Source organism: Malania oleifera, chromosome 8 (genome assembly GCF_029873635.1).
Source record: "Malania oleifera isolate guangnan ecotype guangnan chromosome 8, ASM2987363v1, whole genome shotgun sequence".
NCBI lineage: Eukaryota > Viridiplantae > Streptophyta > Magnoliopsida > Santalales > Ximeniaceae > Malania > Malania oleifera.
In genome coordinates, this window is record NC_080424.1 from 99,918,877 (window position 1) to 99,990,965 (window position 72,089).

A 72,089-nucleotide genomic window follows, 5' to 3' on the forward strand; every position below is an offset into this window, starting at 1 on the left:
ACTAATTTTAGTGAATCCTTTGGTGGTTTGCCAAAGGCAAGGACGTAGGCTGGGTCTAAGCTGAACCTCGTAAAAATCCTGATCTCACTCTCTCTTTCCCTTACTCTTTATTTTCAGCACATATAAATTGCGTGGATGATTTAATTTCTTAATCATATATACTACGTATACTTGAATATCAAGTAAACTTAAAGTCTAAATTTGATTTGGGTTGTGGAAATCGAAAGGGAGTACGTTGGTTAAACCATATACTTTGCGGAAACCATAAGTGAGTACGTTATTTGGTTAACATCCCAAAGATAAATTAACCAAGATTTTATTTGAATTCTGAATTTTGGAAAGAGTGTGAATGTTTTGTTGAAAATCACTTTGAGAAAGCTAATTCATTATCAAAAGGATTGCAATTAATCACTGGGTTGCAAATAAACAAGAGTTGAAATCTTGTATCTTATATATCTTGGTTTGAATATTGTGTTTTGGATAATTGGTTTGGTTGATTGATTGGTTACTTGATTGTTTAAATAGTTGTGTTGTTAATTGTATAAAAGAAATTAAGTTCTTGTGTGATTGACAAATTAAACAAATAAGTCCAGAATTGGTTAAAAGAAATAAAAGAGGTTAAGAAGTCTTACAAGGAATTAAGAGAAATTTTTTAAAATCCAATTCACCCCCCCTCTTGGGACTACATCTTAGTTTTTAGCCTCTTTTAGGTTCCTCTACCAACTAGGACCGACGTCCTGTAGGACCTGAAACAAAGGTTGTATGTTGGCGTGAGACACTTCTTAGTAAGGTGGAAGATATTGCATCAGTGTGTGACAACATGCATTTATTTCAATTGAAAACATATACATATAAGGAATATTCTCAATACTATAGTATAGGAGATATATAGACATAAACCCTATGATAGATGGTTTAGCATCATAACAAGTGAGAGTTCCCGAGGTTAGAGTAGGGTATAGGCCCATACACTGTACGATCTCTCCGCCCGGAACTCAAACCTATGACTTTACCCATTTTAGTTTTCAAATCATAAATATGCATATTTAGAACACTGTCCAGCCTAGATACAATAATAACAAATGCCAACACATTACCCCTTGGCCTACGGGTTATGCAATTTACTATAGTCTAACTGGTACCACCTGGTCCATTAATCCACCAGTGGCCACTCCAATATCCAGCCAACTATCTCGATACCCACACTGAAAATCATATGTGTGGTTGCACTGTATCCAATATATATAAAGCAACGGAACCATGCTTAACGTTGAGCTTTTTAAGGCTCTTTTATAACGATGAGTTTTTTAGAGCCCTCATATAATGGTGAGCTTTGTAAGGCTTTGATATAACGATGAGCTTTTTAGGGCTCTAATAGTAACAAGCTGCGGTTTCCAAATATCATATATACAATTTACTGTAAAACGAATTAACTTGTTTCATAATCAAAAATCATATCTATAGTTCTAGTATTTTCACAAACTCATACAATCATACTGTGGTATAAATCGGCACACACCCTCTCGGTTTAACCCTTTTTATGTATATAGCTTGGTATACAACCAGCACCTGTTTTTCACATTTTTCACATAGTAAAATGGAACTCCAATTCCCATAGTTCATATACGTATTTAAACAGATTTACGTATTCCATTTCATATCATATGTCACACCCATTTGATCAAAAATCCTCCATATAGTATATAACTTAATAAATATCATTTAAATGGAAAATAAAGAGTTCAAACATCTCCTACGTTAAGATTTACGCAAATAAAGAAGTTTTGAAAAGTTTGGAGATCATACATAAAAACCTTCATTTTTACCAAAATCGTAAAATCGTAAAATCACCATTTTTACTCGGTGAAACTTTGCAAATAAGCGGTCATATCATATGCATATATATAAGCTAACTTTTTAGCGGTTTAGTTTTATAAAAAGACTGATGTAAACAAATTCCCTTACCTTCCTGAAAATAGAAACACAAACAGATCGGTCCAAAACAATGATCTGGGATCCCCGAAACCTAAAAATTGAAGAACGATACTTTACTATAATATCGACTACTACATAACTACCGAATCAGAAAAGAAATCAGATCCTTACCTCGATTTTAGGGACAATCCCAAAAATATTCAAAACAATGATCTGATCCACTTTAACTATAGAGTTTCTTTCCCTGATCCACATAGAAACTTCCGATCGTAGAAACAGACAATGAACGGCTAAGGATCGTAGAGAGAAAGAGAGAGAACTCGCTGGTTCTAGATAGAGAGAGAGAGAGAGAGAGAGAGAGAGAGAGAGAGAGAGAGAGAGCTTTTGGGTTTTCTTAACCCTTAAGCAACCAAAATTCGTCGACGCCAGCTACTCAATTCGTGGACGAAACTCTACCTTTGTCGATGAACCCCATCCGGATATTTTCTTAGGCTCGTTCGGTATTTCTTCATCGATGATGCTTTGAATTTTGGAGACAAAGAACTGAAGGGACTTCGTCAACGAACATACTGCCTTCGTCGACAAACCTTGCTGTAATTCCTTTTTTACCCTTTTCTTATTTATTTTATGGGTTTGGGTCTCTACAACTATACATACTTACGTACCATAAAATAACTACTAGTGCTTTTCGCGTATCTCTCACTCTAGTTCCCATGAAGCTTCTTCCACTGAATGGTTACGCCATAATACCTTCACTAGCGGTATTTCCTTAGTCCGTAAGTACTGAACTTTCCAACTAATATGTGTACTGGTACCTCCTCATATGATAAAGCATCACTGATCTCTAGAGGTTCGTAACTCAATATGTGTGATGGATCTGACACATACTTCCTCAGTACTGACACATGAAACTTGTCATGGACTCTGGATAATGTTGGGGATAAAGCCACTCGATAAGCAATCGAACCTATCCTTTCTAGGATCTCGAAAGGCCCAATATATCGAGGACTTAACTTCCATTTCTTTTCGAACCTCATCACCCCTTTCATCGGAGCGATCTTCAAGAATACCATACTTCCTACCTCGAACTCTAGGTCTCGTTAGTGAGTATCAGCATAACTTTTCTACCAACTCTGAGCTGCCTTAATTCTCTCCTTGATCAACTCGACCATATATGTATCACTTTATACTAAACAAATTTTGTCTTTATTTAAACAACTCTGACTAATACTATAATTCATTAAATAAGTGTGGGTACTTCTGTTGAATTTCTTCCTCAAGCTCCCACGAAGCTTCTTCTATAGCATGGTTTCTCCACAAAACTTTCACCAGCTGAATTTTCTTGGTGCGCAATTCCTGTGTATTTCGGTCTAAGATCTGTACTGGTGCTTGCTCATAGGTTAGTGAGTCTCTAAGCTCTATTTCTGCATAACTGATTATGTGGGACGGGTTTGGGACGTATTTCCTTAGCATGGGCACATGGAATACATTGTGTATTCTAGACAAAGCTAGTGGCAGAGTTAGCTTGTAGGCAACTGACCCAACTTTTTCGAGTATCTCAAAAGGGCCAATATACCTAGGGCTCAACTTGCCCTTCTTCCCAAATCTTATAACTACCTTCAAGAATACCCAATCCCCCCACATCAAATTCTAACTCCCAGCGGCATGTGTCTGCGTAGCTCTTCTGCCAACTCTAAGCTTTACTGATTCTTTCTTTAATTAGTCAAATTTTATCATACGCCTGCTACACCATCTCTGGACCCAAAACTTGCATTTTGCTTACTTCGTCCCAGAAAAGAGGAGAACGACACCTCCTACCATAAAGTGTCTCGTAAGGTGGCATGCCGATGCCGACCTGATAACTGTTATTGTAAACAAACTCAACCAACGGCATAAACTAGGTCCAGCTACCCCCAAAATCCAGCACGCATGCACGAAGCATATCCTCTAATATCTGGATCGTCCTCTCAATCTGACCATCCGTCTGAGAGTGAAAAGTAGTGCTGAATGCTAACTGTGTTCCCATAGCCTCTTAAAAACTTTTCTAAAATCGTGAAGTAAACTGGAGATCTCGGTCTGAGATTATGGATACCGGCACACCATAGGCGTGAACTATTTCCTAAACGTATATTTTTGCCAGTCTATCTAGTGAATAACTAACTTTAATAGGGATGAGGTGAGCAGCCTTCATTAGACGATCAACGATCACCCAAATAGCATTCAACCCCTGTCGCACTGGTGGTAGCCCAGTAACAAAATTCATAGAGATGTGATCCCATTTCCACTCTGGAATGAAGAGTGGCTGCAGCTACCCTACGGGTCTCTGGTGCTCAACCTTTATCTGCTGGCTTGTCAAACATTGCTTTACAAATTCAGTAATATCCTTCTTCATGTCGCTCCACCAAAAGGATTCCTGTAGATCCTGATACATTTTAGTACTACCTGAATGTATGGTGTATAGGGATCTGTGAGCCTCCTCTAATATAGTTCTCCTGATCTTGGCATCTGTAGGAACACATTGTCTGGTACGAAACTGCAGAGCTCCATCATTTGATATACCGAAATCCTCTCCCTGATCATCATGTACACTGACTATTACCTCTGCTAATTCTGCGTCATTTCCTTGAGTAGCTTTAATCTTTTCATATAGCATAGGCTATACAACCAGGTTGGCAATAAATGTCTGAGGATTATCTTCTACCCACTCTACACCAAGTCTCTCCAGATCCATCAGGATCAGATACTGAACCTCTATAACTGTCAGTGTCGGTCCCCCTAATTTCCTTCTCAGAGTATCTGCTACCACATTCGCTTTTCCTGGGTGATAACTAATTGTGCAGTCTTAATCTTTAATGAGTTCTAACCACCTTCTTTGCCTCATATTCAGCTCTTTCTGGGTAAAGAAATACTTTAAGCTCTTGTGGTTCGTGAAGATTTCGCATTTTCCACCATATAAATAATGCCTTAAGATCTTTAAAGCAGAAACCACTGCAGCTAATTCTAAATCATGCACAGGGAAGTTTTTCTCATATTCTTTAAGCTGTCTAAATGCGTAGGCAATGACTTTTACATGTTGCATTAACACACGCCCAAGACCCTTCAGAGATGCATCACTGTATATCACAAATCCATCTTCCCCTGATGGAATAGCCAGTACCAGTGCTGAAACCAACCACCGCTTTAACTCTTGGAAGCTCTGCTCACAATCATTGGTCCAATCAAACTTCACTTTTTTCCTCATGAGTCATGTTAGTGGATCTGATAATCTGGAGAAACCATCTACGAAGCGTCGATAGTAGCCTGCCAAACCCATAAAACTCCTGACGTCCTAAACATTTCCTGGCCTTACCCAACTTAACACTGTTTCTATCTTACTTGGGTCAACCGATATACCATCCTCAGAGATCACATGCCCAAGGAAAGTAACATGTCTTAACGAGAATTCACATTTCTTGAATTTTGCGTACAACTTTTTTTCTCTTAATGTCTACAACACCAGCCTCAAATGATGCTCGTGCTCATCAAAACTTCTCGAGTAAACTAGTATATCATCAATGAAAACCATAACAAACTGGTCCAGGTACTGATGGAACACCCGATTCATTAAATCCATAAATACTGCTAGTGCATTAGTCAACCCAAACGACATCACCAAAAATTTGTAATGCCGTTATCTGATTCAGAATGCTGTTTATGAAATATCCTCTGCTCTAACTTTCACCTGATGATAACCAGACCGCAAGTCAATTTTAGAATAGACCTGGGTCCCCTAGAGCTGATCAAATAAGTCGTCAATCCTGGGAAGAGGATATCTATTCTTAACTATACATTTTTTTATCTCCCTATAATCTATACACAACCTCATGGTCCCATCTTTCTTCTTCACGAATAGAATTGGTGCTCCCTAGGGCGACACACTAGACGTGATAAATCCTTTATCCAGCAATTCCTGTAACTGATCTTTCAGTTCCTTTAACTCGGCTGAAGCCATTCGTTAAGGTGCTTTAGATACCGGTGCTGACCCTGGTAGTAGATTCAAGGTAAATTCAATCTCTTGGTCTGGTGGTAAGCCAAACAATTCTTCCAAAAAAACATCTTGAAATTCTCTAGCTACTAAAATATTAGCTTGTTTTAATTCTTCTTTTGACAATTCCTTTATGTAGGCAACATACCCCTAGCAACCACCCTGTAGCAATCTCCTCACCTGAATAGCTAACACTAGATGTGGCGAGGCACACACATGTGACCCAATAAATCTGTATTTTTGCTCACCCGGGGGTCTGAAAATTACCTCTTTCAAATGACAATCAATACTAGCATGATGAGTTGCCAACCAATCCATACCCAATATTACATCAAACCCAGCATATCTAATATCACAAGATTAGTTGGAAGTACTTTTCCTCAAATGGCCATAGGAAAATCCCTAAGTACCTTCCTACACCTTACCACTGACCCACTCAGCGTAGCTACAACCAACTCGACATCTAACAACTATGCCTCACAACCAGTCAATTTAGCATACCCCGGCGAAATAAAAGAATGAGTGACACCTGTGTCAAACAAAACAACAGCTTTATACAAAAAAAGCGGTAAAGGTACCTATAACTACGTCTCTAGCTACCTCGATGCTACCCAGTATCAATGCATAGACCCTCACTGGTGTAGTGATCCTTTCCTGGCCTCCATGGGGCTCCTGATAACCACCCTGAAATGGTCTGGGAGCTGATGCCTAGGTCCGGCAATCCTTGACATGATCGATCCATATGACTAGGCCTCCCACGATAGCATCAGACATTCTCCCCTAGCCAGCACTCACCCGAATGTCTCCATCCACATCTAGGGCAAGTGGAATAAGATTGCCCACCCTAAAATCCACTGTGCTATACCGTCTTCCTATAACCCCCACTAGATCTACCCCCTCTCCAAGGGCCTCGGCTAGAACCCGCCAGAAAACTCGAAGATGCGGCCCTCTTCTTCTAGCTCTATATCTCAGTCTCTCTAGGCAAACCCTCCTCTACTATTATGGCCTTGTCAACCAGCTCTAAAAAATCTTGTATCCTCAGTACTACCACTTGTCTATATATATCTCGCTTCAGACTCCTCTCAAACATCCTGGCCTTCTTAGCTTTATCTGGAACAATATAAGGGTAGAAACGTGACAACTCAATAAATTTCGCCGCATACTGCTGGACTGTCATCGATCCTTGGGATAAGCTCAGAAACTCTTGTACTCTAACCTCTTTGACTGAGGCAGGATAATATTTTTCAAAGAATATGTCCCTGAATCGGACCCAAGTCATCGGCGTTGGAATTGATCTCTGCTTCGCCATTAATCTAGTGGTCGTCCACCATCTCTCAGCCTCCCTTGTTAGCTTATACATGGCATAAAGCACCCTCTGCTCATCGGTGTAGTGAAACACTGTCAAAATCTTCTCTATCTTTAGTTCTCTGCAACTGCAGGATCAGCCGCCCCTAAAAATGCTGGTGGGTTCATCTTTGTAATTTTTTTTATTGTACACCCCTGAGTTGTAGATGGACCTCCCGGTTCCTTGGAGCTCTGGGCAATCTCAGCCATAACCTACTGAGCCACACTACTTAACATAACATCTGAATCCCCGTCTCCTGCACCAGAAGACCCTGCTCCATCATCGCCACTAACATGAGCGCTACTACCTCCTGGGTCCATCCTACAATATTACCAAATTATTATGAGAATTCGAACCTTAAAATATTATACTAACTAAAATACCCCTTACCTCTTATCACTAATTTCGGGTCTGGCCCTGCTGTATGGAAATAGAAATCGTCGATAGTTTACTATAGTTTTCTTGGAATCGTCACTCCAGGAAAATCACAGAAACCACCCCGAGACTCTACCTCCAAATCGGAGAACAGAACCCTAAATTCTCATCCTATTTTCCCCAACATTAATTCACTGATACTCTGTTCTATCTTTCTCCAAACTCTATTCCTATATTCTGATATTGTTTTCCGCTGTACTCTAGAGTCTACTGAAGCTAATAACCTAGGCTCTTATACCAAACTGTAACGACCCAAATATTACACTATTTTTTTTCATATAAAATATAAATTACTCTGATACCTCTGTACTACCTGCTATAACATCTCAGGGCCCAGATGACACTAAGGTATACCTGTACAAAAACCAACACACCTATGTAGCGGAAAACATAAAGTTATACATCCATATTTACAATACCAGAATTCAGTGTTTCTAAACCATATATATGTATATATAATTACACATCACCCCAGTATCATCTACTAAAAAATGTAATCCCTTGAACACGCTTACCCTATAAATAGGATAAAATAAAATATTTCTTTATTTGTGAGCCTGATTTGCTTGCCTAACTGGTTCACTTGAAAAATGTTAAATCGCTGGGATGAGACAACGCTCAGTAAGTGGAAATATGCTTTTACTAGTGTGTGGCGACCGAGTTGCATAAATACTATAATGACAATATCTAAAACTGTATAAGCTGGTAAATCAATATAAAGTATAACTCAAATTTATCATAGTTTAAAGTATAACTGTATCATCTGAGTTTTCTACTTTTCATACTTCTAATATTATACTATATCTGCTGAAAATTCTGTAAATCTACATACATATACATAACTAATATTTTTCCCCTAGAAAATTGTATGTCATGATTTAACCCCTCATAACAGGGTTGTGCGGATCGTAGGCGGGACTTAATCCTGGTTGGCCTACCAGGTTAAGTCAACTATACTTTACCAATCCTCAGCCTAGCCAAACCGCGTCCTCTCCTAGGCACAGAATTGGTAACTACCTCGTCATACCGGCCTCCTCAACCTAGAATACTAGGGAGACTGCAAACTCTCCATAGGCACGATTGACCAAATCCACATACTATCTGAGATATGTGGTTGCACTCAGATTTGAAAATAGCAACGGTAGGGTGCTCTGCTGACTGAATCTGTCTGAAATAATTCATCAGGGATCTGATACTGTATATACTATTACTATAATTACCCTACTGTTTTTATCATGTTCTCAAAATAACCATAACACTATAAATATGATTTGTAAATACTGTAATATCTGAATAAAATAATTGTATGTTTGACTGTAATATTTGACTGAATAATCTGTAATGTCTGAGTGTTATGGTTTTGGAAAACATGACATTTTGTAATTACTGTAAAATACTAGTATGTAAAATATTTGTAATATATGTCTGATAAAAATTTGTGTGGTAAATATATCTGTCTATATATATATACACTATAAATTATGATATTCTAAAAAACTATGTAGATTCTGTATCAGGCAAATATCTACTCAGGCCACACAAATAATACAACTCATATTTTGGAAAAATTGAACATATATATATATACACATAATTTTCTAGTAAACTTGCTAAAATTCCTAGCATAACTTATTTCCCTTACCTAACTGGCTCGAAGGCTCGCCTCCAACTTAATCCTCACAGCGTACTATTCCCAAAAATCCTGAAACAATACACATATGCATATTTCCAATAAATCAACTAGATTTCCTCGAGCCTACATACTCGTAAATTTCTGAATTATAATTTACCTAGGCTCCTAAAAATACCCACTGGGGTTCCCAACCCATATCTGCAGGGTCCCAAAACACCCTATTTCTAAAAATATAATTCTCAAATTTTACTTCACAAAACTCAAGTATATTTGCATATAATACTAAATCTGACCTTAAATGAACTGAGTAGTACTGAAAATTTCTCAGGTGTCTCTTCCTGCAAGATGGGCAAGCGGGAGATGGCTGTGCACCCTAGAAACCGCGATTCTCAGTCTTCTGTCTCCGGTCCCTATAATAGCCACCTTTCTTCCACGCGGCACGGTCGGCTCCCTGCTGGAAATCAGAAGGTATAGATCTCTTCTTCTAACTCTGCTCCTCAGCCTCCAATCGCTCACCAATCTCTGCTATAGTGGCTCGGTCAACCAACTCGGTGAAGTCCTGCAACTTCAATATCGATACCTGCTTGTAAATTTCTCTCCTTAAGCCTCTTTCAAACTGTCGTACCTTCTTCGTCTCATCTGGAATAATGTACGGGGCGAAACGAGATAGCTCGATGAACCTCACCGCGTACTGTTGTACTGACAGCTGTCCCTGCTTCAGATTCAGGAACTCTGTAATCTTAGCCTCCCTGGAAGAGGCTGGAAAATACCTGTCGAAGAATATCTCTCTAAATCGCTCCCAAGTCATCTCTACAGGTATAGTCCTCTGCTGCTCTAACAATCTCACTGTTGACCACCATCTCTCGGCCTCTCCAGTCAGTCTGTAGGTGGCAAACAACACCTTCTGCTCCTCTGAACACTGTAGTACTGCAAATATTTTCTCCATCTCCTGTACCCAATTCTCAGCGACTGCAGGGTCCGTTCCTCCTGAGAAAGCTGGAGGATTCATCTTTATGAACTTCTCAATCGTACAACTGTGGCTTACAGACGGACCACCCTGTTCTCTCGAACTCCTGGCAATTTCTGCCATAACTTGCTGTGCTACGCTGCGTAAGACTGCATTTGAATCACTACCCGCAGCGCCTGAGGGTCCAGCACCCTCACTCCCACTGGCGTGGGCACTATTTCCACCGTGGTCCATCCTGAAAGAAGAAATAACTTAACTCAAAACCTCATTCTCTATACATATCACTCAGCTCATATGGTATATTTTCCTAATTAACTCGTCACTCTTGATCTTAATTCAAGGTTCAATCCTGAAATCTAGATACCCAACCCGACGATAGTTTACAATGAATTTCCTGAAATCGTCACCCCAGGAAAATCATACAAACCACCACGGAAGTCCTGCATCTAGACTACAAAACCAAACCTCAAGTTCCCTTATCCTATACTCTGGTATTAATACTGCTGCACTCTAGAGTCTACAGAACCTAGTATCCTAGGCTCTGATACCAAATGTAACGTCCCTCAATTTCTTAACATAAAATATCACATAATAAATAAAATGGTCAACCCGAACCCGTGGGTAGTGGGGACACCTGTCAAACACAGCGGAAAACCTAGCAGCAGTAAACATGAAAATCTCAAACATCCAATCATAAAACATAATACCAGAGCTTTCTATAACATTATGATACTGTACTACTATACATCCTCATATACATCAAAATATCTCTAGGGTCAAACACAAAATAATTCTAACCGTAGTACAAAATCTTACCCTCCTCACGGGGTAATCTCACTAATCTCAACGGCGGCCTTGACCCGCCGGTCTCTCAGGGACTCCTGAAAAATGTAATAATATTGGGGGTGAGACACTTCTCAGTAAGGGAAAATAAACTAAATACAGCTGTGTGGCAACATGAATATTTAATGCATTTATACGTATATAGTACATTTCATAATTTCATAAACATCATCATATCGTACTGGGTAAACATATATTTTCACATCTGTTAATAATTCATATCATACATAAAATCATTTGTTATAACTGTAGTACTGAAAATAAACACAGGATGAATAGCTAGCTGGTGTCATGTATTACCCCCCATGACGGGTTGTGCAGCCCAAAGGTGGGACCCGACAATGGCTGGCCGACCACTGCCGAATCAAATATGTCTGTAAGTACGATGAGCCCGCCACACCCTGGTCCGGACTGCCAGGTGGACGTCCACACTCTACTGAAAGCCACATCGACTATCCATCTCCCATCCCCTCGTGGGACGGTAGCACTAATAAGGCCTCGTGCCAAAATGAACCCATAGCTACGTTACCGAGCTCCTGGTCTGAACTAAATTAACATCCTGGTTGTGAAAACATATAATACATGATCATACGTAACATCATTACGGCCTCGTGCCGAAAACATAGATACGGCCTCGCGCCGAAATCATACATATGGCCTCGCGCCAAAATCATAGTAAATATGGCCTCGCGCCAATAATATAAATACGGCCTCGTGCCGATAGCATAGATTCGGCCTCGTGCCGATAACATAAATACATGGCCTCGCGCCAATAATATAAATATGGCCTCGTGCCGATAACATAAATATATGGCCTCGCGCCAAAATTGTTTCAGGTATATATATACTGAAAATACATCATTTATCACAACATAACTCATATTTCCATAAATGCTTGGTTCGTAAAATCTTTCACATCATAATACATTTCACATAAAATAATATTCATGCCACACATATGCTGTTAAAAGTCATACTTCATATCCTAAAATCGTGAATTTCTTACATCTCATACATACATATACATTTTAATCATCATAGCAGTATTTTCCCAATCGTACATTTCATTCGAAATACACAATATAACATATGTTTTTCTGAAAATAAATTTACTCATAATCAATAATAATTTGTATGGAAAATTACTGTTTTAGTTTATTTCCTTACCTGGCTATTGAGAAATTCCTTAGGACCCAAATCCTATGCCCTTAGCGCCCGAAATTCAACTCCTGAAATTTACACTTTTCCCTAGATTAATTAATCTATTTCTCCAAAATAATACTCATCTAGCCTTCCTTAGGCTCCAAATACCTCAAATTAATATTTAAACTATTATTTAATATCCCTACTTAATTTTCCAAATTTTGCCTGCGGGTCTCAAAATTATACCCGCGGCGCTCACCCAAGCCCTAAATTTCAGAAATCCTACTTCAGTTTCAGATGCTTAATATTTTAGTATTTCTAAATTAATGCTAACTAATTAAAAATAAGCCCCTTAATAATCGCCGCACCCCAAATTTGGGGTTTTGGCCCGACACTCCCACGAGAATTCCGTCCCACTAGACTTGTAGAGAATCATCCCTAGATTCTCGTGGTGACGTCCGTTCGTCAATTGGGCTTATATTTTGCAAGAAATTAAAGAAAAAAGGAAAAAATGGCTTACCCCAGGGAATACGCTTACGCCGCTCCTACCACCGATCCGCTCCAGTAGAAATGACGGCAGCGGCGAATGGAGTCCAGTGGTATCTTTGGATTTTCGATTGGGCGAAAATCCGTCACGAAATCGAGGAGAGAGAGAGAGAGAACGTGAGGAGAGAGAGAGAGTTCTGAGAGTTGCAGTAAACAATAAATAAATGAATGAATAAAGAAGAAGAAGAAGAAGAAGAAGAAGAAGAAGAAGAAAAAGAAGAAGAATAGTATGAATTAAATCATACTGGCGCGTGAATTAAACTTTAGAAATCCACCTGAAGCTTCAAGAAGCTTCAGGTGGTTAACATATATATATATATATATATATATAATAATATTTAATTAATATTATTAATAATATATTTTATTAAAAAAAAATAAAAAAAATTAATTTTAATTAATTTTTCTTTTCTTTTCTTTTTTTTTTTTTTTTTTTTTGGGTTTTTACACTACTGACCTTCTTAGAATTTTCCTTCACTTTCTATTTTCTTTTATTATTTAATTACCATAATTCTATAGGTCTCTACAAAAGAGGTATTTCAAATCTCACCTATATTAGTTTTGACGGAGGTTCATATAATAAGATCTCCTCCTTTGGAGGTTTTATTAAACATTCCTAAATCGCACCTTATTTCACATTTCTTTTTTTTTAAAAAAAAAATAATATATTTTTAATGAGTTAATTAAAGACCATTAAATTCAATTTAAGAATAATTCATAATTAATTAGGTATCGTTTGTAGAACGGGTGTGTAGGGGGTGCTAGTACCTTCTACTTGCATAACTGAACTCTCGACCCTAACTCTGGTAAAAGTAAACAGAGATTATTAATTCTTTGGCCTAAGATTAGTCTAATGACCAATCAACAAGTAATACTTAAGTGAGTTAATCGCACATAAGAAAATAATAGGTTAGTGACGATTCCATTGAACTTTCAATATTATTATTTCTCGCCATTCCGGACCTTTCTTCGGGATGTTACGACAAGGTTTATCAAATTATGAATTTGCAAAATGGACAAAGAGTGAGGTGTAGACTAAAAAATAATAAGATTAATTGAGTTATTACTTTAAACTTATATCGATTCACTTGTTCAAGCCTTTAAATGAGTATACCAAGGAACTTAGGTTGTAACTCGAGTTTATAGACAAGCGCAAGTGATTTTTAATGGGTTGTTAACAAGCATAAATGAGACTCATTTAACTAAATAAATCTCAAAATGGGTTTAAATTAATTGTTTATTCAATGAACAAATTTAAAAAGCTATTGTTCACAAGGGATTGATTCGTTCGCAGCCTATTTATAGTTGTGAAGTAACAACAAAATCAAAAACAAATTTGACTGTTAAATATGTAGTTACATAACCCCAAATTAATTGCTAAAACATGATATGTAATTTTTTTTGGGCTTCGGGGAAGTCCCAAAAAAATTGTTTAATTATTTTCTTCTTGTGTAGTAAGTGCACTTTTCTTTTGATGAACTCGATCATTTTTTCTTGTGCATGCTCTTACACGACCACAAGAGAGAGCAATTTGAAACACATATCCACCACTCAACCCACCCCATGAATGCATGTTTCAATTAAGGACACAAGGTTTTAATTCAACAGTTCATGCACAATATGACACAATCAAGAACCCATGAATAGAAGATCGAAGCCACTAAAAAAAAAAAAAAGGTCCTCCAAAGTTTTTTCGTTACAATGAACAATGACGACAAATGAACATAATTAAAGAAATTGTGGAAGGCGAGGGAATTGGGATTATTGGCTAGGCTAGTAGGGGAATGAAGCAGGCAAGGTACGGAGGTAGCTAGCGTTGACAGTGAGCCTTGCACATATATTGGCAGTCATAGAAGCAAGGTCCGCCGCAGTGGAGAGGGCAGTCCAGCCTCATCCCTTTGCACCGCCCTCTCTCCATGCACTCCCCATATTCTCCTACCCTGTACTCTCCTCTGTGGAACACCCTCTTCCTGGTCCCATGGTGTCCTCCATTGTTGCGGTTGAACACTCTCCCACCCCCTCTCCTACCGCTCCTACGCCCCCATTTCCACCACCCACCTCCCCCACCACCGCCCCATCCCCATCCGCCTCCCCCACCTCCACCGCCACCTCCTCCTCCTCCACCCCCACCACCGCCACCTCCACCTCCGCCTCCTCCACCGCCGCCCCATCCCCACTCAAAACTGCCACTGCCACCACTGCCGCCATTGCTACTCTTGCTGTTGCTTACAACTTCAGCAGTAGTACTATTGCTGCTACTAACGTTGTGAGAAGTGTTTGTTCTAATGCCTTTCACATGATAATCCTCATGTCCTTGTGGGATTACCTGAGGAGTTGAGGTTGAGGAGGAAGTAGTACTGCAGGTGACATTATCAATGTTTTGAGTACTGTGAATTGCAGCAATACCACTTTGGGCGAAGGTAGTGAGCAGAAATAAGAGATGAACCCATGAAGAAGCAACAATTCTGATCCTTACCCATCCCGTATCCATCTCGATCTCCCCTAACTTGGGAACTCTAATTCCAAATTGGAAACTTTTTTGCGTACTGTAGCTACTACTGCACTTGTTTGCCTAAGTAGCTAGCTCCCATTTATTTATAATTAATGTGCGTGGGTTGCCATTGCCACCTAACACTTGGCTCCTTTGTCCTCTTCTCAAAAGCAGCCATCTCTACTCTAATTAAGCTATCGACCACAAGCAAACTCAAACAGAGAGAGAGAGAGAGAGAGAGAGAGAGAGAGAGAGATGGCTTGAGGCAACAGCAAGAGAGCATGGCCCTTGAGGGCCTAGACCACCTCTATGGCACGCGCACCTTACAACCTTGGACCCCAAGTCAGCTTGGTATCAAATACACCCAGCAAGAATCTCTCCTAGACCACCCACAAAGCCTTGATTACACAATGTCCTACAACTATGGACTAAAGAAGTAACCCATTTAAAATCCCTCTCTACTTCCCATCAAGGTTTAACTTTAAAATCTCCAATTATCTCTCTTTAGGTTCTTTCTAGTGGTTAATTAATTATATATATGTTCTTTCTTTGGCTTACAGACTTAAATCTGGTTTTGTTTAATCTGAATTTAAAATCTTCAATTCTCATTACTCTGCTGCTAATCCTCTGTACAATGGCCAAACAAATTCAATCACTTTCCCCAATTCAAAAAACCAGTAAAATTGCCCCCCACCCTAAACTTCCATTTGTTACTTGAAAAACAATAAGGAAATGAAAGGAAAATATCAAGGATTTACATTTTCAAATTTGATTATTAAGAAAAAAGTAAAAAAAATAAAATAAAAAATACATCAAATCTATGAACAAAATTTTGATTTTACTCATAATTAATATTTGATTTTTTTTTTTAAATATTTTTAATCATATTCAAACAAACTTTCATTTTCAATAGTATTTAATATAGAAAGAAAGTACAATTGGAAAATGAATTTTCTCCTCCTTTCTCTTTTCTTTTCTTTTCACAAGTAAAATTCTTGATCAAATGAATCCTAATAAAATAGGAGGAAAAGGAAGGAAAGTGGTTTAGATAGCCATAATTTATCCAACAAAGAGCAAGATTATACCTGTAGTACGTACCCTAGTATTGATACTACTATTATGTTTTAAATTACTTCAATTCATTCCATGAGAGACATCATACTTGGACCACATGAGCAACCGAATCAGTTGATGTATGGTGTGGAAAGTAGTACCCACTAAGCTTTGGCAAGTGGAGTCTTTAGCTGTGATTGGGAGTTTAAACTCGCAAGAAAGTGATCAATTAGTTCAGTATAATTTTGCACTTATTTTTATTTAGATTCACACATTCAAATTTAAGATCTCCATTTTAAACTATCAAATACACGAAACACTCTTAAATTGGGAGCAATCCCATGACTCAAATTTGAATTTCTATAAATTTAAATAAAATTTAACATAATTTTCTATTGCATTATATCCAAATTCAAATAAATTCAAAGTATGAAATTCATGCTCCCAAACAGAATCTAATGTGTTTTCTATGTTTGAGAAGCAAGACTTTAAATCTTAGATTCTAATTCGTGCAGATTTAGGCATAAATAAATTCAAATATTATTAAATTTAAATCTTAAAGTTTAGGACAAAGCACATGTGGTGAAAGCCAAGGGCAGGCATCTTGCACTGTTGTGTTTCTGGTTTGGGGGCCACTACATGAAAGCACTCGAGTCTTTGGGTAAAGCTGCCTTACCTTTACTTCCAAAACAAGAGGGGTACACACACCCAGATTTTACTAAAGTGCTGCTGAGTAGGACTGGCTTGGCTTGTCTGGCCTTTACGTCGTTCCCAAGGCATAAATGTGCATGCGCATGTTCTCCCTCCCACCCCAAAACACTCCAGACATATAGCTGTTCCTGCAGTGACATTGAGGGAGCATGTAAATATTATCCTTCTTCAAAACCCATTTGAAGCCCTATAATACACATTATATGCAATACATTGCTTTTATTTGTGCACCGGGCTGCCTTTATATATATATATATATATATATATATATATATATATATATATACATTTCATACATACACACACATACAATAAGGCAAGCTGCGGAAGTGAAAGATCCATGTTCAAACCTTACAAACCAAAAAAAGAGAAGGGAGTGAGAATGGGTTTCAGGATGGGAGTCTGACAAACCACTTACTGCAAGTTTTGTATGTAGAAATGGAATTAAATCAAGGGGAATGGAGTCGAATCTATCACTTTATTTTATCATACTCTCCATTCAAGTTTTTATTCTTTTTCTTTCCTAACACATTCCATTCCACAAAGGCATGAATAGTATGAAGAAACAACTGGACGAAGAGAAAAATTCTGAATCTCATTCATAGTAAAAATTATTACATCAATGAGTATATATATTTGAAGCTGAATAACTAACAAACTGAATTAAGTTACAATAATATTCTGTAAAAGCTAACTAAATTTATAGCTGGCAACTAATTTGTTTAACACTCCCCCTCAAGATGGATGGGATTAAGTATGAACATCAATTACACCCATCTTGAAAAGTAATGAAGCAAAGGAATGAAATCCGAGAGGTTTCGTGAAGATGTCTGCTAGCTGATTCTGTGAAGTAACTTGCAAAGTCTTGATAACACCAGTTTGTAATTTTTCCCGAACTATATGGCAGTCTATCTCTACATGTTTTGTTCTCTCATGGAATACCGGATTAGCAGCTACATGTAATGCTGCTTGATTGTCACAAAAAATCAAGGTTGGCCTTATATGTTCAATCTTTAAATCCTTAAGTAATGAAATCAGCCAAGTTACTTCGCAGATGGTAGTAGCCATGGATCTATATTCCGATTCTGCAGATGATCTAGAAACTATCTTCTGTTTCTTGGATTTCTGTGAAACTAAAGAATTTCACTGGAAAACACACTAACCCGTGACTGATGTTCTAGTTTCTATGCAACTTGCCCAATCTGAATCACAAAAGGCCTTCAAATGCATGTCTGAAGAAGCTGAAAAGAACAGACCTTGACTAGGAGTAGCTTTGATATATCTCAGCACCTGATATGCTGCAATTAAGTGAGGTACCCTTGGCTTGTCCATGAACTGACTTAGAGCTTGAATCGCATAGGATAGATCTGGCCCTGTAATGGTTAGATACAACATCCTCCCAATTAATCTTTTGTAGGCAGTGGGATCTTCAAGTAAGTCCCCTTCTTCTGTAGTCAACTTCAGGTTTTGCTCCATAGGAAATTTGATTGCCTTAGAGCCTATATAACCAGAATCTTTCAGAATGTCCAAGGCATATTTCCTTTGACAGATGGAAATGCCTCTTTTAGACCTTGCTACTTCTATTCCCAAGAAGTACTTCAATTCTCCTAGATCTTTAATTTTAAATTTCTCATGTAGAAAGTGTGTCAAATCCTTAAACTCCTGTAAATCATTTCCTGCCAAAATCACATCATCTACATATACTAAGAGAGCAATGTATGACTCACCATTACCCTTAGTGAAGAGGCAATAGTCTGCAAATGACTGCAAATGACTGTTTGTAACCAAATTCTGTCAAAGAAGTGGATAATTTTGAGTACCATTGTCATGATGATTGCTTGAGCCCATAAAGAGACTTTTTTAGCTTGCATACAATATTCTCCCGCTTGCTATCAAATCTGAGAGGCACATGCATATAAACTTCTTCCTAAAGATCTTCATGAAGAAAAGCATTATTGACATCTAACTGATGGAGGTGCCAACCTTTGATAGCAACAATGGATAGGATGCAGCGAACACTGACCAACTTAGCAATAGGACTAAAAGTCTTTGTGTAATCCAAGCCTGCTTGCTGTGTGAAACCTTTGGCCACAAGCCAAGTTTTGGGCCTTTCAACAGTGCCATCAGAGTTGAACTTAATTTTGTAAACCCATTTATTATCAATAGCAACTTTCCCAGGAGGCAATTCAGTCAAGGTCCATGTGTGATTGTCTTCTAGGGCCTTGATTTCAGCAGCCATTGCTTTCCTCCATTCAGGATGAAGAGCTGCCTCTTTATAAGATTGAGGTTCAATGAGATTGGTAACTGAGGACACAAAAGCTTGATGAGCAAGAGAAAGATTGGAAGTGGATATGTAGGGATGAATGTCATGAGGACAACCTGGACTTGCAACAGTGGCAGAGCTGGAATGATTTTTCAAAGAATGCAGAGAACAATGATAATCCTGAAGGTAGGAAGGAGATCAAATTTGTCTGGAAGATTTTCTCAAAGGAACAGATGGAATAGAAGCATTGGAATCAGTTGGAGCTTCAATTGAATTTGATGTAATATTTGGAATATGGGAAGATGGATCAGATGTGAATGGATTTGGATTGATAATGGGAGTTGAAGAGGATGGAAAAGACATAGAGGTTAATAGAATGGGATGAGGAATATCAGGGGAATGATTATGTGAAAATTTCTGAAAGGGAAAAACATGCTCATGAAACACAACATCTCGAGATATGAATATTTTTTGAGTGTGTGGATCATATAATTTATAGCCCTTTACAGAATGAGGATAACCTACAAATATCCAAGACTTTGCTCTAGGATCAAATTTGGTCCTACCATATGAAATAGTAGATGCAAAACAAAGGCAACCGAAAACTCTAAGATGAGAGTAACAAGGAATTTTATGAAACATCATCTCAAAAGGAGATTTGTTATTGAGAATTGGAGTAGGTAACCTGTTAATGAGGTAAACCGCAGTCAAAACACACTCACCCCAGAAATGAAGAGGTAAATTGGACTGAAATCGAAGAGATCTAGTCACGACAAGGATGTGTTGATGCTTTCGTTCAACAACACCATTCTGCTGTGGTGTATAGACACAAGATTTTTGATGAATAATGCCTTTGGAAATAAAAAAATTAGGCATGTGAAACTCTGCACCATTATCAGTACGTATGGCTTGTATAGTAATATGAAGCTGATTTTCAACAAAAGTAACAAAAGACTGCAAGTAATAACTGGCTTGTGCCTTAGATTGCATTAAGTATAACCAAGTGCATCGGGTATGATCATCTACAATGGTCAGAAAATACCTTGCACCATCAATTGATTTAGTAGAGAAAGGTCCCCAGATATCACAATGCACAAGTTGAAAAGCTATTGAACACTTATTATTGCTGTTTGAAAATGACCTCTTCTGTTTAGCAAGAGGACAAATATTACAATGACCAAAATTTGATTCTTTTATTTTAGGGACAGATTTATGCAGCAAATCTAGTCTAGGCTTGGATGGATGTCCTAATCTATAATGCTAGACATTGAAATCAGAAGCATTGGCAAAGAATGAAGCAGGTATAGTGAGCAGGCTATTCTTATTGAAAGTTGTATTGGAAACTGACATAGCTGAATGTTTATAAAGGAGATGATAGAGACCTGCCTTCTCTTCACCCAATCCAATCATCCTCCATGTGTCTGTAGGTCCTGTATAAAGCAATATTTGCCATGAAAAATGATACAACAAGAAATGGTTTTAAGAAGTTTACTGGCTAAGATTGGATTATAAGCAAAAGAAGGAACAACAAGAACATCAATGAGCAGCAAGTTAGGTGTTATACGAATTGTTCCAATGTGTGTAATAGAAACAAGAGCACTAGTAGGCAATTTCACAGATGTGTTGATGGAAGTTGTTATAGTAGTGAGAGAATGGACAAAATTTACCATATGATCAGTGGATCCGGTGTCAATAATCCATGTGAGACTAATTTGCTTTCTACCTTGAGTGCAAACAACAGATGAGCAAGAAGGAATACCTGTCATTGTAGAGAAGAGATGATCTTCAGAAAAAGATCTTGTACTGTGGGTGAAAGGTTTAGTAACTTGAGCAACTGAAGGCTGTGGCTGTATTTCAGGTGAAGGATGCATGATTGCCATGATCTGCCTAAGTTGTTCCTGAGTGAATGGAAGATGCTGCACTTCACTAGATTGCTCAGTGTTGGTTGTCAAGATTACTTGATTTGCTGAAGGAGCATTGTGTTTGTACCTTGACTTATAGCTTGGAGGATACCCATGTACTTTGTAACATATTTCAGCCGTGTGTCCTAGAAGTCCACAGTGGGAACACACAGGTTTTTCTTTCTTGCCATGACTCTGTTTATTTCCTTGATTTCCTGTAGCTCGTCCTAGCATAGCAGTTGGTTCAGTAATAATCACTAAACTGATCTCCCTTTGCCTCTCTTCTTACATGAGCAATGCAAACACCTTGTTTCTAGGAGGTAAGGGATTGCTTAGAAGGATTTGGCTTTTAAGATAACCATATGACTCATTTAGGCCCATCAAGAATTTCATTACATAATCTTGATTCTGATAATCAACCAAGATTTCCAAAGAAGCGGGAGATGTCTCGGGAATTGGCCTGTAACTCATCAGTTCATGTCATAAGGACTTTAATTGTGTGAAGTAATCAACGATATTCATCTAACCTTGTGTCAAATTAGAAATGGATTGCTATACTGGAAGATCCTAAGTCCATTAGTCAAGGAGAATCGATCTTCAAGTTCAATCTATATATCCCTTGTTGATTTGATGAACATCACACTGGAATAAACATCATTAGATAGTGAATTGAGAATCCATGACTTCACAGTGTCGTTGCCTCGTTTCCAGGTGGCATAATTCACATCAGTAGAGAGAGAAGCTTCCAGAGTTCCATCAATGAACCCCAGCTTGTTCTTGGCACTCAGTGCCATTGTTACACACATGCTCCATGTCTGAAAGTTGTCTCGAGTAAGAACCTTATTTACCAGGTGCAAGTTTGGACCATCACTGCTTTGGAAGTAATAAGGATTTGAGCTCGGATCAACATTGGAGTTGATAAGAGAACAAGAAGTATCCAAAGGAGTTGCAGAGGAAGCCATGAGAGAAGAATTTCTCTAATTGCTCTGATACCATGTGAAGAAACAGCTGGACAAAGAGAGAAATTCTGAATCTCATTCATTGTGAAAATTATTACATCAACGAGTATATATATCTGAAGCTGAATAATTAGCAAACTGAATGAATAACAAACTGAATTAAGTTATAATAATATTCTGTAAAAGCTAACTAAATTTATAGCTGGCAGCTAATCTGTTTAACAAATAGTTTTCGTAAATTATTAACTTGCAGATGCCTCAAACCTATTATCAGCAAGTTCCAAATCAAAACCAATGCAACTGCAGAGCAGCCATTAAAAATGGACAATTCCAAGTCCAAGACATTTCCAACAACCCAAAAGGTAAACCTAGTTTTGATTGGCACCATAAGAGCCAATCTTCATCATTCCTTGCATGCCTGTGATGTTTGTACATTTTGAGTTATTCCTTAATGCAATGTGCTAGTAAATGTTGGATGCATATAAAAAGAAACATCTTAAAATGAAAAGAAAGCAAGAATGAGCATGCACTCTAAAATACTTGAGATGCAGGAATATTTTTCTTTACCTGGGAAGACTGCAGTTTTTACAGTCTCCTTCGGGCATTCTCTTGCACTGGCAGTTCTTGTGAAGATTACCTTGACTAGAGACATATTATACCAAATTAAATGCAGCAAGCAAACAGACTGAATAATTTACATCCAGAATCACACACCAATGATTTTTTGCAAAGAAGATAAAAACTTCATTTCTACTTCACATTCTTCATCAACATTGTTAGCACCGGAGGAGCCCATGGGTAGGCTTGATACACATGAGTAAACACCAACTTGCCCCAAAACCTTAAGCCTATTGGGTTTTGGGTCCAACCATGTATATAAGCATTCATCATCCACCCAATTTTTCCAATATGGGACAAACTCACAAATGGAATTTTTAACAATCTCTCCCTCACTTGTGAGTTCCAACTGCTCCACCTTGAACGGAAATCGTCTCAAACCCAATTCCCCAACAGTTGCTCAAGTGGAATTTTTAACAATTCATAATTGAGAGAATTCATGTATTGTTCATATAATTTGGACAAGGAGATAGTGAATTTTTATCGTTTGCTCCCATAGATATAGGTTTTGCCAAACCACGTAATCCCTGGTATCGTTATTCTTGTTATTGCTTTCTTTACTTGCTGTGGTTGTGAAATTATTATGTATATTCACCATTTAGATTGTTGCATTATTTATGTTTGATGCTTCACACAAATTATATATTCCATTGTGCATTGTCCGAGGGCTTTTACACAATAATTGGTATCAGAGCATTGTTGTTACAGCATCTTCATCTACAAAATTTGATGCAGCCAAATTTGATGGAATTGGAAACTTCGGTTTGTGGCAAAGAGGGTGAAGGATCTCTTGGTGCACCAAGGGATGGCGAAGGCATTGTATGGAGTTCAACCGGAAAGTAAGAATGAAGCAACTTGGAATGAGTTGGAAGCAAAGGCGGTATCAACTATTTGACTGTGTTTGACTGATGACGTGTTGTATCACGTCATGGATGAGGATTCTCCGATAGCAGTTTGGCATAAACTAGAAAGCCGGTATATGTCTAAGTCCTTATCGAACAATCTCTTTCTTAAGCAAAGGTTGTATTGGGTTAATATGGTGGAGGGTTCGGATTTAAACCAACATATCAACACTTTCAATCAGATTGTGAGTGATTTGGTGCGTGTTGATGTAAAGTTCGAGGAGGAAGACAAGGCGTTGATGTTGTTAAATTCCCTACCTGCATCTCAAACTTATGAAAACTTGGTTACCACTCTTACATGGAGCAAGGAAAGCCTGAATTTGGAAGAGGGTGATGAGGGCATTGCTCGATTTTCATGAAAGAAAAATGGTTAGCGATGAAGCTTCATATGGTGAAGGACTTGTTGTGAAAAGTAACCAAGAACATGGAAAACGTAAGTCCCGTAACGGATCTCGATTGCAATCCGGGAAGAGAAAGGACATAAAATGTTTTAAGTGCGGTAAAATTGGGCACATAAAACCGGAATGTCCGGAGTGGAAGAAAGAGAATTTTGAAAATCACTAAGGTCCGTCAAAATTTACAAATGTAGCGGAAGGAGATTCAAAATGCAATGATGGGGATATGCTATGTGTTTCATCGGGTTCAGAGTACCTCATGGATGATTCTTGGATCCTAGATACTGGATGCTCTTATCACATGACAGCAAATAGAAAATGGTTTGACATACAGGTTAGTTAATACTGGTTGTATTTTGATGGGAAATGACATTTCATGCAAAATATTTGGTATTAGAAATGTTAAAATCAAAATGTATGATGGTGTTATAAGAACCATATGTGATGTAAGGCATGTACCGATCTAAGGAAGAATGTTATTTCATTGGGTACTTTAAACTGTAATGGGTATAGTTACAAGTCTGAAAGTAGAGAAATGAAAGTGTGTGAAGGCGATTCGATAGTGATGAAAGGAGAAAAGATACCGGGAAATATCTATGCACTGCAGGGTGTTATGGTTGTAGGTGGAGCTGCAACTATAGAATCTGAGTTAGATATTCTGTGGCATATGCGGTTAAGGCATATGGGCAACTACATGTATTCAGATGTTTGGGAACCGGTGAAGATAGCATCACGGGGCTGACATATGTTTTTCTTGGGTGTATCACGAAAGGTTTTGGTTTATCTCATATGGCACAAACATGATGTTGATGTGTTTACCAGGTTAAACTTGTGGTTGAGGTGGAGTATCAGACCAGGAGAGAAATCCTCGAGTTAGACATTGGGACTGAGTATGCTGATTTCATTCAAGAAGTTTTGTGAGCAGGGCAGGTTATATGTAGGGCTTACATGATACTTCTTGGTGAAGTCAGTGAGTATGACGCATTTCTCGTGTGACCGATTGCCAAAGGTATCGCTAGATAGGAGAGTTGTAGGTGAATTGTGGACAGGTTTTACGGTAGACTACTCAGTTACGAGTGAATGTCCATTGGTGCACTATCCTAGTGATGGAAGATCTAGACTTGGTGTTATGTCCGGACAGTACATCTTTCTGAGTTATAAGAAAGGTGGGTGCAAGTTGGGTGATCCTGTGGCAAACAAAGGAATAATCGAGGACATGACTTTTGATGATAAAGCCATGGGACAGCATACTTAGATAAAGGAAGGGAAACAAATGTCAAAAAATTGCGGTAGCAGCAATCATGCTATGCAAGTGGAGTTAGGGACTCAGAGCAGAAATGCGAGAAGTTCTATCTCGAGTCAACAACATCCCGGTATGAATACGCATGTGATGCAGGTACAGCAGCAGACTCAGGGCAGAGATGACATAGTTCATATTGCAAGAAGTTTAAGCTCGGGAGACCAGCAGAATCATGGCGGACCCATGTACACTATCAGACCACCACTCAGGTATAAATTTGGCATTCTGGTGTTTCATGTATTTATTATTACCAATAGCAAGGTTCCTACTATTTTTCAACTTGCAATGCATGGCAAAGGGAAAAATAGGTGGATAAGTGCTATAGTGGAGGAAATGAAGGTATTGCATATGTTCCAGATATGAGTTGGTGAGACTTCCAAATGGGAAGAGAGTGATAGGATACAGTGGAGTGATGTATTTGTTGTGTGTGAATGACATGTTATTGGCTGGAAATACTTTAACTAAGGCTATTAGTTGGAAACTCTGTTGAAAGTTATTGACGTAAATGTGTTGGGTACGGTCAAGATGGGTCTTGGTTTGCTGATTCGTATGGACAAAGCTATAGGAAGATTGGTGTTATCTCAGGATGGCTTTTTGGACGGAGCCATAGGGAGACTTTGTTTGCCGTCTCAAGGGGGTTCTGTGGAGAATTAATATGGAATGTCTACCGTTCGGTACCCAAAGATGAGTTGTGATGTCTGGTATATGTCAAAGGTCCTCCATGATTGTGCAATGGGGTGTTTCAGCAAGCAACAGAGTGAACCGTCAGTTGTGAGATTTGTTGAAGACTATGCAGGGAGCTTTGGTGATATAAGGCTTGCATTAGCTTTTGGGTTTATTGTTGTGGGAAAGTCTTGTTGGAAGCCTAGGGTGAAGTTTTCGGGTGTTACATCTACAACTGTATCAAGGTTGATGGTAGAAGCTGAAGCTGTCATCGGCAAGTTCAAGCGGCGTTGCTTGGACTTGGTGTTTGTCTCCAAGTACTAGATGAGATATGGTCCCAACCTAACATTCCAAAGTTCAATGTGGAACAACGGGTTCATGCTTTTCGATTTCTCCTAAGGGGCGTATGTTCGCCAAGGTAGAGTTTGTTGTGAATTATGTCTCACATACAAAGGGAAAACATGAAAGAAATCAAGGTGTAGTAGAGCAGAGGGAAACCGTTGACAGTTTCAGGAAAACCGTCAACGGTTTCGCTGAATTTTAGAATGCAAGCTCTCAGTATCTCCATTTCATCTGAAATCGTCAACAGTTTCACGAAAATCGTCGACAGATTGGCTCGGAACAACATGCACAGATTTTGAATTTTGAATAATTTGGACGTTATTTTGGTTGGATTTTGGAGGGAAACCACCGATGAGGCTTATATATACATAGAATACTTTGTATACTGTGTGCCAAGAGAAAGTCAAGTGTGGTTGAAGAGAGAATTGAGAGAATTCATGTATTGTTCATGTAATTTGGACAAGGAGATAGTAAATTCTTGCCGTTTGCTCCCGTGGATGTAGGTTTTGCCGAACCACATAATTCCTGGTATCGTTATTCTTGTTATTGCTTTCTTTACTTGTTGTGGTTGTGAAATTATTCTGTATATTTACCATTTAGATTGTTGCATTGTTTATGTTTGATCCTTCACACAAATTATATATTCCATTGTGCACTGTTTGAGGGCTTTTACACAACAATCATTTTGTTCATTTATATTCCCACCCTTAAGTATTGCTGCAGACCCCAGCACAAAAGATGTCTAGAAATAATATAATCCTTCCAATCTCAAAAACAAGTCATAAAATGTAATCAAACTTTTTCCCCCACATTGCAAACAAACTTAAAAGAGAAACAAATTATGCCCGGTTCCACAGTCAGCACATAGTTCTATAAGGTCTTGAAGGTTTATACCACCATTCTTTGAAAAAAAAAAAAAAATCAATAGAAAAGGTGATATGTAGAAGTAAATTGAGACTCCAAGTGCCCTCATGAAAGCAGACGCCTGAAAAGCATCTGCCAAGAGTTGAAGGAGAATATCCAGGCCAATTCACAATTAACCAACCAAATATTAATGTGAAAATAAACATGCATGTTGAAGAGGGGGAAGGGAGATACTGAGGAAGATGGAGCAAGCACATATTTTTATAGGTGCCAGAGTAAGGGAGTCGGTCCAGTGCTGCACTGCCACTTCTCTTTTATCTTCTTCGGAAAAATACATAGTCAATGAGGACTTCATGCAAGACATTCTAGACAAAAAATGTTGGCTCTATATATCATAAACGGGATGAGCCTGCATTAGGAATTCTTGTAAATGCATCATCTACAAAGACTTCATGCAAGACCAATTCTAGGCAAAAAATGTTGGCTCTATATCTCATGTACAGGACAAGCAGAGCATTAGGAATTTCCACCAGCCTCCCTTGTATCACCAACAGACCTCAGTGGTCATATTAAAATCATTAGTTCACAAAACCCACCAAACTTTCCTAAAAGAACCATACCTCATGTACAGGACATGCAGAGCATTAGGAATTTCCACCTGCCTCCCTTGTATCATCAACAGACCTCAGTGACCACATTAAAATCATAAGTTCACAAAACCCACCAAACTTTCCTAAAAGAAGCATACTGTTACCCAATACAAGTTCAAATGGACTATATGACCTTCCATGAACCAATTAACATGAAGAGCCCTCCATCTTCACCTACACTGCTTCTGTATAATTTCCAACTGGATATCCACAGCAATATGAGCCCATTCAATTCAGTTTCAACAATGAGATTCTAAGAAATGTCATTCCATGGGGATATTTTTAATTTTGTGAACCAAATGCCACCTAAGAACTTACAAATGTGCATCTACAATAACTTCAAAGAAAATAAAGATATTTTGTGCACATGTGAGTGTAAAAGAGAAAGCAAGAAAGATATACAGAAAATCATGAAATTTTGGTATTTTAGTAAGATAACCTCACTAGTCACTTCTACATTGTTTGTCATCAACTGAATTAATCAATAAATAAAAGGATGTCGTAAAAGGCATCCCCCTAGGGCATTAGGTTCCCCGCTTTTCGAGGGTTGGGGGAGGATCATCACAGTGTATGCAACCTTACCCCCGCTTTTATCCAGAGGCTATTTCCTTGGAGTCAAACTTGTGACCAACTGGTCACAAAGGAGCAATCTTAACGTTGATCCAAGGCCCACCCTCATATAAAAGGATGTGTTGAAAAATAAAATTCAACATCATAAGGTACAGAGTATTAAATATCCAACTAGAGGGAAAGATACTATGCCAACGTTTGGAAATTCATGGAGAAACAAATATCTTAACGAGATAAAATGCATTTTATATGCCATGTAAACCAAAAAGAAAAGACAAAAAAATGATGGAAAAGAAGAAAACTCAGCATATTCTGACACAACAGTAGATAAGAATTACTATATTGAGAGAAGAGGTTTTTGGTCTCTGCATTTTTGCTTATCACTTAAATTTGCCTTGTCACATATCACACTCAAAGACTCAACAAGACAAAATATATTAAACTACCAATTTCACTACCAAATGGTTAATTTTTCTAACCATACACATTTTTTGTCTTTTTTTTTATTGGCAGCTATCTTTTCTATAAAATGCATTCTTAAATTCAAATTTCTTTCCTAAAATTCCCCAAAGCACGTGTGAAGCTTTCGCGCGTACATGGAGGCTACTAAAGTAAGATAGTAATCCAACCTCAGCACATGCTATATGATTTTAGGCAAAACCATGAGGGACTAGTCCAAACAAATATAGCTCCTAAACCCTAAATATTTTAACAACAATAGTAAATTACAATAGAACTTAAAATATCCGTACCAACAAAACTTGTCCACATCAACAGGATCATCTTCCAAAAAGATGGTGATGGACCAAACAAAGTGCATTGTCATATTCAACTTCTTTGGCATTAGGCACAGTCCAACACTGGGTTGTTCAATTTTTTTGGTCTCCTTCCATCCTAAAATGACCAAAAACTAGAACAAAAAAATATCAATTAGAGATTGTGGAGGGGTAAATGAGAGGGGAGGAGAAATTTAGTGCACGCAAGTAATGGATGTTCTGGAGAGGACCCAAAGAGGAGAATCAACCAATTTCCAAGAAGCTCAAGCATGGATTGTAGCAGGTGAAGGTATTCTTAATTCCCTAAACTAGTGAGAATCCAAAGTGAGAGAGAGAGAGAGAGAGAGAGAGAGAGAGGGCTTAATTGTTTAAGTGTAAAAAATGTCCCCATTAAAGAATGATTGGGGGCATTATTGAGGAATGGCAAAATGGTGCAACATGAGAATGACATATTACATCTCAATTGATGAAAAAAAAAAAAAAAAAGAGAAATTATTGAGTAAATTCAGTCACGACACGGAGTAAAGGTGAGAGAAAATAGAAGGAAACATGCATCATGAAAATGATACATTGCAGTTTCCTGAGCAGCTTAGGAAAATGCTAAGGGTTCAAGGCTCCCTCTAGTGAACCTTGGTTCAAGCCTACCAAGCCAAGAATCTCAGAGCATCCTAAGACCAGAATTGGTAGAGACCTTGCCACATGTCTCTGTGACCAATCCTAGTGTGCACCACCAATTTCAACATCCTATAAGAATGCAAATAATATAATTAATAATTAATTTAAAATTTCGCATTTGCAAAGTTGATTTTGGTCAATTTCACAACCTAGAGCATAGCAGTAATTTTATGCATTTACAGAGACAGATTAACCTAAAACTGCAGCATGTCTTTCTCACCAATAAGGAGTATCATGATGAAGCGTTGAGATCAGATCCGCAATATCGTGGACACCAACTACAGCTGCAGCTCAATGCTCCTGCTTCTGCTGCAATTAAAGCTCTGCTTAAATCAACCAGCACTATCCACAAACACCACAACCTCCATCATTTATGCTGCTCCCCTGCGACATTAATCATACAATGATTATCTCCACCGATCCACCATATATCCCTAACCTGACCGTAAAATCAGAAACACTAAAACTCCGATGCCCAAACAAAATCCATTTCCAACAATGACCACCAATTTGAGCTACATCGCACAACATACAGTTCTAATTTTAAAATGACTAATGTCTTCAACAAAGCATCATCCATGGATTAGAATATCTGTTGCCCTAATTAGGCTTTTCAATCTTGTTTTAATGATAACAAATGAAGGATATTTTAACATGTGTTGTTGAGTGACTTTATTTCAGGATTACATAAAACTACACTCATGTTTGTCGTGGAAGCAGCTGGAAATCAAAATCAATCAAGTGAAAGCTTCTCAGATTGAAGCAATAAAAGACAAATGAAAAGCTTAAAGGCTAAGTGGGACACGAAGTCAAGATGAACCTCAAGTGACTTGAAGACTTAAAAAGTCATATTCAGTAAAGTCGTTTGTAAGTACTTCAAATCAAATATAATTTACAAATATGAAGCTCATTTAGGGTGCAAAGACTTAGAGACCAGTTTTTGAAAACCCTGAAAAATGATTTTGTAAAGTTACATTTGAGTCTTTTAAATTACAAGGGTTTACAAATCAAAATTGGAAGTTTTTGAAAAAGAATGGATTGGTCAGCCGACTGACCAGATTACACTAGGTTTACTCAGTCGACTGACAAGAATACAACGGTTAAATAAACTGCCCAGCCGACTGACCAAATGAACTAACCTTATTCAGTCGGCTGACAATGTCCAACCGACTGACATTTTGAACGTAGTTGAGCCAGCCGACTGACAAATTAATTGAATTTATTTTTGGCAGACAGAAAGGCCTCAGCCGCCTGTCCAGTCGACTGACTCTGTGAAATACACTACCTAGTCGCTTGTCCAGCCAACTAACTCCACGGGATTTCAAATTTTTAAACTTCAACGGAAAAATTTTAAAAATTAGTTTTCAAATATGAATGTTATAAAAACTTGGTGAACATTCCAAGTAACTTGGGGAACAAGGAAACTAATCCTAAAAGACCTATAAATACTCCCTTAATCCCAAGAAATTAATCACCAAGCAATCACACAGCATTTTTGCATTCAAGCTCTCAATCTCTCTCAATGTTCTAAATTGCTCACACTCCATCTGGGAGATATCTTCTAAAATTATTGTTGAATCATCAACCTACAGTTCTAACATTGAGTTTTCTCAATCACTAAAAGAACCCTTGGTGATCTCTATACTTAAGCTACATACTTTCTATATTATTATTTGATTGAAGTATATTATGTGCTCTAACTTGTACAAATTTGCTCTGTTTTGAGAGTTTCATTGTACTCAGATTCTTGTAGTCTTCTCGTTGTATTTTGACGGTTCAAAGCTGATTTGGATCATTGTACCAAGCGTGAGTTGATCGCTTGAAGAGGTTTCTCTTCCTAAAAAAGAGGGCTTATTGTAAAAGGCTTGCTCTGCCCGGAAAGGTGCGTACATAGTGGAATCCTTTGGTGGAATTGACCAAATGCGAGGATGTAGGGTGGGGATAAGCCGAACCTCGTAAAACTTGGTGTTCTTCTCAACGCTACTCTTTTTAATTTCTGCACTATATATATATATATATATATATATATATATATATATATATATATATATATATATATATATTCTTGTGTATGTTGAGTGCAGGTTACAGGGCTTAAACACTGAATTCAAAGAAGACTCTTAATCTAGAGAAAGTATGTTTCAATTAACCGTTTGCTGAAACCCACAAGGGAGTACGTTGGTTAATTTGCGGAAATCTTAATTAAGAGAAACGCAATAAAATTCAATCCAAAGCAGGGCTTGCATACAAATTACAGGGCTAATTACAAAAGCTGAAAGAAATTCAAAGAGTTGCAACTTCTTGGTTATTTTGGTTGTTGGTATTGTGTGGTTGATTGGATTGTTTAAGTTTTCAGCAAATTGTTGTGTGTTTTGACTTTGATTGATAATTTATTGATTTACTTAAGTTTTTCTGTGAGTACTAAACAAGTAAGTAAAATAATTTAATAAGAACTAAAATTTATTAAATAACCCAATTCCCCCCCCCCCCCCCTCATGGGATCACTATTCTACTTTCAATATCAACAAATCATCCAGTGCAACTGGGTTGGAGTGAACCAGTGCAGATGAATGTCATAGAACTGCATTTGTGTGAACCAGTGTAAACCTGAAATCGGGTGACTCGGCCAGACCAGGTGAACCAACTGGGTCAACCCAGCTACTCACACAAGAAAGAATTAAACTACTGCTGATGCTCAAACAACAGGCCAGGGTAATGGTTTAAAAGGTTAAACAGTTTAAAGCTTTTGCTATTTTTATTGACAAATAAAATATATGTAGATATGTATAAATTATAAACTCAATATACTCTGCATAAATATATATGTATAATACACACACACATTTATATGAGCACCCTTAACACTTATAGCTAAATAAATATTAGGGTAAAAGACACTAACCACCCCTGAGGTTTGACAAAAAGACAATGGCTTCCCATGAGGTTTCAAAAATTTCAGACTCCTTAGGTTTCAAAAATCTCAGGGACCTCCCCTAAAGTTTGTCAAAAAGATACAAACCTCCCATTGTATTTTGTAAAAAGACAAATTCTTTTAGGAGAGGTCTGTTTCTTTTTGGCAAACCTCAGGGGAGGTCCGTGACATTTTTGAAGACCTCATGAGAGGTTTGTGTCATTTTTTACAAACCTCGGGGATGGTCCCTAGGATTTTTGAAACCCCAAAGGAGGTCTCTGTCTTTTTGTCAAACCTCAGAGGAGGTATCTTTTTCCCTAAATATTAATTGAATCAAATATATTCTCTCATTATCAGTTAATAATAATAATAAGGTTCAAGAATGTTTTCATAATAGGGAAAGCAGGACAAAATTTGTCTAGGTTTATTTGTTAATTTTCAAACTTCTAATTGGGTATTAAAATTCTATAATGGGAAAATTTGTATTATAGTCAAGAATTTTAGTAATTAATAAGAATACCATAAATCTGTCTATATTCTATTGATAATTGTTTTTGGCTATTACAGTTTAGAACAAGCATCTTCGTAATAATGACAGTAATTTTATATATACACAGATGCACACACATATCACCAGTTCAACCACCAGAGTTTGACCCACTGCTGTGACCAATCTGACCAGCATTCTCATATTGCCACTGGGTGGGCAAAAACAATTGACAGAGCAAGAAACAAAAAGAATTATGAATCACCTAAGGTCTCAATTGTTGGAAACGTGAAAACAGTATCAACAATTGGAGTATAAACAGACATAGAAAAGAAAATAATTGTTAAACTGTTGTGTTTCCTCAACTTGAAACAACAATCAAATCAAAGACTAGAAAGGCAGTACCTGCAGTTCAAGTTCATCTTTCATGCAAATAGAAAGCACTGTAGGAGCTTTGTTTTTCAAATTTCAATCACCACTTATGCTTGTTCATAGTCAGATGCATGTCTTGTATCCAGCTTCTGAAGCAAAATATGGAAGCGTCAAATGCTGCCCCATGAACCTGCTCTCAAAGGAACTAAACCATTGACATCATGGATGAATGAGAGCAAAGTTTTGCTTCAGAGTCTTATTTTTTTAAAAACTGAGTCATGAAAGCCAAGCATCTGCCACAATGCAAGTGGACATGAGCAAATGCACAACTTCTAAAAATAATGGGGTCAGTCACAAGGTCAGGCATATGATGCTCCTTTTAATAGTAAATGTATATACAGGCACATACATTTCAATTTTATTTATCTTTTTATTTATAGTTTCCAACATGACTCCAAGTTTCAGTTAAGATCTATTATACTTGTAGAATTAAAGTGTAAGAATACTTTTTTATCAAAATATAAAAATTAAAAATATTTTGCCTCCATTCTCATTTTTGGCATTGTTTTTAGCAGGTCTCCTTTGAGAAAGGCACATCACATTTTTAAAAATATATAATTACTATATACCTGAAAAAACCATAAAAGCAAAGTGATTTAATGTGCTGCTATAAAATAAGCTTGTTTCTTTCCAACCCTACTGTCATAGTATTTCAAATAAAAAAACTTACCTTTCTTCTGTCAGCTACATACTTCTGGTGGAGTATAACTGTTTGGGTGCCCAACTGAAGATAGCAATCAATAAACCTCAGTAGCCTTTTTTCTTCTGACATTGAACAACCTTGGCGGGAAAGGCAAGCATAGGCCCCTGGTTGCTTCTGTTTCTGCACTGAGTTTAACATAAATGGGGATCCAGGTAGTACTATAGCACTCCTTCACAGATCTGAAAACATCTCAGAAGTTGGACCCATAAACAGCATGCCTCAACTTCATTCACTCCACCACAAGTCCCAACACATTTCTGGCTCTAGACTTCTACCAATTCAGACAAATAGCGGTTTCAAAAAAAATTCCAAGGTTACCAAAAATTGCCACAAGAGCATTCACCATTCCTAAAATGATGAAACCTTTTTCCATCTCTCACAACAATCTCTCTTCCCACCGCTTTTGACATAAATTTAAATGCATTATGGCAATCCCCACAGATCCTAAGATTCTTGAAAACCCTTACAGCGGCCCCAAGGGGGAGTTTGAGGAGCCCAAATCCAACAGCTAGCTTCTCACTGTGTGTGGATAAAACGTATTCCTTTTGCTCAAACTTCATATCATGCAACACATACTTTGTGTCAGGGACATAACCTAATTTCCGCATCTTCAGGCCTAGTTGCTCAAGATAAATGTATACAGCCTGCACCTCAGGATGCGTAGTGTCATCCACCAAGAATACATGAACTTTGTTTTCAAACTCAATCCAGCTACAACCAGGCTCCTTTTTTACCCCCCGTTCCCTCATTAATTTTCGAACCTTGGCCATATCATCCCACCGTCCTGCAGTGGCATACATGTTCGACAAAAGCACATAAGTTCCATCATGCTGTGGCATGAGCTCAAAGAGTTGTTCAGCAGCTTTGATCCCTAAACCCATATTCCCATGGATCCGGCAACCAGCAAGAAGGGCCTCCCATATTGGGGCACCTGGCACAAAAGGCATTGCTTTAATTGCATCCTCTGCTTCTAAGAATTTCCCAGCTCGGCACAACAAATCAATCAAGCGGGCATAATGATCTTCACCTGGGCTTATACCATAAATTTGTTGCATTGAATTGAAACAACGACACCCTTCTTCAACTAGACCTGCGTGACTACAAGCAGAGAGAACTGTAAGGAAAGTTATCCGGTCAGGTAATATGTCTTCCTCCAGCATCAGTTCATAAAGTTCAAGTGCTTCAAAACCATGTCCATGATGCCCCAGAGCCGCGATCATGGCATTCCATGACACTGCATCCAGGTAAGGCATAGTTAGGAACACACAGTGAGCAGCCTCAACAACGCCACATTTAGCATACATTGTTATCAATGCGTTACTTGCTGAGAGACTGGATTCAAAACCCAAACGGACAAGCTGAGCATGGAGCTGGCATCCATGCTGCAATGCTCCGAGCCCAGCACAAGAAATAATTGCTCCTGCAAACGCAAAATCACAGGGTTCAAATCTCTCTAACCTCATCCGGATGAAAAGTTTCAGACCTTCTTCCCCAAACCCATTTTGTGCATTGCCTGAAATCATTACTCTCCACGTCAGAATGCTTCTCTCCGGCATCTCCTTAAAAAATAATCTAGCTTCATTAATGAGCCCTGCATTGACATACCCAGTTAACATTGCATTCCATGTAACAATGTCTCTCTTGGGCATCTTTCTAAAAACCTGTCGTGCCTCATCAATCTTATTGCTTTTCCAATACAATGTAACCAATGCATTATTCACCGACAATAAAAAATCTGGTGCGGATTTTTCTTCTGTCCGTAAAATGTAGGCATGCACCTCCCTTCCATGTTTGAAAAATCCAGCATCAGCACAAGCACTAAGAATACTAGTATATGTAAACTCATCCAGCCTAATTCTAGATAAAAGCATCTTTCTGAACAACTCGAATGCTTCAGATACAAACCCATGTTGCACATAACCAGAAATCATTGCATTCCATGCAACTCCCAATTTTTCAGTCATCCCGTCAAGAAACTGACGAGCGGCATCAAGATCATCATTCCTCACATATCCTGCAATCATTGTCGTCCACGACAACTCATCCTTCTCAGGCATCTCGCTGAACAGCTTCCCAGCTGCATCCATCAAGGACGATGACGATGCTAATGGCGAAGATGCACACTTAACGTAAACAGATAAGAGTGCATTTAACACTGAAGTAACTGATCCTGCTCCTGACTTTACCACCGCACAATGCAGCTGCTGACACTGCCCTTCTCGATCAGCTATCAGTGCCAAAGCACCGAGTGTACTCGTGAAGGTGAAATTATCTGGGCGAAAATTGTCCCGCCTCATGTCACCGAAAAGTTTAATAGCAGCGTGACCCTCTTTGTTATGGGAATAGCCCGTGATCATCGCATTATAGCAAACCGTGTCACGAATGCTCAACGGGATTCGACTAAATACATCAATGGCCAGCTTCAGCTGCCCAGCTGCAGAGTAAGCTGCAATTAGAGTTGTTCTGGCGACGATGTCTGGTTCAGGAATTCTATCGAATAGGTGGCGTGCGTAGACAAGATTGGATGACTTGCAGTATATATCGATTAGACGGTTGAGGATGTGACCACGAGGCCTGAAACCAAAAGCTATCATGTGGGCATGGACGGCTCGCGCGTGTGAGTACGAGATGGGGCTTTGCCGGCAGCACAGTTGCAGTTGGGCAGCGTAACGGTTGGCCACAGTACGAACAACGTCGGTTTGCGAGAGATCCTGACTGAGGTTCAAGGATACGGCGGCTGAACTCTTCATGTCTGCAACAAAGAGAAATCATGATGATAGGGTATTTTGAAAATTGAAAGCACGTTCATGAGGTTAAAAGAGTTCTTCCACTCCGTCTCCTGGCTACCAGAGACCAACTGCTCCTGCATGCTGGTGGTCATATCATGTTTTTCTTTAGCCTAAATAGTGTTAATTAGTTTTTAAGTAAAATGCTAATCTTTTAAAATAAATAATTCTAAAAGAACTAAATTTATTTTGTATGAAGTAATTTAATAAAAATTAGATAAAATTACATTTAAAATGTATAAAATTTTTATTTAAATAAAAAAATAACTGTAAAATAGAATAAAATGATAAATATATGTGTATATGTAGAGACCCGAAAAATAGTAATAATAAAAATAATAAAGAATTTAGTTTGACACAGATCAAATCGTCGATGGTTTTGGATGAACTCAAAAAACTATCGACGGTTTTGAGTTATCGCGGTCAGTTAAAGGTAAAACAGTAAAAAAATGTTTGGTTAAAAACCAAATTGTCAACGGTTTCCCTTGAAACCGTAGACGGTTTCGTCCGAGTACATCCATCTATAAATAGTCATAAACTCATTTTTCTTTTGAAATTTAAAATCATCTCTCTCTCTCTCTCTCTCTCTCTCTCTCTCTCTCTCTCTCTCTCTCTCTCTCCCCTCGATTTTTGGCCCGATTTCAGCCTGAATTGAAGGATAAACGTCATCACGGGATCTCGGCGATGATTCTACATAGTTTAACCAAAGTGGTTTCGTAGTTCGGGCATTCCAAGCACCACTCCAAAACTAGGGTAAGGAAACTGTTTTTCAAGTTTAATCAGTTATTGGAATGTGTGGGTATAAGGAATATTAAAATGGTTATTATTCTGTGATTGAACTGATTAAATTAGGGTTTATGGATGTTTTGTGCAAACGTTGTATGCACGGTTTTAGGATTCCTGCACGCATTTCTCAGGAATCAGGTTAGGGGGTTAGATTATGTCAGGAATTTTTAAAAAAATTTACCGGTTAAAATGTAGTATTTAATTACAGAAAATTATATGTATGATTTTTCTAGATATTCAAGTATATGGGAATGAAATTTATGAATTAATGCATGTTTTTGGGAAATCGGATGTTTGAACTGAGTAAACCCTAGAAGCGGTTTTAATATTATTTTTCAGCTATATATATGTTTTCCTCGGACAGTTAGTATATTATAGTGTAACACTCACTCATGTGGCATGAGTATGATTATTTTACAATATGTATATACAGACCAGAATATTTTATGATTATACAGAATAAGAGCAGTTTGATAATGATTTTCAAAAATGATATCGACATTATCGAAAATATGATATTATACGGTATAATATTACAGTTTAGCTACCTAGTGTCGTGATAGTTTAGTCGGCTTAGTACCGTGATATTTCAGCCAGCCTAGTGTCGTGATATTTCAGCCGACCCAGTGTCGTAATAGTTCAGTCGGCCCAGTGTCATAACAGTTCAGCCGGCTCAGTGCCATGACAGTTCAGCCGGCCCAGTGTCGAAATGAGTTATTTTATAGTTATATTATGAAATGTACTCTATGATAGCAGAACCCTGATGGATTAATTTAGTTTCAGAACACGGTACCACAGCTATTATGTCAGATTAGTGCCACCACACGTCTCAGATAGAGTGTTGGTGATTAAATAGTCAATTAAGCCTAGAGAAGAGTAGTGTGCCCCCATGGTAGTCCGGACCAAGCTGGGGAGACCAATCGTACTTTCAGACGAGTCAGTTTTGGCTTAACGTGGTAGGTCAACCATTGCTAAGTCCTACTTACGGGCTGTATAACCCAATCATGTGGGGGTAATACATGATATCAACTAACTATCTATCCAAGGGAGAATTTCATCAGTGTTATACAGAAATAGCAGATGATTTGTTTATAGAAATTTATTATGACACGGTATGCTTATGTTGAGAAATTAAATATGATTTTACCAGACTTATATAAGTACAAGTACAGATTTCCTAATTTATCAGATACAATAAATTATGTTACAGATAATTATGTACAATATATGTTTATAACACAATAGAACTCATGTTGTCATACACAGATGATAATATATCTCACTTACTAAGAGGTGTCTCACCCCAGAAATCAAACATTTCAAGAAATCTAGAAACACGAGCGGAACGAGCTCCGAGGTAGAGGAGGAGTTGGTACAGTCTAGTTTAAGGGTAAGTGGTTGTGTTGGGAGATATGTTTTGTATAATCCCTGATTTTTGGGGACGTACATGTATATTTATGGAGATAGTAGAACTTTGGTATTGTATGTGAGATTCAGGTATATTATGTTTTCCGCTCCATAGATAGTATGTATTTATGGACAAGTATCCCCGGTACCCACTCTGGGTCCAAGATGACATTATGGATGTTAATATTGGTATTAGTGTAATTTTATATTTTTAGCAGTATGGGAAAAAAAATGTAGTGGAATTTTCGGGTCATGACAGTTTGATATTAGAGCCTAGGTTGTTAGGTTCTGTAGACTTTAGCGGATAATAATATCATAGTATTGGAATGGATCTTGATGAGGGTAGAATATGGGTAGATCAAGATTTTAGTAGCCATCATTGGAGAATGAAGAGGAATTTGAGGTTTCATCTCGTAGCCTGGAGATAGGAATTTCGTGATTGTTTCCATGATTTTCTTAAGACGACGGTTTCAAGAAAGCAATGGTAAACTATCGTCGGGTTTTATTTCTAAGTTGCAAGACTGAATCTTAAATTGGGATTATGGATATAAGTTGAATGGTTATATGGGAATATTTTATGGTTTCTTAGTTAGATAAGTGCACAGATCGTGTTATGATATAGGATTTAAGATTGTTACGTCAGTCAAAATATAACTTGTTCATAGTGTTATTTTGATTCTCTGAAATAGAATGCGCATTTATAAATACTTGTTCATTCTGTCTATTTGGAGCTAAGAAAACATTAGAAAAAAAAAATATGAAAAAAAACTTTTCCATGTTTAATAATCAACGGAATAAAATATATATAGTAAATTAATAAATAAAAAATTATTGTATACATCATTAACTCATATTTTTTAAAATTTTTAGTTATATAAGAACTAACCTTGTTTTTTTTTAATAATATTTAATATAAAGAAAACAAATTTTAAAATTTTCTCCTTATTTTTTTTCTTTCTTTTTCTGGAAACAATGAAGTAAATTGATATAACATGAAACATATTAATCCAAAAGCGCCGTGAAGAGCAACTATTGTATAATTGTTTGGGCCAATGTCCAAAAAACCTAATGGTTCCTTCGCAAGGTTCGTAATCTTCGATGGAAATTTTTTTTTTACCTATTTCTTTTATTTTCTGTAGGTAATATATTATTAACAATCATTGCTATTTGACTCAACATGATCTAAAAAGTCAAGGTATTTAATGTACCTCAAACTTATTAAATTGAAACAACTTTATTGAACACTCAATGTGCAACAATATAAAATAGAAATCACACTGGGAAATTCATAATATAAAAAGAAGTCAATTTTCTCTTTTTGATCATGCCTTTCAAAATCATGTGTAAGAAAGAGATACTACTATGCAATATTAAAAATGTTTTTTTATAATTATCATCATCATCATCATCATCATCATTATTATTATTATTATTATTATTATAAAAAAATAGATTATACCCCATTATGACTTCATTGCTCTTGGACTCTGAAAAACTTTATTCAAGAATACACGAAACACATTAAAATTATTTTTGAAACACTTAGGTTATGTTTGGAACTCAATAAATATTAAAAAAGAAATTCAATGTTTAGTTACCAAGAAAAATAAAAAAGAAAATAAAAAATGCACTAAATATAATTAATATTGGACTTTTTAATATTTTTAATTATATTAAAATAAAATAAATTTTCGTTTTCAATAGTATTTAATATAAAAGAAAAATACAATAAAAAAAAAATTCCCCTCCTTTTCTTTCGTTAAACTCCCCTAATCAAATCTGAATTTTCACAGACAAAAATGTACTGTTGATTTAAATAAAATGTTAAAATAATTTCCGTTGCCGGGACTTGAACCCGGGTCTCTCGGGTGAGAGCCGAGTATCCTAACCACCTAGACTACAACGGATTCTGTAAGTTTGTTCTTATTAAATATACATATAGTAAAAGCCACTAGACATGACGATATTTTACATGCAGATTAATTAGTTTTATATATATATATAGATCTTCTGGTCCTCGATCCCTTTGTACAGATTGGATATCTGATGCATCAGCTGTTCTTGGAGTTCCATCCTCCATGCCATTGTCCTCGTCCACACTATCATTGACCAAACACATCCATATTTAATATTTCCAGATATTATTGAAAGTCTTAGCTGTACAAACCCTTTTAAAATTTTTTTTTTTTTTTTATAATGTGAGTTATCAAAAATTATTTATTTTAATTTTTACTTTTTAATATTTTATTCTACGCTTTCTTGTTAATATGTGAAAATTATGTTGGGAAAAATATAATATACAAACAATTCCCATAAGTAAATTAATAACGTAATGCAAATAATAAATAAAATGAGATACAAGAAATTTAACGCGATTCCCTCAAATATTCAGGTACATCCACAGAGCACGATGGTTCAAATCCATTATCACAAAAATGTTGTACAAAGTGGATACAAAAGGTACAAGAGTGTATAAACAAATATAGCAAGATGAAATGACATCACCAAAATATTCTGAACAAAGCTCCCAAATAACCAACCAAAGTAGTATAAATAGAGAAATCCCAAAATGCTGATACACAACTGGAGTTGCACGAATTGCTGCAGAGAAAAAATGATCGGCGCTGGTGCTGGCTGCAGGCAGAGGTTTTGTGGGAGAGAAAAAAACCCAAAATGGAGAAAGAACTGGGAGAGCTGCAACTGGTGTGAATGAATAAAAAATAGGAAGAATGAAGGGTTGCTCCCATCTGCTGCTGCGCGTGGGGGCTTTAAAAATACAAGGCCGCAGCTGCCAAGCTTCCTAGAGAAGCCAAATAATAATAATAATAATAATAATAAAGCAACATTTTTCCAAGGCATGAGCCCCACAAGGAGGGAAAACCCAACAAATCTCCCCCTTCCGACTTATGGGGACAACTCCACCAATCCGGTTAAAACTCTACACTTCACATGCTTGTCCCTAGATAATGCTTTCGTCATCATATCTGAACCATTGTCATCGGTGTGAATTTTGTCAAGTTCCAACAATTTCTTATCCAACACATCCCGAATCCAATGATATCTAACATCAATATGTTTTGACTTTGAATGGAAGATAGAATTCTTACTTAAATGAATTGTGTTTTGGATATCACAATAAAGAACATACCTTCCTTGTTCTATGCCCAACTCTTTTAAGAATCTTTTCAACCAAAGCACTTCTTTGCAAGCTTCCGTAATGGCAATAAACTCAGCTTCCGTAGTAAATAGAACAATGCATTTCTATAATTTAGATTGACATGCCACAGCTCCCCCTACAAAATTCGTCAAATAACTCGAAGTGGATTTTCTAGAATTAACATCACTAGCCATGTCGACATTCAGGAATCCATATAGCATAGATTTACTATTTCCAAAGCACAAACACACCTTTGAAGTGTCTTTAAGGTATAGGAGAATCCATTTTACCGCTAACCAATGCTCATTTCCCGGATTAGAGAAAACCGACTAACAACTCCAACAGCGTGAGCTAAATTTGGTTTTGTGCAAACCATTGCATACATTAATGAACCAATGACCGAAGTATAAGAAATTTTTTTCATCTCTTCCTTGCCTTTCTCACTTGTAGGACTTTGTTTTGTATTAAGCTTGAAGTGACTAGCAAGTGGGTAACCAACGGGTTTTGCTTTATCCATATTGAACCTCTCAAGCACTTTTTCAATGTAACTTTCTTGAGACAACCAAATTTTCCCTTTTTCACGATCACTAACAATCCTCATACCAAGAATTTATTTTACCGGTTCCAAGGCTTTCATAGCAAAAGACTTACTCAATTCCAACTTCAACTTATCAATCTTGGAGGAGTCTTGTCCTACAATGAGCATATCATCAACATAGAGTAAGAGAATAATATAAGTACCATCCGGAATTTTTTTCACAAACACACAATCATCTGAAGAGATTTTTGAGTAACAATGATCAATCATGAAAGAATCAAATTTCTTGTACCATCTTTGTGGTGTTTGTTTCAACCCATACAAACTTTTCTTTAATTTGCACACTAAATTCTCTTTCCCTTTTTGTTTAAAGTCTTCCGATTGTTCCATGTAAATTTCATTTTCCAAGTCACCATGTAAGAAAGCGATTTTCACATATAATTGCTCAACTTCTAAATTCAAGTATGTTGTCATGCTAAGAACAACCCAAATAGATGACATCTTCACAACCGGTGAGAATATTTCGTCAAAGTCAATTCCCTTTTTCTAACCAAAGCCTTTTACCACAAGCCTAGTCTTGTACCGAAGATTCTTTCTATCATTTTTCAACTTAAAAATCCATTTGTTTTTCAAAGCTTTCTTTCTAGGAGGAAGTTTAACCAAATCATAAGTGTGATTGTCAATTATTGACTTCATTTCCTTTTGCATAGCCTTCACCCATTCAACTTTATTTATATGGTTCATGGCTTCTTGATAGCTTTCGGTTTCCCTTTGATCCGTTAGATTAACATAGTCACTTGATGGATATTTAATTGAAGGTCTTGGCTCTCTTGAAGACCTTCTCAATGAAGCTTTCTTTTGAACTTGTTGCTCCCCCTCATTTTCATCTTCAATATTACTAGGAATTTCATTATTTCCAACGTCTTCAAGAGGTGGAAGAACATCTTCCATATTTTCATGATGTGCCAAAGGTGGAGAAGGTGACTCTAAGTCAACAAAATCATTCCCATTAGATCGTGGTTGCTCAATTATGCCAAAATCTTCAATTGTTTGATCTTCAAAAAAGACAACATCCCAGCTTCTAACAATTTTCTTGTCAACCAGATCCCATAATCTATATCCAAATTCATCATGCCCATACTTTCAAGTGATCATAAGTGACATCCTTACCTTTCCAAATTTTTTCAGGAACTTCACCAAGTAAAGGAGTTGAAGGAGACAAATTAATCAAGTCCACCGCCATCCTCATTGCTTCACCCCAAAATGATTTTGGCAACTTTGCATGAGAGAGCATACATCTTATTCTCTCTAGTATGGTGCGGTTCATCCTTTCAACAATACCATTTTGTAGAGGGGTTTTCTTGAATGTCTTTTAATGTCTAATGCCTTGGTTATAACAATATGCATCTGTTGGCCTGGTAGTATGTCTAGAGGGGGGGTGAATAGACTTTCTTTAGTGATGTGATTACTTTCTACAAATACAGAAATCTTACCAAGAGCAAGAGCATAAAATTGTTGTGTAAAAGGAAATGTAGCAAATCACAATAACAATATAAATGAGATAAGAGAGAAGAAAAGCTTAACACATTGATATTTACGTGGTTCGGCACCCCGCCTACATCCACGCCTTGAGACCAACTCAAGGATTCCCAAAATTCACTAAAATCTTCCTTCGGGCAGAGAAGCCAATACACACCAGCTCACAAAGAGCTTCAACAAGGTGCTCACTTAGAGACACCCAAAAACAGCCCACAAAGAGCCTTTGTTTACAAAAAGGTAGATGAAGATTAAATGTAAGCTTGAATACTCCCTTGAGGTAGTTAAACCAATAAAATCCTTACTCAAGATCCTCTGTCAGTAGAGTGAATGCAATACTAAGAGTAGCAAGAAGAGGGGAAGTGAGTTTGTGAGTAAACCCTAGAGATGACAACACCAATGAATGTTCTTCTTTCAATATAATTTCTCTAGGTGTTACGTAAAATGCCATTTACTCCTATTTATACAATAAATGGGCGAGGGCAACGCCGGAGAGCCGTTGGGCATTTATGAATGTAAGACAAGATTCAAAAATAGCCGTTCGCAGCATTTAATGTTCGCTACTGCCCGACGTTCGTCGACGAAGCCCTGTGTTCGTCAACGAGTTGCTGGTTCTGAATTTAGATACCTCTTGGTATATTTTCATTGACGAGACCATGTGTTCGTCAACGAGTCCTTTATGTAATTCATCGACGATGCCCTGTGTTCGTCGACGAGTTGTAGTTCTGAATTCAGATGCCCCTCGGTATCTTTTCGTCAACGAGAACCCTGTGTTCGTCGACAAAGTTTGTACTAAGCTCGTCGACGAAGCCATGTGTTCGTCGACGAGATCCTCCTTCTTAAGTTTTTGTCCTTTTAAGTTTCTAAGAAGGTTCTTGTCCATTTGGGGGTTTCTTTATATACTTAAAAATGACTTTACTAGTAGTTTGTTGTGCGTGTGTGATATGCCCCTTTCTTGCTCTTAGTATTGAGTTTCACTTTATGTACAAGATATTTACAAGATAATATCTCTCTTATTTTACACACTCATTTTTCAGATGACTTTTGTACATTTGTTGTATTGTTCATGAATGCTTTGAGAGACTTGTGTTTCTAGTCATGACATGAGTTGTTTTGACTGCTTGTTGGTTCAGATGCCATTCTATATACCTGAAACATATCTTAGAGAAACGTTAGTGACCTTGAGAGCAGCTAATGGGTTGATAACATTAAAACATAGTAGGAATGAAAGACTTTTAACTATTTGGTCTAACAACATCAAATGGGCCAATGTACTCTCCACCATTTCCGAGCGCACACATTTCACCTTCTCTCCAATCTCCCTTTCAACTTTAACTTGAAAATACTTAAATACATCTAAAACTTGATATTTAGTCTTCAGAGTGTAAGCCCAAACTTTTCTTGAACAATCATTAATAAAAGTAACAAAATAAAGTACACCACCATGAGATTTAACTTTCAACGGACCATATACATCGGAATGTATCAAATCAAAAACATTAGATTTTTTAGTAACAAACTTTGTAATAAAAGGAACTCTATGTTGATTACCGGCCAAACAATGAATACAAGTTTTAAAAGAAGTACCTTTCATTCCGGGTAGAAACTTCTTTTTGAACAAAAACTGCATTCCTTTTTCACTCATGTGCCCAAGCCGCTCATGCCACAAATCGATGGAAGAGTGACTCTCAATTGCATTTACAATACCATTAACAATTTTACCTTGCATCATATAAAGTGTACCAGTCTTCTTGCCTTTAGCCACCACCAAATTGCCCTTTGTGAGCTTCCATTTTCCATCACCAAAATGGTTGTCAAACCCTTCATCATCAAGCTTTTCGGTAGATGTCAAATTTAGCCGAATGTCGGGTATATGTCTCATATCTTTGAGCACCAACTTGCATCCCAGATTTATTTCCAAACAAACATTTCACATACCAACAATTTTTGACAAACCTTCATTTCCCATTCGAACAACTCCATAATTTCCTTTGGAATAAGAAGTGAAGAAATCTTCCCAAGAAATGACATGAAATGACGCACCGGAATCAATAACCCAATCAGTCTCTTGACTTGTCAAATTAATGCAACTTTCGTCACAAACAACCATAAGATCATCATCAGATGCAACTGAAGTTATGTCTTCATGTTTTTTCTCAAAAATTTTCTCTTTGTTTTGCTCATTGAATTTTAATTTTTAACACTCCAGCTTCATATGCCCCTTTTTATGACAATAGCGGCACTCAATATCTTTTTTTGAACTTGAACTGGATCGGCCTCTTAATTTATCATTGCGGTAAGAATATATGCTTTTGCTTCTGCCTCTCCCTCGATTTTCTATCGCAAGTGCCTCTAAATGAGAAGAACAAACTGATTTTCTTCTAATTTCTTCATTCAACAAAATGCTAGTTACTAGGTTTAAAGTAATAATTCCATTGGGAGTCGAATTACTAACTGTCACAACCAAAGTCTCACAACTTTCTAGCAAAGAGTTAAGAAGCATTAAGGTCTGCAATTCATCATCGAAAACTATTTTCATAGTAGCAAGCTGATTGATAATATTTTTCATCTCATTCAAATGCTTAGTAATAAGATTATCATCTTTATATTTCAAGTTTACTAATTTTCGGAAAAGAAAAGCTTTATTTGTAGCCGACTTTCTATCATAAAGACATTTTAATTTTTTCCACATTCATGTGCCGAAATTTTGGTAGAAGCATGATAAAAAACACTATCATCAATCCATTGCCGAATAACACCAACGGTTTTCCTATTAAGCCTATTATACTCGTCATCACTCGTGTCTTTAGGTTTTCAACTCTCACCCTCAATAGGTCCATTCAAATCTTTGTAAAATAAAAGATCTTACATTTTTGTTTTGCAAGTTACTCAATTGCTTCCATTGAAACTAATCATACGACCAATATTACCATCCATGATTTATACAAAACTAATGAGTCCAAATAACACGGCTCTGATACCCCTTGTTGGGAAAAATATAATATACGAATAATTTCCACAAGTAAATCAATAACGTAATGCAAATAATAAATAAAATAAAACACAAGAAATTTAACATGATTCCCTCAAATGTTAAGGTACATCCACGGGTTCAAATCCACTATCACCAAAATGTTATATAAAGTGGATACAAAAGGCACGAACCTTACAAATACACAAGAGTGTATAAAAAAATATAGTAAGATGAAATGAGGTCCTCAAAATATTCTGAACAAAGCTCCCAAATAACCAACCAAAGTAGCATAAATAGAGAAATCCCAAAATGCTGATACACAACTGGTGTTGCATGAACTGCTACAGAGAAAAAATGACTGGCGCTGGTGCTGGCTGCAGGCAGAGGTTCTGTGGGAGAGAAAAAACCTAAAATGGAGAAAGAACTGGGAGAGATGCAACTGCTGTGAGTGAATAAAAAACAGGAAGAATGAAGGGGCTGCTCCCATCTGCTGTTGCGTGAGGGCTTTGAAAATACAAGATAGCAGTTGCCAAGCTTCCAAGAGAAGCCAAATAATAATAATAATAATAATAATAATAAAGCAACATCTTTCCAAGGCATGGGCTCACTAGGAGGAAAAACCAACAAATTAGAATTTCTTTTCAAGTGAAGTGCATAGCATAAAAATTGAATAGAAGTTTTAAGCTCTAGCCAACCTTGTTGCGGCTCCTCCCCTTGGCAGGGGACACAGCATCATCATCCTCTGCACCTTCAGTGCGTTCACAACTGGTAACCTGAAAAATTAAGGGTCTCGATTTAGCATGGGATTTACTGCTGGAGTATTTTAATAAAATAGAGTTCTCTTGCGAGTAAAATCATTAATGTCGTTCCAAAAGAATTCACCAGCAAACTAGAAATAAAACAAATGTTCGATTAGGTCAAACCATCACCTCCAAATCCATGGCATGTGGGCGTCAACAAATCTCTAATTAGCAGACAGTAGATCATGAGTAGTCATATATATATGCGTGTTTGTGCGTGTATAGAAATCCAAAGCATGGTAGTGCTAGCATAGGGGCATAGAGATGCACCGACCCAGTATGTAGAAAACTGAAAACGAGTTTTTTACTGCTTCACCATCCCAAAACGCCATCTCTGGTGGCCTCTGCTCAACAAAATTTGGTAAAAAGCAGCCATAGCCGCCCACAACTTACTCCGGAAGGAGGAGGAAACTATTGAAAACCTTGATGGCTTATGGTGGGAATTAATGAGGACGAAATCAAAGCCAAATCGAGAAACATGCAAAAAACGAGAGAAGACAGAGCTCATATATGTCAAAATTCAGCACTCAAAGAATGGCTCTTTGCAAATATATTTCCATGAGCTTTCTTGCTACTATTGATGATGTGAATTAATACTATTATTGGGACGAGAAAAAGAAGAAGAGTGGATGGTGTTAACGAATTTTTTTGGCCCAAAACGGCTGTGTTTTGTTAGAGTATGCCAACAAAAGATCTTTTTGAATCATGGCCATTGATCAGTTAAGTTGCCGACTATCCATACATTAGGGAGTTTTTTCCCGTTTTAATTTTTTTTAAAAAAAATATATTAAATAATACCTCATTCTGGGAAGTATTTCCCAGAATGACTCTGACGTAATCTCGCTACTCCAAGTAGCGATTTTTAACCAAATCTCGTTACTTGGAGTAGCGAGATTTACCACGTGTCACTGGAGATTATTTTTGTAAAACACAGATCTCGCTACTTGGAGTAGCGAGATTTACCACGTGTCACTGGAGATTATTTTTTATAAAACACAGATCTAATTATGTGTTGTAAAAAAATATTATTTAATATCTATATTTTAAAAAATGATAAAAAAGGAAAAAACTCGGTTCCTTGTGCTGTGGTGTTTTTTGGTTCGTTGAATGGATTGTCTCAGGTGGACAGCCCCAAAAATGATATATAAAGATGCAGTCATCGATTCTCCCGAGAGGCCGCAATTACCGCGAGTAAATATTAATGACAAAGGACGCATTTTTTATACTAATACTTGTACTTGCTCCGCTATTCAGCCCAAGCTTGGCTGAGGAAGAGTTACGAGGCGTAAAACAAAAAAAAATATGCAGATTGGCCCGTGCATACTATATTGAATATAATGATTCCATCATTCATGATAAGATCAATAATAAGATAAATAAGTGTTGGAATATTGCTTCAAGAATTGAACAGTTGGAACTGAAATCCAAAGCTACGCAAGTTAAATTAGAAGAAGAGAAGATTAGTTAATTAGTTAGCCTGATTAGTTAGTTTTCTTTATTCTTGATTCTTGTATTATATAAATACAAACATATACTCTGTATTTGAAGCAGATAATAGAGAAGAATTTTTCAGCTTATGTAAAAACTTCACATGGTATCAGAGCACTTGCTTCCCTTCCGTAATTTTTTTTAAGTTTCAAGAAACCATGAAAGCTCTATTTTTAGCCACACTGCGCCTCCAAATTCTAAGCAGTACGAATATTCAGAAAAATTCTGACGCTGATCAAGAGAAGCTGATAGATTAGTATTCTGTATCGGCATTATTCTGGTATCAAATTGCAAAGCCTCAAGTGAATTGCTTTTATCTCTGGTCTTTACAAAGAAAAATTCTTTGATCTGCAAATTTTTTATATTTCTTGGAGAAATTCCAGATATGACTTCTGCTGATAATTCTACCAGTTCTCAAAATTGTCATCGTATGATCAATCTTTCTGATGATTCATCCAGTCCATATTACTTACATCCAAGTGATAATTCTGGTGCATTACTGGTTTCTGAAATTTTTAGTGGTGATAATTACATTGCATGGAGTCGGTCAATCACCATTGCTCTAACAGTTAAAAATAAGGTAGCATTCATTGATGGCTCGATTCTTGCGTTCTCTCCATACTGCATGGCTGCGTGCAAACAATCTAGTTCTTTCATGGTTAATGAATTCCATTTCCAAGGAAATAAGAAATAGTCTTCTCTATGTTACATCTGCTGTTGATCTTTGGAATGAGCTGAAAACAAGATACTTACGAAGTGATGGTCCCAGAGTTTTTCATCTTGAAAAATCTCTTAGTTCTATTACTCAGGGTTGTTTATCAATTACTGAGTATTTTAATTCATTCAAATCATTATGGGATGAATATATTAACTACCGACCATTCCCTACATGTAGCTATGGTAAAATGGCAACTTGTACCTGCAACCTATTTGATTTTTTGTTGGTTAGACAGCAATCTGATTATGTGTTGAAATTTTTGATTGGTCTGAATGATTTCTATGCTCCAATTCGAAGTCAATTGCTTATGATTTCGCCATTACCAAGTATGGCCAAAGTATTTTCTTTACTACTTCAAGAGGAAAGTCAAAGACAACTAAATAATGTTGTCAGCAGTGAAACTCATGCTTTGATTGCCAAACAAAACATTCGGCCATCTGGTTTTTTGAAATTCTCAAAGGATAAACAGAAGAGATTTTCTCTATACTATACACATTGTGGATACAATGGGCATACAATAGAAAAATGTTTTCATCTTCATGGTTTTCCTCTTGGCTGGACTGGACCAAAAGGAAAAAGGAAGCCACCTACTGCACATGCTGCCATGACAACTCCTGAGCTTTCTCTTCAACAGAGTAATGAGGATCCAAAGTTTTCTTTTACTTCTGAGGAATTCAATAAATTGCTAGCACTTGCAAATTCTACTTCATCTCCAATATCTCATCAAACATCTTCTCCGGCTGTTAACATTGTTACTTCTCAATTTTCTGGTAACCTTTCAAATTTTTATTATTTAGTTTCTTCATCTCTGCAGAATGTACATTCATTGATTCTAGATACAGGTGCAATAGATCACATGATATGTTCACCTTCATTATATTCTTCTCCACCTACACCAATCAACACTTCCATAAATTTGCCAAATGGAAACTCTTTTCCAGCTTCACACATTGGCAGTATTTGCATTTCAAATATACTGTTTTTACATAATGTGTTGTGTGTTCCCAGTTTTTCATTCAATCTGTTGTCTGTTTCTAAACTAACAAAACAATCTAACATTTGTGTTTCTTTCTTTAACTCATATTGCCTTCTATAGGACCAATTAACAAAGAAGATGATTGGGATTGCATTTGAGAAACATGGACTGTACCATTTATCTCAGGTTCCTTCAAAGGCTGCTACTCACAATCAAGCCAAGTTTCATTCTTCATCTTTGGCTTCAACCATTACCCAAAATCAATTAGATACCTGGCACTACAGACTTGGTCATGTTTCCAACTCAAGGTTACCTTATCTTAAACAGCTGGAGTCATCCATATCTTTTAATACCACACATGTTTGTGATGTATGTCATTTAGCAAAACAAAGAAAACTCTCATTTCCTGTATCTTAGTCTAGTTCAAAGAACAAATTTGATTTGATCCATTGTGATATATAGGGACCATTCAATGTTGTTTCCTATTCTGGTTTCAAGTATTTTCTTACTATAGTTGATGATCATACTCATTGTACTTGGGTATACATGCTCAAGATGAAATCTGAAGTTTCTTCTATCGTTAAAAATTTTTGCACAATGGTAGTAACCCAATTCAATGTTCCTGTTAAAATAGTGAGATCAGATAATGGTCCTGAATTTCTTTTAACTCAATTCTATAATGACCATGGCATTATACATCAAAGATGTTGTGTAGAAACTCCACAACAAAATGGAGTTGTGGAAAGAAAACACCAACATTTGTTAAACACTGCCAGGGCCTTACTGTTTCAAGCAAACATGCCTTTACCTTTCTGGAGTGACTGTGTATTAACTGCAGCTCACATTAGAAACAGAATTCCAACTCCAAGTCTTAACAACCAAACACCATCTGAAATGCTTTTTGATAAACCTCCTAATCTTTCTCATCTTAAAGTATTTGGTTGCCTTTGTTTTGCATCAACACTTACAACCCATAGACATAAATTTGATCAAAGATCTACCAAATGTTTATTCTTGGGTTATCCTTCTAACATAAAAGGTTACAAATTAATGGACCTTAATACTAATAAAGTTTTCATCTCAAGAAATGTAGTTTTTTCTAAAAATATTTTTCCTTTTAAGGTTTTTTCACTTAATCCTGAATCACATTCTTTCTTATTCCCTCCATCAGCTTCTACATCTGATTTTTTTTATTCTTCTAATCAAACTCCTCCATCCTCTTCACATTCAACCAACAATCATCTTACATCTTTGAAAAATGTTCCCATCCCAGATATTATTTCACCACAACTCAGAAAATCTTCAAGAATTACACGACGGCCAAGCTATTTGCAGGATTTTTACTGTGGTACAGCTTCCAAGGTTTCACTTGCAACTTCTTCATCTGATATTGCTAATTGTTTTTCTAATAAAGGTATTCTATATCCCATCTCTGATTATCTTTATGAAAAACAATTATCTCCTTCTCATAAAGCTTTTCTAGTCTCCATTTCAGCTTCTAAAGAACCCAAAACTTACAAATTAGCTGCTCAAATACCTGAATGGCAAGCTGCAATGCAAAATGAATTAAATGCCTTGGAATTAAATAAAACTTGGGAACTTGTAACTCTTCCTCAACATAAACTGACTATTGGTTGTAAGTGGGTATTTCGAATTAAGTATAAGGCAGATGGAACTATTGAAAGGTACAAAGCTCGATTAGTAGCTAAAGGTTACACTTAACAAGAAGGGTTAGATTTCTTCGACACTTTTCTCCTGTAGCAAAAATAACTTCTATTCGGTTATTACTTGCTATAGCTGCTATTAAAAATTGGCATCTTCACCAGTTGGATATTAACAATGCATTCTTACATGGTGACTTGAATGAAGAAGTTTACATGGACTTGCCCCCTGGTTCGATTGTCAAAGGAGAAAATAAAGTTTGTCAACTTTTAAAGAGTTTATAAGGTTTGAAGCAAGCATCTAGGCAGTGGTTTGCTAAATTATCCACAGCATTGCTTGCTTATGGCTTTACTCAAGGTACTTCTGATTGTTCTTTGTTTATCAAGAAGTCTACATCATCTTTCATAGCTTTATTAGTCTATGTAGATGATATTCTTTTGGCCAGTGATAGTTTAAATGAAATTCAGTTGCTTAAATCTTTTCTCCATGACAAATTTACAATCAAAGACTTGGGGGAACTCAAATACTTTCTCAGTTTGGAAATAGAAAGAAGTAGAATTGGTATATCTGTTTGTGAAAGGAAATTTATTCTGGATACACTTGAACAAGCTCGAGTTATTGGTGCTAAACCAGTGGCTTTTCCCATGGATTCCAATTTAAAACTTACTACTGCAGATGCTGATTTCTATGAGGATCCTTCAGCCTATAGAAGATTAATTGGCAAAATGTAATTCACCTTTTTAGTAATTCATTTCTGAAAAAAAAAAAAAAAAAAGTTTCTTTAATAGGGAGGCCCAAGGGTGGTTATCGCTTAAGAATAATTAAGAAAGAGGAAGAGGAGGTCATTTGTAACACAATTCCTTAGTCCCAATTTTAAGTCTTAGTTACTTTTAAAAATAAAAATAAAAAAATTAAATATAATTTTGTTTTTTTTAGCCTATTTTTTTTAAAATATCTTTACTCATATTAATATTTAAATTAGAAGGATCCTACAGTTTCATTTATTAAGTCAAATGACAAAAATACTTATCATAGATAGTGCTGGATCTTGGGGATAATAATAATAATAATAATAATAATAATAATAATAATAATAATAATAATAATAATGCAATTATTATTTTACAAAAAATTCATTAATATTTTATTGCTGCCCCCTTATGTTTTTGGATCCATTTAAATGTTTATTAAGATCAGGCAAGAGAACAAAATTAAGAAGTGTATCTCATTTCAAAATTGTTTCATGTACTATTCAAAATTTTGAATTTAATATTTTTCATATCAAATTTGTATTATATCCCCCCCATAGTACAAGCATGAAGTTATCTCTTACTTTAGAAGCATGAAGTTAGACTTGAGTTCATGGACATATTAAACTATATAGAATGTTGAATTGAAGACCATTTAGTGTCAACCTAAAATCGTTAAGAGTTCAGACTTTAGACTAGACCAATGACATAATAAAAAGGATAAATAGCATGGAGTCTTGCATGCATGCCTTTCAGAGATAGCCCCGTCACATATCATGATAAAATCAAGAATAAGCCTGCAACCTATAATCCCCAAGACTTGCAGCTTCTAAGCACCAGTCCCATGCATGATGATTAATGGCACTAAATTATTGAGATTGATCTGCTCTTACCTTCCATATTTAAATTTACATGTTCTAGCATATAGAGTTGGGACAACACTGTCCTACATTTAATGTTTTGTAACTTTTACTTCTTAATCATATATGTATCCATTATCGATAGGAGTTAATACAACTTCCTCCTTTACAGATCATAGGTTATTATTTTCGTCTGGCTTATGTTTAACTTTCTACATTTTGGATTGTCATTACATTTCTGATTTAATGATTGGTTCTATTGTGCCTTTGCTTAGCATTTGGTTTGTGCATTTAATGATTCCAAAGTATTCCAATGTTTTCCCTCGTTTAGTTCGAATTCCATTTCTTCGAAGCTGCATTCATATCTAAATTCGCAACCTGGTATTAATTAACAACAACTCTTACTTTATATGTAAAATAAGAAGACATACCCTCCTTTCCATATCAATCTTATTATGAACAAAAGATTAATGCTCCATGCGAAGGAATCTCTTAGCAATATGTTTGTGGTCAAAACATTAAAATTCTTATGTTCATGAAAATTTTGTATATTTCGTAACACAATTCTGAAGCATCCGAAAGTCGAAGGATACAGTGATGCCACGAACCAACTGTTGTAGAAATACACATGGCTCGGTATACACTTTTTAGGATTATATTTTATTTGGTAGTTCTAAAGATAAATCATCATATCATACAGCTCTTTTACTGAGTATACATTTCAACCCTATTCAAGTTGAATTGCACCTAATTGACTTCTTTCCTTTTTCCTCGGGGGCCCGTTTGGTGTTACTTTCAATATTGTGAAATTAAAAGTAGAAATAAAACCTAAGAAACATACATAGAGAGACTAAATTATATTTCACAACGTTACATTCACGAGACTCGTATACATTGAACCTGTCAAAATAGTATACTAATTTCGGCAGAGTCCTGTTTAAAAATTGAGCATATCCATCCACGCACCTGTGCAAATAAAACATTCTTCCAATACAGTTGATACCAGTATGTTCACAACATTACATTCACGAGAATCGTATACATTAAACCTATCAAAATAGTATACTAATTTCGGCAGAGTCCTGTTTACAAATTGAGCATATCCATCCATGCACCTGTGCAAATAAAACATTCTTGAAATACAGTTGATACCAGTATGTTCAGAACGTTACATTCATCAGATTCGTATACTTTCAACATATCAAATTAGTACACTAAATTATACCTGCTTGTCACTTTACCTATTGCTGCTCTATAGATTCAGAATTAAGTAAATTACATTATGTACAAATGATACTCCAAACAAGTTGAAATAAAGGAGAAATGATATATTCTATACAAATAGATGCTGTACAAATGAAGTCATTACTAAATACATTATGCCCAAATGAATCATGAATAAATACATTATGTACAAATGAAGCTGTAAACATATATCTGATGTACAAATCAAATTATGAACTAATTAACAACTGCATATATCGGCTACTCAGTACCGCATGGAGGTCGTCTCCGGTGTCGGGGTGGCTGCCGTCTGTGTCTGCCCTCACCTGGCTGCTCCTCCGCGTCTGGCGTCCGGTCACGTCGAGGGGCTATATGTCTGTCGTCTCCGCCCATACGTACTGGATAATCCCTCTCTAGGTGAAGCCGACGGGGAGCTATGTCATATGTAGTCTCTGGATGAGTCCGAGCTGGCAAGCCGGGTGCGTCCACCTCCTCCGCATCGAGAGGGTCGTCTAGTAAGTACGACATTGACGGCGTCGCGGCAGAGTCAGATAGATAATCCGCCGGTCTACTGGAGGGTCCAGCAAAATCAGCAGCGGACGGCCCAAACACATACTCCTCATGTACAATAGGTGGTGAGAAGGTCGGACTCGATGGACGGCTGGAGGTAACTACTCGACCCCCTCGTACTGGAGCTGCTAGACCACCTCATGTGGCCGGCGTCCTACGTGGGGTAGGGATCCGTCGCCCGTCCTCATAGACAATGTCCAAACCAACTCTCGCTAAATCGCTCACAACGGGGTCTGATGATAGCGAGTCAACCTGGTGTAATATGTCAGCCTGCATCATACGAAAATAGTGTTTAAAACATTGAACTACTAATCATCACGATAACAAATTAGGTATACGTTTGAGTAAGCATACGAGGCTCATGTAGACCGCCCTAGTCCTATCTACGAAGCGACGTGTGATCGACCTGTACCACACGTAATATGGATCCTCCGGACGCATCGGGCCATCTGCCCGGACTCCCTTAACAATGTAGTCGCGCCTATGTACCCACATACTCACGTACATGGCGTGTTCCGCTGCCCAATCTATGTTCCCCCGACCGCGACCATCAATCTCGTGCAAGTCCTCCCCATGTACATCGACCCCCGAGGTACAGAAGCGACCAGGAATGCCCTGTCGAAAGCCAAACTGGCACATCACTCGGTCTGGGAGATGCCACTCGACAATATGAAAATATATGAGTGGCACTCAGGCAACCCAGTGGTCTGACCCAATTGCATAACCTGTGGTATTTGTCAAACAAGTCATCCGTGTAGGGCTCCATACTAACTTCCCGTAGACTATAGTAAATGTCAATCGGTGGACGGGAATATATGCAAATCTTGAAATAGCCTAAATACACATAAACGAGACTAACTCGTGCTCCCCGGTCATGTCCCGCCGAATCTGTAAACCGAAGGGCAGCATATGTTTGTCGCAACATTAGCGCCAACACAAACTATCCCTTCCACCTGTCAACACAATGAACGTACGTTTCGCAAGGTTGTAAAAACCAAACCACTACTACTTACTACAACTGAAGCAACTTACTTTCAGTTGAAGTTTACACCTCCACGCACGCGAGTGGAGCTCTGGGGTCAATTCAGGTACGTCCCGTTCCTCATCCCTCTGATAAGACGTCGGACCGCGGCGCGTAGGAGATACTTGAAATATCATAATTGTTTAGGAAACGAAAAAACTGTTTCCATCTTTAAATGCATCATATACACAAGTAAGATGCCAATTTTTACAAAGACTATTGCAAATGTTGACACACGGCGGTGGGGGAGTTTTTTTTCATTTTTTTTTGCACCAAGATTTTGCCCCTGCTGGTACGTGTAAAGTCACATTACACTTTCCCTTATTATTTTAACTTTTAAATTATGCATAGTTGCATTAGAAAACTATTGATTAATATGTTTCTAAATTTAATTGTAGGGTATTTTTTGAACCCACAATTTCTTTATGGTGCCCCACCCTCTCCTGAAGTTGCTAGAGAAGTCATGGATGGAGTTAAAAAAGTGATAACCAAGTTGGTACCCGATATAGATACTCAAATTCGGGCTATTAATCAAGTAAGTATTGGTTCCATTAAATTGAATAATGAATTGTTCTAGTATTCTGTAATACTTTCAAGAATAATTATTAATATATCTAATTAATTAATTATATTTCATAATCATCCTTTTTTAGTTGTTGCTATATCGAGATAGGCAGGATACTTTTGGAACCCCGTTGGCTCAAAGGGCAGTAAAACAAACAAATCCTGGTAAATATGGCTATATAGCTAAATAATGGAGAATTACTCTATTTTCTCTCTTTGTGTTCAAATTTGACTTTTGAAATACGCTATACTAACATAAAACTCTTTTTAATTATTCATGCAGCTGAATGGTGGATTCATTATGGCTTGTGTGCTCCTAAGCTCCAAAGAATAGCAATTAGAGTTCTTAGCCAGACCACATCAGCTTCGAACTGTGAGCGTAATTGGAGCACCTTTAGCCTCATCCATACGAAAACAAGAAATATATTAAAGTACATGAGACTACAAAAACTTGTTTTCGTACATTACAACATGAGGTTAAAGTTAAGACGTACAATGAGAAGAAGCCAACGAGAAATTGAAGAGGGTTTCAATCCTATCAATTTGGACTACATTTTCGAAGAAGATGATCCTTTAAGTCAATGGTTAGAGGAGAGAGAGACACCACTACTCGACGGTCAGGACAATTCAATGAAGAGGTTGGTCGTACTACAGAAGGAGGTGATCAACCACCAATAAACGCGCATGATGATTCAAGTTCAAGTCCTGAACGCACACAAAGTGATGACAATCTTGGTTTGAGCCCACCAAGTGATGATGATGGTAATAGTGGTGCTGGAGCTGGGGTTGGGGGGGGGGGGTGGCAGTGGTGGTGGTGGAGGCGGCGGTGTAGAATATAATTATGGATATGATACAGGGACATCATTTGGAAGGGATATATATCCTTCTGATCCTTATGGACTACATGACATACCTGAAAATTATGACTTGGGTATTCCTCCAGGGAACCAATCTTCACAACCCAGGAGAAGGAGTGCTCGTGGTGACCCTAGCGATTCTACTGAAGATTCATATGGTGTGGTTCGTAGTTTTGGCGACTTTGGTTTAGATGGTTCATCATCACAATCATATGGATCTCATCCAGCATATCCACATTATGCATCTCGTGACTCACATTTTTATCCCAGTGGATCAGGAATCTCAGGATCTAGTGAGTCTTCTTCTACACACTACCCAGAGCCAGCCCCTGCCCCAACTTATAGACATTATTCAGGAGAATTTTCATCACCAGTACATTTTCAAGAGCAACAACAAAATGACGCAAACTTGGGTTCATTTAACTATGTATTTCCACAAGGATGGGGAGATAATTTCCCATCCCAATCTCAAGATACAGAAGCAAATTATGAAGACCCTCCACGTCATTCTTTTTGGTGGTGACATGTGTTATGTTATAAATTTGTAATATTGTATTCATGTATTTTCAACTATTTATTGAAATTTGATATTAATCACTTTTTAAATTCATGTATGTGTAATGTGTATATTGAGTATTAAGTCTATTGAGTATTGATTCATTTTTAGTAACTTTATGACTTTAATTAATGATTCTTACATTTCTACATCTTTTTACTCATTAAACTAATGTAAACTATAAAAAAATATGCTTTTTTTTTGTAAACAGCGCACTAAAATTAATATAAAAATCATAATGCCTATTAAAAAACATTTGTAGGGTGAATGAAAGCCTTCAAAATTCATTAAAAATCATGTATTAATGGATTTCATGCTTATTTTTTAATTTTGGCATGGTTGTGCATGCGTGAAAAAAATTCACGACTGTTACGCCCGCTTCCCGTTACGTAACACCCGCGTCTCCGGCGACCCGCGGCACCCGCGACTGTTTCGCGACGTTACCCGCGACCGCGATTTCGAACCATGACACTCTCTTACAAAAATGTAAAGTAAAGTTATGTACTATAGACCCATTGTGGTTTGCCCCTTCCTCGAACCTCACATACATAGGAGTTTTGTGCACTGAACTACCCTTTTTTTGGGAAGCTTATTGAAACTACATTGCACAAGAAGCAGTCAATTTTCCTTCGTAAAACCCTTCTACTTTTTCTTGAAGTTTGAACATAAAATGATTAGATGTCCTTTACGGTAGCCTTTGATTTGTGGATTCAACCATTGTTTCCCATGAATCTCCATTATTTTTTGGGTATTGCTATGTTTGGTTTACATTCAACGTTAACATCCCTATTTTTCATTTTAAAAGGTTTTATCTGAATTATCGACCAGAACTAATTACCTAAAATTATGAAGTGACATATATAAAATAATATAACTTGAAGTAGCCTTTGAATTATGAGGAATTTTATAATGTTATATTAATTATTACTTTTGATATTATGTTTTTAATGAGTTGAGCAATTTTTCAGTATTTTGTTTTATACATTGAATTTGGTACCAAAATATTATGTACAAGAATTTTTTTCGACAAAGTATCACTTGCCAAACTTAAAGATATTTTAATAATAAAAAGTTATTTATCATTGTTCCTATGGAAATACCCGCATACTTGGGAATTTGTCAATACTTTACTTCTAAATCAAACTTAGAAATCCTACATTCTTAATATCTAGATTTTTAAAACTCATAATGTTAGAGGGCATCTTAGATATTGTTAACTAAATATCATATTAGGAAATGAAGAAGCTAATTATTACTTTTGAGTAATTTCCACACTTTTCCTAAAAACTTATCATATATTTTAGTGAGGGATTCCAGAAGAATCAAAATATTCATGAGCAGTAAGTCAACTCAGTAAACACTCATTCAACTCATTCATTTACATACGTAAGCGAGACTAAGGTAGCATAATCAAATTCAACTTGAACTAGACTTAAATTTAATATAATTGAAAATTATATAGACGAACTTGAGCATAGTAAAGTTCGACTCTTTTGAAACTCAAGAGCTAAATATTTTTGCCACCTAACTAGTTTCAAAAGCCAACTAAAATCAAGACTAAAGTTTAACGTTCAAAAATCAATTGAAAGGGGAAAACAAGAGAAATACATGAACCACATATAACTCTTTTAGTCAACAAGTAACTTACACTAATAGTCTTAGATTTTTTAAATTATTAATTAACACATTAATTTTTCTATAAATATGATATAATTAATAAAATATATCCTAACATATCCTTACATTATGCTTGGGTGTAAGAACCCAGTTTGGTACAACACCAAATCGTCGACGGTTTCGTAAGACTCGGGAAAACCGTCAACAGTTTCGTAAGACTCGGGAAAATCGTCGACGGTTTCAGAAATCTCAAGAAAACCGTCAACAATTTTGTCCCTAGTTGAGAAGTTATAAATAGAACTTAAGTCATTTTAAATTCATTTCATTTCATTTCACTCCTCTCCCACTATCTCTCTTTGCTAGGGTTCCACTCTCCCGGTCACCTCTCTCTCTTTCTCTCCCACGCATCTCTCTCCGTTTTAAGGCCTCCGGGGGCTCCGGCACGGCCTCCAGTCATCTCTCTCGCTTTTCTCGGCTTGTCATCGGTCTTCTCCTCGTCACGTTAAGGAACCTAGGGTTCGTTCGAGAGAGCGTGGTAGGCGTATTTTTCAAGAACAGGTAAGGGGAATAGATTATGTCAAATTTTTCTCGAATTTGAACCCATTAAACCTGAGTATATGGACTTGTGAATGTTGTATATGATTTTCTGAATGATTCAGGCATATGAAATTGACGATTTTGATTATTATACGTATTTGGGGAAAACTAAAGTGAGTAGGTTAATCATCTCTGTTTCCTGAAATATATATATTTTGAGTTAAATAAAATTATAGAGATGAACAAACCTAGTTTTCAGCAAAAATATATTTTTCTCAGGCAGTTTATCGTATTACGAATTAACGTTCAAATCGTGTGGAATGAGAATGATTTATTTTTATTACATAATTGAATCCGAGGAATTTTATGATATTATGCAGTGAGAAAGTGATTTTATACTAATTTATGGAAATACTGAGAATGCGGTGGAATTGTGAAATGATGATTTTATACCAAATTGTGAAATGACGGTTTGATATCGAGTTGTGAAATGACGGTTTTATAATGGGTTGTGAATGGTTGCAAGTACTAATGTGAGAAGTAAGTCGAGAAAATGAGATCATGATACTGTTTTTATTACTTAAATTGCATTACATGATTTAAGAACTCTAAGGACCCGATGTAATGAGAGCACGGTACCAAAGCAGTAAATGAGTTAGTGCAGCCACACACTACAAAAAAAAAAAAAAAAAAAGGTTTTTAGTGATAGATTCAATTTCGTCACTAAAAGTGGGTATTAGTGACGATTTTTAAGAATCGTCACTAATAGTGTAAGCATTAGTGACAGTTTTAGCACCCGTCACTAATATGACACTATTAGTGACGGTTTTAAAACCATCACTAATAACTTCATCACTACAAATCGATTTTCGCACCCAAACTATCGCAGGAAACCATTTTTCGCGCAGAAATTATCTTAAGAAAATATTAGCGACAATTTTATGGGTATTAGTGACAAGTGAAATTCGTCACTAAAAGTTGTTATTAGTGATGATTAGGTAGCCGTCACTACTATTATTGTATTAATATATAAAAATAATATAGTTAACACTATTAGTAACAAATTTTCAAAACTGTCACTAATAATCTGTATTAGTGATGGTTTAGAGTCGTCATTAATAGTTTTTTTATTTTAAAATTTTAAAATAAATTTTGTAAACAATAGTAGTGACGGTTTGAAAAAATTCGTCACTAATAACAGGGTATTAGTGACGATTTGGATTCGTCACTTATAGTTTTTTTATTTAAAAAATTTTAAAATAATTTAGTTAACAATATTATTGACAGTTCGGGAAGATTCGTCACTAATAATATGGTATTAGTGACGGTTTGGATTCGTCACTAATAGGCTCTTATTGAAAAAATATAAAAATAATTTAATTAAATATATTAGTGACTGTTTGAGAGGTATTAGTGATGGTTTAGATTCGTCACTAATATGCATAAATATATCTACCCGCGCCGCTTGGATTTCCCCCAAATTCCCTCATTTCCCTTCTTTCCCTATCTCTTTCCCTCCTCTCCTCCCGATCCTCCTTCTTTCCATCCTTCCTTTCCTTGATCTGTTTCCCTCCTCCCCTCCTGATCCTCCTCTCTCCGTCGTAGCTTCAGCCTCTCGTTGTCATCGTTTGTCGCAGCCCCTCGTCGTCGCCGTCGCAGCCTCTCATCGTCGATTTCAGTTCCCAACGATTACCACAAGGTTATGTTTCCTCTTCTGCCTTATTCCTCTCTTTTCTTCTATACTTTACAATTTCATGGTTCCATATATCTTAAAATCCTTGAGGGAGACATTTTTTAATTATCAAGATCTTAATATTGGCCAAAATCCAGATAACAACACAAATGCACAAACTAAAGTTTATGGAATCTTAAGAGTAATTTTGACAGATTGATAAATATAAAAATTAGGGTTCATCTTCAGAATTTCTTCAAAAATGAATAGAGTATTCCAACATTTTCATCTTAAATGTGGACATGAAGGCTAATATGGCATGTTTTTAGTGTTTTTTGTGTATTAATAATATCAATAATAATAATTATAAATGAAAGTTTTTCTTTCTCTTAATAATAATATCAACATTTTCTCTTTCTCTAATCATTTTTCTCTCTCTAAATCAAGAACCTCTTGCTCATTCAAACTCCTGAATAATGAAAATTTTTACAAGGTTAATTGGTGGTTTCTTCCCCCTCCCCCCCCCCCCCCCCCCCCCCCACCCTTCTTTTTTTTTTTTCCTTGCTAAACCCACATCAAAAGTATTATGCTACTGCAAAGTTTGGTCATAAGATTTTATAAGAAAGACATGAAACAATATGGTTATTTTTATACTTTTTTTGCAATCTTCCTCATCAGATATGTCTAATGAGTTTGGTAATTGTCATGAACAATAAATATTATATAAAAATTATTGATAAGTTGTTTGAAATTAGGTTTTGAACTCAAGGATTTGGTTTTTTTTTTTTTTTTACTCAAATCCATCATTTGATTTTTTTTTTTTTTAAATAGCATTGAATCAGTATCCTATAATTGGGTTGCTTTGGTAAGCTAAATTTATATTAAAATATTATTTCATGATGATTTATATATTACAAGTGGATTGGTTTGGGTTTCCCTCGACAACTTATGTATATATGCAAACATTACATCCAAATTAAATTTCTTAATATTTCTTTCTTTTTCTTTTTAAAAAATATTTATATCTTGTGATCACTTACATTAATAGGCTTTTAAAGTAATATGATTTGATTAACTATTCAATTCATTCTTTATTAAATTGCTTGAATCAATATTTTTCGTTATCTTGATTAATTTTTACTTTCTTTAACAGCTTTTAATAAATGATGTAATTCATGAAACGGTAAATAAGATGATTAACATTTTTACTATCCATAATGCACCGAATGACTCAATCTTTTTTATGGATGTTGGTGTTTGTGCCCTAGCTTGTGCAACGCCTCATCCCTGTGCACTTAGGGTTTTGTCTTTCCTTGCCAATGCCTCCACGAACGAAGCCTCAAGCCGCCTCAAAGCACGGCTACTCGCCACGATGCGCCGCCAAGCAAAGAGGATCTAGGACGCACCAAAAGGAGAGTCTTATTCCAGGGGTCAAGCGGCCCTGAGCGAGCACAAACGGATTTCAGAGGAGACAAGAGCACTAAGGGTGACTCTTAAGGATGTGCAGTTGCCTCCGACACTTTCTGCTATGCCACTCATTAGAGAGCAGTCCCTGAATGTTGCCCTACGGCTTATAAAGGACATGCCTGCTCAGCCGGTACTATTCCATGCCAATGGATGTTGCCGCGGGGCCTCCGGCGGACACGTTTAACCAGCTAGTGCTGCTCTGTATCCTTAAGCCACACAAACCACCACTCTCCCCTCTCACCCCTAACTTGCGTTGTATTCTGGAGGAAATGGCACGTGACCGAGACGTCGCTAGAGCAGTAGCCACCTCGTCTTATTCGACCAGTTCTGATTCTGATTCTGATTCTGATTAGGATAGGCTAGATGCTTGGGATCTTTTGATGTGCTTTCTATTTTGCTTATGTATTGTGCTCATGCACACTTTGCTTTTCTTTTCTTTTCTTTTCTTTTTTCCTGTATTCTGTTTTACCATACTTTTGAATGGTTGTATGTGTGCTTTGATGTTTCTATCTACATTGTACTGCCTTAGAAATTAATGAAAATACATAGTGCTTTTGGTTTCTACCAGTATTTTGTGCTTCACTATATCATTACGTTTTTTTGATTATTTCTAGATTTTATGTGGATGTTACTTACACAGGTACACTAGTTGATTACATAGCACTGTGCAGTGGAGATGGCTCACCGGGTGCATACGGTGGAATAGAGAACCAACAATTGAAAGAGAAGGTGTCCACCTTTGAAGCCGGCTGGAAGCCATGATGAACAAGCAAGTTTAGCTCAAACAAATGATGCACCAATCTCGACCAGACGATGCAGGTGGCTCCTCCTCTCATTAGAAGGTATGTAAAAGGTAGTTTATGTGTGTGTATGTATGTATGTGTGTATATATATTTAAATAGATCATAGTGTTTCAAAGCTTACTTATATCTTTTTCTTTGTTTTTTTGTACCACTTATATGAAAGTTTACAAACATTGCATACTAAATTTGATGTCTTGTTATGTTAAGCCTCACATATAAATGATGAATTTGCGTAAGTTTGAAAGAGCAGTAAGTTGAATTGTACATGAAATAATAATTGGTTATTTATCTAAAGCCAGTTAATTTGTACTCTGTATTGGAGGGGCTAGCCTTCACCCTAAGATTGTTTTATGACTTGATGCAGTTATTTATGGTTGTGGCTAGTTTGTTTTGTATTTATGAAGTTAATTTTTGGTTGGTGCTAATGAATCTATCTAATGTTTAAGGTCCTTGGAAGTGAAAGAATCTTGCTGATTTTGTAATTGTTACTGCATGCATTGCTCCTACTAGAGTTAACGACCACTATCTTACAAATGTTCTACTCAAGATCAATGTGAAGGTGTGACGCCCAGATTTTTCATACCATTTTTTAAAATCATAAATAATGGTTAAATCATACACATCAAACATCAAATCGGGCACGTCAACAATTCTGATACCACTCACATGACCCGACCCGCATTGGGTACCAAGTAAACACGCATTTTATTTTTATTAACCTAACAATAGAAAACATAACGTACATTCCATCCAGAATACAATACCCAGAGTATCAATATCCATATACATAGATTTATATATCATACCCAAAAACAATACAACCCTAATGAAATCACACCTCACTAGTCCAAAAACTCACCCTGTATATTAGGGTCCCAGCTCTCTACTATCTCAGAGCTTTATCACCTGATCTGTCTCTATTCCTTGAAAAGTTTAAATAATTTGAGTGAGACACATCTCAGTAAGACGAAATAAATTATTTATAGTGTGTGGCAATATAAGTTCAGTTATAACACATTTTACTTTTCAAATCATCAATTCATCTGAGAAAATACACTGATATATATATATATATATATATATATATATATATATGCTCATAATCATATAGATATAGAAAAGAAACTTTTATAAGCTTTAAAACCATTTCTCAAGTTCATTCATATACAACCCATATTTACCAGCGAAGTTTCTAAGGATAGGGGAGATTGCACGCCCATATATGGAGCTCCCCTCTACTCTAATATTGTTTGTAATCTTACCCAATTAACTCGGGTTTAATTACAAGTGATACCCATCAGGGCACTCACCTTACTCAGTAGGCCCTCAGGCAGAGAGTTTTACTTCGCCTTAATTATTTATATTATTAACTCACACAAATTCATTTCTCAATTTCATCATTCTCTATTTCTCATTTTCCATTATTTCTTTCATTTCTCATATCAGTCCATCATTATCATTCTTTCACTTTCCATTTCCATTTCCATTTCACTATCCAGCACATGAGTATCCTCAGTACCCAGCACCAATATCTCTTAGTTGTTGATAGGGTTGCCCAAAAGCGGTATATAAGGCATACCCAATAAAACTTACAAGTAACCCAGATATAGAGATGGCGACTAGGGTTGCTATTTCCATTATTATAAAATTTTAAGACTCCAATAGATCTATGATAAGATCATTTATTTACAATGGAATGGTATACAAAGTCAATAGATTTCAATGAATACAATAGGATTTATTGTAGTAATCGGGAAAAATAAAATTTAAAATAATAATAATAAATAAATTAATTAATTAATTAAATTAACAAGTAAAATGAATAGTATGATAAGGAAAATATATATATATATATATATAAGTTATTATGATATATATGTAATATATATATAAGTTAAAAGTGTATATATATAAAGTTGTACAAGCTTCTTCAAGAAGCTTTGCTTTAATTAGTAGTTATTATGATATTAATATATATATATATATATATATATATAAAGTTTTACAAGCTTCTCCAAGAAACTTTACTTTAATTTTGGAAGTGCTCTCTCTCTCTCTCTCTCTCTCTCTCTCTCTCTCTCTTCGATTCCGGGCCAGTTTTACGCCGGATCAACAAACCGAAGCCACCACGACGCTCCTGATGAAGTTCTCTACAAATCTGTCGGAGCGGATCGTTGAAGAAAGCAATTTGGAAATCATCCCTAAGTTAAGGTAAAGTTTTTTAAGTCAAATTTGAAGTTGTGACAGTTAAGAAAAGTGTTATACGCGTTGAAATATTAAAATTTAATACTGGGAATTTTCATTTCCAGAGGTGTTGAATTTGGAACGTTGGGAATCATCCCTAAGTTGAGGTAAGACTTTTTAAAACGAATTTGACTTAACGGTAGTTATAAGAAATGTTATGCACGTAAAAATATTGAAGTTTAATATTGGGGGTTTTCATTTTTAGGATGTTGAGTTAGGAACCCTGTGGGTGCGGGAAAGATTTTCTTAGGAGCTTTGCAGTAGTCAGGTAAGGGGATAAACTAAGTTAGTTCTTTTTGAGAATATATATATATATATATATATATATATATATATATATAGAGTTTGATTCTTGGAAAATAAATATATATATATATATGATATATGATTTATATTTGGGAAATATTGTTGAATATGATCATATGTTGAATATAGAAAACTTGTTCAGTGTGGCATGAGTATAAAATGTTGTGAAATACTGTTTTCTGGAATGGGATTATGATATGGGTTTTATCATGGGAAAACCGGCCTACGGGCCAAGATTTTTATATGATTTGCCGGCGTACGGGCCGTGCTATGTGGATATGATTTGCCGGCGTATGGGTCGTGTTATGTGGATGTGATTTGCCATCGTACGAGTTGTGCTATGATTTGCCAGCGTACGGGCCAAGTTATGATAAAATGTGTAATTCAGGCGTATGAGCCGATGATTTTCATGAAATATGTATATGTGAAAAATGATATGATTGATTTGATAATTATTGATATGAGATATCCATGTATCACGATTTTAGTATATGTATATGATATCAGAACCTGGTTGGCTTGGTCTAGGCTAACGCTTGCACGGTACCGTTGCTATGTGTCCATGGTCTTCGTGATCATGATATTTGTGTTAAAGTCGCTGTACGGAATGGTGTGAAATTGGATGGTCGATGTGGTTTATAATAAGTGTTATGATCGCCCCTGGTGTACGGATCAGGTCTGGCAGACCCATCGGATCTACAAACTACTATTTGACTTGGCAGTGGTCAGCCAATCATTGTCAGGTCCCGCCTTCGGGCCACACAAGTCAGTCATGTGGGGGTAATACATGACAATAGCCAGCTAACCTTTATGTTATTATTATTATGAGATGAAATATGATTATGAAAAATGTAGTATGTTCTGCCATGTTTTGATGGTATATGTATGTTTTCCCAAATTTGATAAATAGTACTGAACATGTTATGTATGATATATGTTGAACACAGAATACTCATATTGCCACACACTAGTATTAGTTTATTTTCCTTACTGAGAGGTGTCTCACCCCTAAATCTTATAAACTTTTCAGGAGCCGTTGATAAGAGAGCAGGAAAAGCCCCGCTGATCTAGAGTGGTTTATCTGCCCTTTTTGAAAGGTAAGTTTTTAGTAAGGATAGTATGGTTTTGTGGGAATTGTTCCTAGATTTCATTTTTTTTTTTTATGTATATATGGAAGTACAGTGATTGTAGTAACTCTGGTACATTGTGATGTATGATATGATGGTATGAATATGATTGTACATTTTCTACTGCGTAGGCTTCTGCTGTATGTTCTAATGTATCCCTAGTACCCACAAGTCTAGGAGGATTGTGACCTGCTGAGTTGGAATGTGAGATGTGTGGTATTGATTTTATGATGATATTATTATTACAAAAAAATTGTGGAAATTAAACAGGTCGTGACATTTATGGTTACACAAACCGTTGAGGGTAGTTCTAAATTTGGTCCAGGACGAACTAGTATAGGGGATTTATTAAAACCATTGAATTCAGAATATGGTAAAGTAGCTCCTGGATGGGGAACTACTGTTTGTAACTCATGGATGCCTTGGGGATCTTTTTTCCACGCCATGCTTCCCCTCATGGTCAGGGTTGTGCGGCCTGAAGGTTGGATCTAACCGCGATTGGCCGACCTGGTTAGATCAAAATATCATATCATATATCCCGCGTCTGTAGTATGACTGGCTGACCTATAGTGCTGATCCGGACTCGGGGGGCACAATAACTCTACTAAATAGCTCAGTCAACTACCATGCCACACGCTCCAAGAGTTCGTGTGGTTGCACTATCACCACTAGAAACGATACTATGCTCAATATCACAACCCATCATTAGGGTTTCCATAACCATCCATCAGGGTTATCATTACACATACCCGTAATCATTATGCGTTATTGAAATTTTATCAATCACATTTCAATATACACATTTCAGAATTTCACATTTCAATTGTCACAATTCAATATTCATATTGCAGAATTTTACATTGCAATATTTCTCATTTCCATATTTATAATTCAGAACTCATAGTTCAGTATTCCCCTTTCATTGTTCTCATTTCAAAATTCATTTCATTATCTCGCTTTACTTTATCGGTAGAGCATTTCTTGCTAGATCGGATTGAGAGTGACTTCTTCCGCTGTCTATGTTTTCAAACATTTCATCGGTGTCGACATTTTCTTCATCTCAGCCAGTTCCGGCTTTCTTATAACTCATTTCACGTTTTTCAATACTTCTCAACATGATCAAATCAGTATTTATACTTTTTTTTTTCATATAAATTATTCTACTCACATATATACATCACATTTTATTATTTCCCAATACACATACTAGTACATCCATATTTCATCATTTCTCAGAAAAAATACACATCATCATATAACACATTTCAGTATTTGTCATATGCCATAAAATTTCAACTAATACTCATAGCATACTAGTTTTCATGGAAAATACCGTAACTTCAATTTTCACATAATTATTCAAGCAATAATCATAAATTACTACTATAATTTATTCCCCTTACCTAGTTTTCTGAACTATGCCTGCAAGGATCTCGAAATTATACCTGCAACGTTCACCCGAATCCTGAATTCAATAACCCTAGTTCAACCCTAGAATGTCCAATATTCTAACATTTCCAAATCTACATTAATTAAATAATAATTAATCTCTAAATAACTCTTTTATCCTAGTTTGGGGGTTATGCCTATGACAACCCCACATGAAATCCGCTCCGCTAGACTTGTATAGAATCATCTCGAGATTCTCATGGTGGTGTCTGATCGTCAATTTGGCTTAAGATTTAAGAAAAATTGAAGTAAGAGTGAGAATTTATCTTACCCCAATATATATGCCTACGTCGCTCCTACGAAAAATCCACTCTAGTAGAAATGTCGGTGGTGGAGAATGGAGCCCAGTGGTATTTTTTAATTTTCGATTGGTGCTTGTTTGGCCGAGAAAATCAAGGTGGGAGAGAGAGAAGGTGTAAGTGAGATGGAGAGAGTGCAGAGAGAGAGAGACTACGTTCTCAGGGGGGGTCTCAAGAACTTTTTTTTTCTCTTTTTGTTTCCTTCCTTCTTTTAAGGAAGGATCCTGAAGGCATATGTATATATATAATAATCTTATATTATTATATTATATATTATTATATTAATATATTATTATATTATATTATTAAATTAATTATAATTATTAATTAATTAGTTAATATTTATTTTTTATTTTTATTTATTTACTTTTTTAAATCACTCCACTAATCTTGTATAACTATGGGGTCATTACATTCTCCCCTCCTTATAAAAATTTTATTCACGAAATTTGTTAAATATAAACCTACTTTTATCACAGTCTTAGATAATGTTTATTTGGCTCTAGAAAAAGCCAGCGACCACCCATATAGCAGTCCCGTCCCAAATATATCAATAACCCTCACTTATGGCACAAGAATACCGTGGTTACAAGGGAGGGTCTTGGGAGATTACAATTATTCACATTAAATAAAGTTCTCCCAAAACCTTCATAACCAAACTAAAACACTACCTACAATACAATATGCAAGTCATTATACATAACAGTCAACTCACCTCTGGGTCCCACTGAATAGGTACGGATATCTCTGATGCATCTTTTCTTCCAATTCCCATGAAATTTCTTCTACTGCATGATTGCGC

The 72,089-nt window shown here is 36.6% G+C and overlaps 3 protein-coding genes and 1 non-coding gene across 7 annotated transcripts; all 4 read right to left on the reverse strand.

Annotated features, from left to right (window-relative positions):
* Positions 1-14,649: 14,649 nt before the first annotated feature.
* Positions 14,650-15,362, reverse strand: LOC131162859 (uncharacterized). The gene is made up of 2 exons (XM_058119463.1): positions 14,880-15,362; positions 14,650-14,837 (listed from the first exon to the last, which is right to left on the reverse strand). The coding sequence occupies exons 1-2, from the start codon at positions 15,360-15,362 to the stop codon at positions 14,682-14,684; spliced, it is 639 nt and encodes a 212-aa protein (XP_057975446.1). The 3' UTR covers positions 14,650-14,681.
* A 1,573-nt stretch (positions 15,363-16,935) lies between these two features.
* On the reverse strand, positions 16,936-37,433 carry LOC131163122 (pentatricopeptide repeat-containing protein At1g25360). 4 transcript variants are annotated; one of them, XM_058119860.1, is made up of 4 exons: positions 34,505-37,383; positions 33,808-34,067; positions 30,225-30,388; positions 16,936-17,254 (listed from the first exon to the last, which is right to left on the reverse strand). In XM_058119860.1, exon 1 carries the CDS (start codon positions 37,285-37,287, stop codon positions 34,852-34,854), a length of 2,436 nt encoding a protein of 811 aa, XP_057975843.1. In that variant the 5' UTR covers positions 37,288-37,383; the 3' UTR covers positions 16,936-17,254; positions 30,225-30,388; positions 33,808-34,067; positions 34,505-34,851. The 4 variants fall into 4 exon arrangements, with proteins under 4 accessions (XP_057975843.1, XP_057975844.1, XP_057975845.1 ...); XM_058119861.1 differs by lacking the exon at positions 30,225-30,388 and having other exon boundaries at positions 34,505-37,433; XM_058119862.1 differs by lacking the exon at positions 30,225-30,388 and having other exon boundaries at positions 33,808-33,923; positions 34,505-37,410.
* Positions 20,488-21,952, reverse strand: LOC131163123 (uncharacterized). The gene is made up of 2 exons (XM_058119864.1): positions 21,149-21,952; positions 20,488-20,819 (listed from the first exon to the last, which is right to left on the reverse strand). Exons 1-2 carry the CDS (start codon positions 21,522-21,524, stop codon positions 20,650-20,652), a joined length of 546 nt encoding a protein of 181 aa, XP_057975847.1. The 5' UTR covers positions 21,525-21,952; the 3' UTR covers positions 20,488-20,649.
* A 3,917-nt stretch (positions 37,434-41,350) lies between the features above and the next one.
* Positions 41,351-41,423, reverse strand: TRNAE-CUC (transfer RNA glutamic acid (anticodon CUC)). The gene has a single exon. It is a non-coding gene; the product is annotated as a tRNA-Glu (tRNA).
* Between the last annotated feature and the right edge of the window lie 30,666 nt (positions 41,424-72,089).

Excerpts from the sequence above, each read along its gene's own strand:
- LOC131162859 (XM_058119463.1), bottom strand. The coding sequence starts at position 15,362 with ATGGATACGGGATGGGTAAGGATCAGAATTGTTGCTTCTTCATGGGTT. Across the intron at positions 14,838-14,879 it reads GTAGGAGAGGGGGTGGGAGA|AGGGTGTTCCACAGAGGAGA; the intron begins GTGTTCAACCGC and ends GGGACCAGGAAG.
- LOC131163123 (XM_058119864.1), bottom strand. The coding sequence starts at position 21,524 with ATGCTAGGACGAGCTACAGGAAATCAAGGAAATAAACAGAGTCATGGC. Across the intron at positions 20,820-21,148 it reads TCTCTTCTCTACAATGACAG|GACCTACAGACACATGGAGG; the intron begins GTATTCCTTCTT and ends TGCTTTATACAG.
- LOC131163122 (XM_058119861.1), bottom strand. The coding sequence starts at position 37,287 with ATGAAGAGTTCAGCCGCCGTATCCTTGAACCTCAGTCAGGATCTCTCG.